Here is a 72,089-nt window from a genome sequence, read left to right as displayed (position 1 = left end):
CAATCAATTTTTCAAAAACAAATCATCCATTTAGACACTTGTATACCCATTTATTCTTCCATCGACCTTGAGATATACATATATAAAACATATTTAATTTTCAGAAAAACACACATTCACTGGATGATGTCATCAGTGATGTCATCAGTGATGTCATTTGAGATGTCATCAGTGATGTCATGAGTGATGTCACTGACCATGTCATGAGTGATGTAATATGTGACGTCATCAGCAGTGCATTGCGGGCGCGCGAGTTATAGTTAGCTGAACTAACTATAACGGGGGAATTTCAATGGTTTTGTACAAGTGAAAAGTCCAGCTAACTATAACACCCCTGAAACCTATGGTTTTTTCAGTGAATTTCTGAGGTTTTTTAAATGCTAATTCCTAACTATAACGTGCCTGAAACCTATGGTTTTTTCTGTGAATATATATATATATATATATATATATATATATATATATATATATATATATATATATATATATATATATATATATATATATATATATATATTACCTACTGGCGGTCGCCAGTAGGTAGTTATAGTTAGGACCACGTTTCCATAGGAAAACCTCAACATTCTATTTTGAATAACTTTGGCGCCGGTTGACGAATCCTCGCGAATTTCTCAAAATAGTTGGGGCGCTACGCTCCGCTCCTACCCTGAAAGTCTCGGGGGGATCCGTCAAGCGGGGGCTGAGATAAAAGGGGGGTCCCAAAACGCGTTTTTCCCATGCATTTTTCCATAGGACCTTTAGAACGAGCTACAGCCCGAACGGCTGAACAGAATTACTCAAAATTTGGCAGAGAGGTAGTCCCTAGGTCAAGGAAGTGCCTTTTGTAGGTTTGGTGTAAATCTGTTCAGTAGATTCTGAGAAAATAGCCTTTAAATCAATATATATATCTGAGCCCGCTTACGGTACGCTTACCGTACGCTTACGGTAAGCGTACGGTGGCGTGCGCGAGCGCGATTCTGATTGGCTCTTAGATCTTAGTAAACATTCGAATCGGTCGAAACCAGGAAGCGGCGGCCGCCATTTTGTGTATTTCACTCTGAAAAAAAAGAGTGAAAACAAGGAAAGGGGGCAATGAGGAGAGTTACAGACCCCCAAACATTTGTAAGGGGGTCAAAGAAGGACAGAAAAGTACAAAAAAAACATTTATTGATTTTAAAAAAAATCACGGGGTACGCGTACGGTAAGCTTACGGTAAGCGTACGGCAAAAAAAAATAAATAAATAAATAAATGAAAAGCAGATTTAAGAGTTTAGATATTAGGGAGCTCTAAAAAGAGCTGTTGTGTTTATGAAGTCATTTTTTAAGTGGTACCTACAAGTAAGTACCGATGCAGAGTCTAAGGTTCAAGAGGAAGACTCTGTTCCCTTCATCATTGAAGTGCACACCATCTCCTCTATAAATATCTTGCATGTCATAACGCAAGTTGTTGTGGAAAATGGCACCCATACCATAGTCACGGAGGAAAGCAGAAACAGATTTGTTGATGTGCTTTCTTGCTTTGTCAATCTGTGGACAGAAATGATTGGACCAGTTCCATTTTTGCCTTTGGCATATGTTGGAAAACACAAAGGCAGTTTTAGGGAAAAGTGTAAACAGTTGTGCAAAGGTGTCCTTCATAAGCATTTCCAGACCTACCCCAGTCAAAGTGCCTAGGTCATTGCCACCACAGTGCACTATTATGAGGTCAGGGTGTTGGATTTGAATGAAGGATTTCACCAATGGCATCAATTGGTGCCACTTTAACCCTCTCTGACCAATCCATTTAATGTCTACATTTGGCAAAGCAAGGTCTCTCACCATACCTGTTTTCTCTGCAAACTTTTCACTCCAGAAGACATAGCTGTGCCCTACAATCCACACTGTGAACATCTTCAAAGGAGAACTGGATGCACTCAGGAGGTGTCTTTCAGTAGAATGGCAATATGAAAAGAAAGACAGTTTGGAAATGGAGGCATACATATTTTTTTCAAAACAAAAAGAACTGATTGGCTGTTTCATACCATTCTAGAATAAAAACTAGGCTGTATGTGTAAATTAATAGAAGCATGTTTTGTATTGGTAAAAAAAAATGTGTAACCAAAGAACAGTACTATGGATTTGCTGTTAGGTTTGAAAAGTCAAGCACTCTTGCTCTGTGGAATTGAAACATTGTTTGGCGAACTTCTGACCTAACTCAACACAGCAGTGTTCCATGAGCTGTTGCTATGGTAGCAGGCAGAAGTCAAGTTGGGGGAAGGGTACTAGGCAGAAGTCAAGTTGGGGGAAGGGTACTTTTGGAAAAGGGTTGGTTTTCAACCAATGTGTGATTTCATTTGAAAAAAAGGGGGAAGCACTGAGATTTGAAACTTACAAGTATATGTGTGGAAAAATAGAGGGAAAGTTTGCCATTATCTGGTTCTGCTGAGAGGAGAGAGGTGAACACAACAGAGATCCTGGCTCTGATAATCTGCTGTTTGAGTGTCACATTTCTTTCACAACTAACTAATTTTAAAGGTGAGTTTACAGTTTGAGAGGGGATGTATGTGGTAACTTAAGAAAAGAATAATAGAAATGGAAATTGTTTTTGTTGTAGTTACACATGGTGGTTTCATAATGTGTCAGTCTGTAAAAGTGATTTTCACTTGCCCCGAAAAAAAAAAGAGCAGTAAGTGTGCTTTCAAATTGGCAAAGAAATTTCGTTTTGGGACTAATGTGAAAACATGACTCTGTGTGCAGAGAGGAATTATAGGCAGAGATTTATTGCGTATTGCTCTGGTGATTTCACAGTTACATTAGATGGAAAGGGGGAGCGAATTTTTGGGGGAAGAAGCAGAGTCTTAGCACACACCCATGTGCTTGCCATGTATAGTCATGCACAGTATTTACAAGCGAGTGGGGTTTTCAGGTTTCAGTCTGTAATGCAAATACATTCAGCATCACTAAGGCTGGTTGCCCTTGCTGGAGTGTAGGCAGTCACCGAGAATACACATGGTGGTGGTCTGAAAAAACAGTTTGGACATGTGCATTTAAAAAAATGAAAAAAAGTGGTTTCATAATGTGTCAGTCTGTAAAAGTGATTTTCACTTGTAAAAAGTGATTTTCACTTGCCCCGAAAAAAAAAAGAGCAGTAAGTGTGCTTTCAAATTGGCAAAGAAATTTAGTTTTGGGACTAATGTGAAAACATGACTCTGTGTGCAGAGAGGAATTATAGGCAGAGATTTAAAGCGTATTGCTCTGGTGATTTCACAGTTGCATTAGATGGAAAGGGGGAGCGAATTTTTGGGGGAAGAAGTAGAGTCTTAGCACACACCCATGTGCTTGCCATGTATAGTCATGCACAGTATTTACAAGCGAGTGGGGTTTTCAGGTTTCAGTCTGTAATGCAAATACATTCAGCATCACTAAGGCTGGTTGCCCTTGCTGGAGTGTAGGCAGTCACCGAGAATACACATGGTGGTGGTCTGAAAAAACAGTTTGGACATGTGCATTTAAAAAAATCAAAAAAAGTGGTTTCATAATGTGTCAGTCTGTAAAAGTGATTTTCACTTGTAAAAAGTGATTTTCACTTGCGCCGAAAAAAAAAAGAGCAGTAAGTGTGCTTTCAAATTGGCAAAGAAATTTCGTTTTGGGACTAATGTGAAAACATGACTCTGTGTGCAGAGAGGAATTAGAGGCAGAGATTTATTGCGTATTGCTCTGGTGATTTCACAGTTGCATTAGATGGAAAGGGGGAGCGAATTTTTGGGGGAAGAAGCAGAGTCTTAGCACACACCCATGTGCTTGCCATGTATAGTCATGCACAGTATTTACAAGCGAGTGGGGTTTTCAGGTTTCAGTCTGTAATGCAAATACATTCAGCATCACTAAGGCTGGTTGCCCTTGCTGGAGTGTAGGCAGTCACCGAGAATACACATGGTGGTGGTCTGAAAAAACAGTTTGGACATGTGCATTTAAATAAATCAAAAAAAGTGGTTTCATAATGTGTCAGTCTGTAAAAGTGATTTTCACTTGTAAAAAGTGAGTTTCACTTGCCCCGAAAAAAAAAAGAGCAGTAAGTGTACTTTCAAATTGGCAAAGAAATTTCGTTTTGGGACTAATGTGAAAACATGACTCTGTGTGCAGAGAGGAATTATAGGCAGAGATTTATTGCGTCTTGCTCTGGTGATTTCACAGTTGCATTAGATGGAAAGGGGGAGCAAATTTTTGGGGGAAGAAGCAGAGTCTTAGCACACACCCATGTGCTTGCCATGTATAGTCATGCACAGTATTTACAAGCGAGTGGGGTTTTCAGGTTTCAGTCTGTAATGCAAATACATTCAGCATCACTAAGGCTGGTTGCCCTTGCTGGAGTGTAGGCAGTCACCGAGAATACACATGGTGGTGGTCTGAAAAAACAGTTTGGACATGTGCATTTAAATAAGTCAAAAAAAGTGGTTTCATAATGTGTCAGTCTGTAAAAGTGATTTTCACTTGTAAAAAGTGATTTTCACTTGCCCCGAAAAAAAAAAGAGCAGTAAGTGTGCTTTCAAATTGGCAAAGAAATTTCGTTTTGGGACTAATGTGAAAACATGACTCTGTGTGCAGAGAGGAATTATAGGCAGAGATTTATTGCGTCTTGCTCTGGTGATTTCACAGTTGCATTAGATGGAAAGGGGGAGCGAATTTTTGGGGGAAGAAGCAGAGTCTTAGCACACACCCATGTGCTTGCCATGTATAGTCATGCACAGTATTTACAAGCGAGTGGGGTTTTCAGGTTTCAGTCTGTAATGCAAATACATTCAGCATCACTAAGGCTGGTTGCCCTTGCTGGAGTGTAGGCAGTCACCGAGAATACACATGGTGGTGGTCTGAAAAAACAGTTTGGACATGTGCATTTAAATAAATCAAAAAAGTGGTTTCATAATGTGTCAGTCTGTAAAAGTGATTTTCACTTGTAAAAAGTGATTTTCACTTGCCCCGAAAAAAAAAGAGCAGTAAGTGTGCTTTCAAATTGGCAAAGAAATTTTGTTTTGGGACTAATGTGAAAACATGACTCTGTGTGCAGAGAGGAATTATAGGCAGAGATTTATTGCGTCTTGCTCTGGTGATTTCACAGTTGCATTAGATGGAAAGGGGGAGCAAATTTTTGGGGGAAGAAGCAGAGTCTTAGCACACACCCATGTGCTTGCCATGTATAGTCATGCACAGTATTTACAAGCGAGTGGGGTTTTCAGGTTTCAGTCTGTAATGCAAATACATTCAGCATCACTAAGGCTGGTTGCCCTTGCTGGAGTGTAGCACTCTGGACATGGGCTTTTTAAAAAATCTGAAAAGTGGTTTCATAATGTGACAGTTTGTAAAAGTGATTTTCACTTGCCCCAAAAAAAGAGCAGTTTGTGTGCATTCAAATTGGCAAAGAAATTTCGTTTTGTGACTATTGTGAAAAGAAATGTAGTAATATATTTAAATACAATAAAGGATTTTTTTTTTAGTTTTTTTCAGGTATTGCTGAAGAGCAGTGAACAAAATTTAAGATGCCTACAAAATCCAGAGTTCAAAAAACGCTAAAAAAAAAACTATATTTGAAGACAACTGGAGGACCAAAGTTAGTAGAAGATGCTCATGTTGGGAAAAAGAAAAAATCTTCTGGTAAGCAGAAAAAACAATTTCTTAAAAATATATTCAAAACAAAGAAAAATGTACAAAATGTCTGTACTGGAAAGAATGTTACAAAAGGAAGAGAACAGGAAAAAATTGAGAATTTAGTTAATGCAAATATACCTTCTGCAACTGAAAAGATTTACATAAACAGAAAAACAGCGTTTAAAGAGATACGTAGAAAAATGTTTCAGAGAAGAGTTATGTCCAATTTGATAAAGGATGTGAAGAAATATAAGCAAAAGGCAAAATATTACAAGAGAAAAAAAGAAATTGAAGCCATTGCAGCAAAGGCATTAGAATTAAAAAGGAAACTATTCATATTAATTTTGAATAGGATGCGTACATTAGACAAAATGGTTAATGTACTGAAATCACATAGCAAAAGGAAAAGAGTAGTGAACAGAACAAACTTTTGTAAAGTGTTTTTAGGAAAGTGGATGCATAGTTCAAGTAGTGAACCTTTTTTTAATGAAGAGAGCTATTTTCAAAGTAATAGTTTGCTGCATGCAGTTGACACCAGAGGTCGTTCATACGAAGTAACAAATGGTTGCATAATGGAGAAGGAGATAATGGTTCCAAGAGATGAGGTACAAGTGATGGCAGATGAGGCAATGGGGAGACGTCCTAAAGCCCCAGTGTACACTTGGAATTGTAGTAGTATTTGCACTGTGCGTCAGGAATCTATTGACAAATTTCGAGAGTTTCTAAGAGAATATAGTAAAAAAAGTGTAAAACAGAAGATTAAGGTGCTTCAAAGTCTGGATCCATGCAGAGTGAGAGAGAATACTGGTTTGCAGGGTCATTCTCTGGCTTGTCTATCTAGAAAAGTGTGCAATAGTGTTTTCCATCATTTTAGGATGCTGGCTGTTCATCATACTGGAATGAGAAAGTTTGTGAGACGGTTGTATTTTGCCAAAAGTCCAGCAATAAAGTTAAATGAATTGAATAGGGCTCTGTTCCGAGGAACGGTATCAGATGTAGAGAAGGTTGTTGATGAAATTCAGTTTTGTTACTTTGGTCCTGAACAAAACAGTGCAGAGAAGGACACAGTAAATGAGGAAGAAGTGGAAGAGAATGTAGAACCTTCTGTAAGTAAGACATTTAATGATCACATAACAAAATTTGCAATAGTCTCTAATGAAAGACCAAATGTTACTTGTATTTGTTGCCGCAGAACTCATTATAGAAAACAAACTAGGAATGTTGATCTCTACAGAAAGAGTGAAAATGAAGATAATTATAAGTGGAAGGATTTTGCCACATATATATTTCTAGAAAATTGTTTTGAATTGGGTGAAGATCAGCGTATTTGTAAATACTGTTACAACAAGTTAGAGGAAAATAGAATGCCGACCAGAGCTGTACATAATAATTTAGAATTGGATGCTATTCCTGCTGAACTTTCTGAATTAAATACATATGAGTCTATACTCATTCAATGTGTTCATCCGTTCCAGACCATAGTACGTATGGAGCCCAAAACTGGTAAATTACCTCCTTCAGATTTACTGAGAGGTTTAAAAGGTAGAGTGGTGTATTTGCCCTTGGATTTGAAAAAAAATATGGAAACTATTGATGCGGATACTTTGGAAACTGAACCATTAATTATTCTGGTTAATGGTGTACCTACAAAGAATAAGAAGATTTGGCAGGAGCTGGTAGATGTGCGGAAAGTACAAAGAGCAAATTTGTATTTGAAAAAAAATAACAAATGGTATGAATCAATTTATATAGAAGAAGAAGAAGAAGAAGATTTTCAAGAAGACACAGAAACACCAACTGGACAAATTGAAAAAGTGGACAAGTCAAAGGAAGAAGAAATTTATGAACATTTTAGCATACATCCTCTTCATTCGAAAGAAGTTATGGGAGACAATATTGATCTCTTTCAGATGAAGAAAGCAAAAGGAACTCCTGTGAGTGTATGGGAGGAGAGCTTGGAAGCTCGATGTTTTCCTCAGCTGTTTCCTAAAGGAAAAGGAGGACGATACGATGAACGTCCAGAACAGATTCCAGCTTCAGAGTATCGGACTACAAGACTATATGCTGAAGATCCCAGATTTCGACAAAGTATTCCTTATTTGTTCCATCTTTTATTTGAAAGCGACTTGTCTGCACTGTCTTATGCAGTAAATCACATTTTAAAAAGTGGAGTACATTTACAAAATGTGTCTGCTAAGGATTTTATGGAGAAAGTGCAGCACCGAGATGATCATTTGGAAACACAACTGATCAATCTGATGGCTTGTCAGCGTGGGACAAATGAATATTGGTACCGACGCCATGGTGAACTAAAATGCATGTTACGGAATTTAGGAACACCAACATGGTTCCTTACCCTAAGCTGTGCCGAGTACGCTTGGGATGATTTACTGGATTTTCTACGAGAGGCCAATTCAAACATTAAAAACATCGAATACAAGACAGCAGGAGAACTGTGCTCATTGGATCCGGTTAATGTTTGCAGATATTTCAATCATAGATTTGAGGCTATGATGTCCTTCATCTGCAATAAAAAAAATCCACCCCTTGGAGAAGTAGTGGATTTCTTTTGGAGAAAAGAGTACCAGGCAAGAGGTGCTCCTCATATTCATATGCTGTTGTGGATCAAGGATGCCCCAAAGTTTGGAACAGATGCTGATGAAGCAGTGTTATCTTACATTCAAGAATATGCAACATGTGCTATACCAAAAAGCACAGAAGAGAACAAGTTAAAGGAGCAAGTTTTACGTTTCCAAAGTCATCGGTGTGGAAAATACTGTCGACGGAAATACAAGAGCAAAGAAAAATACTACACTAAATGTCGATTTGGATTTCCTAGACCTGTTCTTTCAAATGGAAGAGTAAACAGTTTTATGTCAGCTGTGAGACATACTATCACAAGAAAATCACCTAAGAATACCTACAACCTTAAAAGAAAAGAAGAATCAAAAAATATAAATGACTACAACCCAGTCATTTTATCCATGTGGAACGCTAACATGGATATACAGTATGTAGCTGACAATTCCATTGCTGTTGCACGATATGTAACGTCTTACATTACGAAATCAGAAAAAACAGAATTGAAGGAAATGTGGGAAGAGATTTCTCACGAGAAGACTGTCAGTAAGAAGCTGTACAGTTTCAGTTTGAAGATGTTATCGCATCGAGAAATTGGATCCTATGAATGTTCAGATAGGGTATCTTCTGCAAGTCTCTACTCGAAGTCAAGAAGAATAATTTGGGCAAGTTTAGGCCTTGCAGCAATGAGAAATCGGGTACTGAAATCTGTAGGAGAAATTGAATATTTGGTCGAGAATGACCCAGAAAGTACAGATATATTGAAAACAAACATGTTGGACACATATTATCCCAAGAGAAGTCAACATCTGGAGAACATGTGTCTCTATGAAGTGCTGCAGAACTACATTTATTCAAGGAAAGCCACAGAAGACATCAATAATGGAAAATATAAAGTAGTTGGTGAAGAAGGATGTTTGGTGAAGCAAACAAAAGGAAGTTTGATAAATCACCGGAAGCTGAGTTGCGACACTACTGACAAGAAAGAATTTTACTACTTGGCTCTTTTACAGTTGTTTAAACCATGGCGTACAGAGGATGAACTACTGGGAGAATTTCAAAGCTATGAAGATTCATTTAATGCTTGCAAAGACAGCATACAATGCAATACATTCACAACTTATCTGCAAATGTTAAATGAAGAAATTGAACAGGAAACTACAATTGCAGCAGAAATAGCTAGAGACAGTTCTCAGGACAGCCAAAGTTCAGGAACACACAGTCAAGATCCCCTAGGACAACCAATCATTGAAAATGAAGCATCAATAGCCATGAATGAAGTGGAAACGGCTATGAATCAAGCTCAAGAAGAATTTATAGACTTAGAAAATTTGGAAAGACAACTGAATCAAGAGCAGCAACAAATTTATGAAGAGATCAAAAACAAAATTGATCACGGATTTCTACATGTAAAAAAAGAGTGCTCATGCACATCATTTCATCCAATCAGGATGTATGTAAGCGGACAAGCTGGAACTGGAAAAAGTTTCCTAATAAAAGTCATCAGAAGCTACCTACAGCAAAAAACGGATTCTACTTTGTCTTGTGTGGTTACTGCTCCAACTGGGTTAGCAGCATATAACATAAAAGGAATCACCTTACATCGTTTGCTAATGTTACCAGTGGAGCATGAGAACAAAATACAATTCAACAAGCTAACTGGAGAAGCATCCTTGGAAGTTTCAAGAGTATTGAAGAAGATGCAAGTTCTCATTATTGATGAGGTGAGCATGGTATCAAACCTAATGCTTGCCTTTGTGCATTTAAGAATGCAGCAAATTTTGAAGACAGACTATGACATGTTATTTGGTGGAAAACACGTCATAGTTTTTGGAGATCTTTTGCAACTTACTCCAGTTAAATGACAACCAGTGTTTAATACTGTGACACATGAAGACACGAAGAAGTCATTGGGAAGCATCGGAAATACAAATATTTGGTCCTTCTTTGAGTACAAGGAACTTACTACTAATATGAGGCAAGCAAACGATGAAGAATATGGAAGTATTCTGAAAGATATCAGGATTGGACTACTGACAGAAGTTGGCAAAAAAGCATTACAGAGTCGGCTGCTACATAATTTATTTCCAAAGGAAGAAATAGTTGCAGAGAAGATATACAAGAACATTGCAGAAAACAAAAGTGTCATCTGCTTAATGCCAACTCTACGTGAATGCTCAATATTCAATGAGGAGCTTTTGAAATTGGAAAAGGAAGAGATCAGGAAATTGGAAGCAGTGGACAAAATTGAGGATGGAAGAATTACTGTCACAGTAACAGGCAAACTGAAAAATAAATTGGACTCACTAGAGAAGAACATCTCCAAAACAGCTGGATTAGAAAAAAATCTATATGTTTGCATGAACTGTAGAGTGTTTTTAAGGAGAAATTTGGATGTTGAGAAAGGTTTAGTTAATGGAGCGATGGGAAGAGTTGTGGGTTTTATTAATTACCAGAAAAAAGAAGGAGTTGAATGTTTAAAAATAAAATTTGATCAGATAGATGAAGTTAAAGATATTTGTCGTTGTACAGTTCGTTTTATGCTTGTGAAAGACTTATATGTACGTAGGAAGCAGTTTCCGTTTTCTCTAGCATATGCTGTAACTATTCACAAGTCTCAAGGATTGACTGTAGATTGTGCATTTGTGAACATTGGTTCAACTGTGTTCAAAGAAGGTATGGCATATGTTGCTTTGTCTCGAGTCAAAACATTATCAGGTTTATTCATGATAGACTTTGATGAGTCAAAAGTTAGTGCTGATACAAACTGTGTAAAAGAGTATAATAGATTAAGAAGAAGCTATGCTCCTCATTTAGGTCCGTATCCTGTGTTGGAGAAACGTGTAGTTTCTCGTAAAAGAAAAAATGAGAATATCTGTAGTGAAGATGTAGAGAAGAGGAAAAAAAAGAGGAGTGATGTAATTGCAAGCAAAAAGAAAAAGGAAAATGAAGAACAGGTTGTAGGATGTCATTTTGAAAATAGCTCTGGTGTCAACTGCTACGCAAATGTAGTGCTGAATGTTGCATTTTATCTGGAAAGTTTGCAAGAGCAGATAATAGTAAATCAGGGAAAAAGATTCTGTTCAGAGCTGAGTCTCCTTTTTCAAAAGCTGAGTAAAGATAAAACTCAAATAGAAAGTGCTACTGACATTAGAAAACTTTTAGATGTATGTTCAGGACGAACACAGTTTTCTCAAAATGAACAGCAAGATGCACATGAATTTTTGATGTATTTTCTTCATGTAGTGGAAGAAGAAGGAGTTCCCATTGACATTTTTTTTGGTCTCTCTTATAAATGGGAACATAGTTGTGATAATTGTTATTTATATATGTGGCTCTATTGTTGATAATGAAAGGTTTATTTATTTGACATTGCCAGAGAGTAAAACAGTCACTTTTGCAAAATTAGTTAAAGATGCTAATCATAGCATGAAATGTAGTGAGTGTAATTCTGACATGTTTTCAACATTAATTTTAAAGGAATACGGACAGTATGTAATTTTAATGATGCAACGATGTAGAGCTGATGGTTCAAAATTGGATACTTTAATAAAGAAGTTTACAGGACAGCAATTATCAATTTCAGGAAAAACTTTTGTAACTGTTGCAATAATTTTCCATGAAGGACCTACTGTTACTTCTGGACATTACACAGTTTATCTTAAATGTGAAAAAGGCTGGACACTGTGTAATGATTCCCAATTGGTTTTTAAGCAACGTTTGCCTTTTGATTTAGCAAATTCCTATTTAATCTTCCTGAAACCTAAATTTTAGAGAGACTTGGCAAGATCTGGACAAAACAATTTTACCATTTTAATGGATTACCATTGCAATTTTGTAAAAATTTGATTTTTTAAATTATCATTTGGCCTAATGGAAAGATAACCAATTGTAATGTGGACTTTTTTAATTTTTAATGAAACTTTGAAAAACCAATAATTTAGAGATTATCGGTAACTTCTGCACATTTTAACTTTTGGAATGTTATTGGACTGCCATTGGAAATTTTTTCAAAAATGTTTTAAAAAATTACTATTTGGCCATGTGGAAAAGTAACCATTTCTATTGTGGACTTAATAAATTATTCAAAAAAATTTCGTGAACCAAAATGTTACAGAGAATCGGTGAGATCTGGACAAATTAAACTTTAGAATTTTATTGGATTACCGTTGGTAATTTATTCCAAAAAAAAATTTTAAATTACTATTTGGTCTAAAGGAAATGGAATCAGATGTATTTTGGAGTTATTTGAGATATCATATTGTGATTATACTTCTGAAACAAACATATCAGACGGTATTTTAAAGAAATAAGTATTGGTATTAGATGATATTTTTTTAGAATATTATGCATTTCTATAATGTTAAGTTTAAGTAAAAAGAGATTCTGGGCTTTTTTATTACAATCTTTGTGATTGTTATTTTTTTTTGCCCGCTGTAAAATGATGAATGCAATTGCTTTCACAATTTATAGTGAAATGCAATATATTCTGAAAACAGCAAAAATAAGGCAAAAATATTTTTTGGAAAAAAATGTAAATATGTGTACTGTATTATAAAATGTTTTAAAAATATTAATACTTTTTTCTTTTTTTCCAGATAGATATAGAAAATTTTCGAAAACTACAAACATTTTTAAAACTATTTTTAAAAAAAACAAATGAATAAATATTTTTTCAGTGAGTATGGTAACTCAATAATAATAATTGTAGTCTCTCAAGGACAATGTAATGTGATAAATGATTTTTTTTTTTTTTTTTTTTTTTTTTAAAAAGTACGCGCACCGTACGCGTACGGTAAAAAAAAATAAAAAAAAGTTTTTAAAAACATATGTAAAAAAAAGATGAAAGATAAGGTTGGCTCTTAAAAGAACCGTTGTGTTCATGCAGGGACAGAGGAAAGGAAGCATGGGAAAATTATTCAAAGCGACAAATGTGCTGATCTATTTTGTTGTTCACTAGGGAAACACTGGTCTCCCTATGGCAAATTAGATCTTTACAAAATGTGCAATGAATATCAACCTTCCGAAATCGTGGGTTCATTTCCAGAGGGCCAGCAAAAGGAGATTCTCCCCCCACAGATGAAGGGCTCACCTGACCTGCAGAAGAAGGAGTCAGCCCTGCAGATGATGGTTCAGGCTGAGCTACTGTGGATGTACTGGCTCGTCTTTCTGAACAGTTACCTCCAAAAAGATGACCATGTGTCCTTCTGTGTACATCCTGGAGGTGTCTCTTCATGGTGTGATTCCCAAAGGAATACTTCCTGTTAGGATTACCTCTAGAAAGTACACGCTTACACAGCTTACAAGTCACTAAGGGTGCATTTACCTTTTGCTGGCCTTCAGGAAAAGTAAAATAATCCCATACATAAGAGGGCTTTTGTTTCCTCGATCTCTGCCTCAAGACAGTGCTGCTAGTGCTAGCCTCACTCTCAGAAGAGCTCTGCTGTTCTGCCATCGTATCCCAAAGACAAACCAGCTCCTTCTCCCAAGGGATCACAAGCAGAAATGAGGGGAATGGGTGTGGTGTAGGAGAGTTCTAGAACTGAAAGTAGTTTCAACCAATCAAAAGTTGTGTTTCATGATCACATGACCTACCGTCATGCGCATAACAGTCACTCCCGGCACTTCCGCGTAACGTGCGCATGTAGCGTTCACGCGTACGCGTCCCACGCGGAGTACGCGCGGCTACGCAAATTGCGTAACTATACGCAAGCAGCGTAGGAAAATTACGGACGTTGCGTAAACCGTACGCTTACCGTGAGCTTACGGTACGCGTACTAAAAAAAAAAAAAAAAAAAAATTAGCATTTAAAAAACCTTGCAAATTCACTGAAAAAACCATGGGTTTCACACACGTTATAGTTAGGAATTAGCATTTAAAAAACCTTAGAAATTCAGTGAAAAAACCATAGGTTTCACACATGTTATAGTTAGCTGGACATTTTACTCGTAAAAAACCAATGAAATTGCCCCGTAATAGTTAGTTCAGCTAACTATAACTCGCGCGCCCGCAATGCACTGCTGATGAAGTCACATATTACATCACTCATGACATGGTCAGTGACATCACTCATGACATCACTGATGACATCTCAAATGACATCACTGATGACATCACTGATGACATCATCCTTGTGATAGAGTGGTAGACCTCCTCTCACCCTAATATAACCTTTGACACACACATTCAAAAATAGAGACTAAAATTTTCAAAACAATGGACATACCAATACCAGTTACAACAACCTCTTCAGTAATTCTAAGATCCACATACACATCCACTCATTCACCAACAGTCCAATACAGTCACTCATACATGTACTCACTCATCATATGTACTCATACACCTATACATCCTGTTACACAATGCCACTCATGCATAGAGTTACTCACACACATAGTCACTCGTGCTAATAAAGAATCAAACATACATTTACTTGCATATACAGTTATACACACACCACCATACTTACTTCTACGGAAACTTACACATACTTAGTCTTTTAAACAATCACTTATAAAAACACATACTTATTCATACAGGAACTCTTCCAATCTCTCACCCTTGCATATACTCACATATATACACCAATAGTCACATATACTAGTTTTAAACATATGTAGTTACTCATAAAGACACTATTGAGACAGTCATTCACTCACTAACACACCCATACACACACTCATCCACCCATGCAGTCCTGCACACATGCTGTCTTCAACACACACAAACAGTGAGTCACTCATTCATGCACCTATGCACTACGTAATACCCCCCACCGAACCATGCAGACACTCAGACTGATACTCAAAAAACCAACTAATAACCTATATAGTCACCCATGTAGCTACTCACCAACCCATGCAGCCACTTATACACAAAGTGAGAGACTGATACAGATATATACATATTTAAACATTACTCACTAAGCCATGTATTCACTAAGATACACTTAATCAGTCAGTTAAACAATCAATTTTTCAAAAACAAATCATCCATTTAGACACTTATATACCCATTTATTCTTCCATCGACCTTGAGATATACATATATAAAACATATTTAATTTTCAGAAAAACACACATTCACTGGATGATGTCATCAGTGATGTCATCAGTGATGTCATTTGAGATGTCATCAGTGATGTCATGAGTGATGTCACTGACCATGTCATGAGTGATGTAATATGTGACGTCATCAGCAGTGCATTGCGGGCGCGCGAGTTATAGTTAGCTGAACTAACTATAACGGGGCAATTTCATTGGTTTTTTACGAGTAAAATGTCCAGCTAACTATAACATGTGTGAAACCTATGGTTTTTTCACTGAATTTCTAAGGTTTTTTAAATGCTAATTCCTAACTATAACGTGTGTGAAACCCATGGTTTTTTCAGTGAATATATATATATTTAGATAGTTATAGTTAGGACCGTGTTTCCATAGGAAATCTGAAAATTCTATTTTGAATAACGTTGGCGCCGGTTGACAAATCCTCGCGAAATTTTCTAAACTAATGGGGCGCTCCGTTCAGCTCCTACCCTGAAAGTCTCGGGGTGATTCGTCAAGCAGGGGCCGAGAAAAAAGGGGGGTCCCAAAACGTGTTTTCCCCATGCATTTTTCCATAGGACCTTTAGACACAGCTACAGCCCGAACGGCTGAACAGAATTACTTGAAATTTTGCAGAGAGGTAGCCATAAGGTCAAGGAAGTTCCTTTTGCAGGTCTGGTGTAAATCTGTTCAGTATTTCCTGAGAAAATAGCATTTAAAAGCATATCAATATCTATACGCGCGTACCGTGCGCGCACTGAGCAAGCCCTGTGCGTGCACCTTGCCGTGCGCGACTGTAATTCTGATTGGTTGTTAGATGTCAGTAAACTTTCGAATCGGTCGAAATCAGGAAGTGTCGGCCGCCATTTTGTCTGTCGCACTAAAAAGGAAAGGTGGAGACCGTGAACAGGGGGCAGGGTAGGGAGTTCTAGACCCCCTAGTCATTGTCAGGGGGGCACCGTAGGACCACGAAGGGCAAAAAAAAGATTTTAAGTTTTTAAAAAACATCGCGAGGTGCGCGCACTCTACGCGTACCCGAAAAAACCTTAAAAACATCACGAGCTGCGCGGACCCGAAAAAAAAAAAAAAAACATAGAAATAAAAATCACGTTTAAGTGTTTAGATATTAAGTGGCTCTAAAAAGAGCCCTTGTGTTCATTGAGTGTTTTTCGGTACCTACAAGTAAGTACCGATGCAGAGTCTAAAGTTCAAGAGGAAGACTCTGTTCCCTTCATCATTGAAATGTACACCGTCTCCTCTATAAATGTCTTGCATGTTGTAACGCAAGTTGTTGTGGTATATAGAACCCATAACATAGTCTCTGAGGAAAGCAGAAACAGACTTATTGACGTGCTTTCTTGCTTTGTCAACCTGTGGACAAAATTGGTTGGACCAGTTCCACTTTTGCCTTTGGCATATGTTAGAATATACAAAGGCAGATTGAGGAAAAAGCGACATCAATTGCACAAAGGTGTCCTTAATAAGCATTTCCAGACCTACCCCAGTTAAAGTGCCTAGGTCATTTCCACCACAGTGCACAATAATAAGGTTAGGCTGTGGGAGATGTATAAAGGTTTTCACCAAAGGCTTTAATTGGTGCCACTTTAACCCTCTCTGACCAATCCATTTAATGTCTACATTTGGCAAAGCAAGGTCTCTCACCATACCTCTTTTTTCTGCAAATTGTTCACTCCAGAAGACATAGCTATGACCTACAATCCACACTGTGAACATCTTTCAAGGAGATCTGGATGCATTCAGAAGGTGTCTTTCAGTAGAATGGCAATATGAAATGAAAGACAGTTGGAAAATGGAGGCATACATTTAAAACTAGGCTGTATGTTTAAATGTTTAAAAGCATGTTTTGGATTGGTACAGAAAAATGTGTTCCCACTGAACATTACTTTGGATTTGCTGTTAGGTTTGAAAAGTCAAGCACTCTTGCTCTTTTGATTTGAAACAATGTCTGCTGAACTTCTGACCTCTCTGCTCACACCTGTGTTCCATGAGCTGTTGCTATGGTAGCAGGCAGAAGTCATGTTGGGGGAAGGGATAATTTGGAAAGGGGTTGAAAGTTGCAAGCAATAGAAATGTGTGATTCCATTTGTAAAAATGTGGGAAGGACTGTGATTTTACATTAACATGTATATGTGTGAAAAAAGAGAGGGAAACATTGCCATTTACTGGTTCTGCTGAGAGGAGAGAGGTGTACAGCTCTGAGATTCTGGCTCTGATAATCTGCTGTTTGAGTCCCACATTTCTTTCTCAACTAAATAATTTTAAAGGTGAGTTATGAGTTTGAGAGGGGAAGTATGTGGTGTATTTTGATATAAATAATAGAATTGTCATTCTTGTTTTAAAGTTGTGTTTTACATTTTGTGATTTAGGAGAAATTTAACTGTCTTGAACTAGTAAGATATTATGGAGTATGTCTTCACTGTAAGTTAAGGTGTAGTGGTATTAGTGAGGAATATTGTTTTGTGACTAGAATTACATCATGAGTCTGTCTGCACACAGGATTTGTTGTCAGAGATTTAATTTGTGTTGGTTTTGTTCTGTTAGCCTTGCACTCGCAGAAAAGGGGTAGTTTGTTATGTTAAAGTGTGATGGTTAGCATTCAGCAGAAATCATTTACTGATCAGTGAGAGGCAAATGCAAACACATTTGAAAATAGTATGGTACATTTTCCTACCACTTTAAAAGTTGTGTTTTACATTTTATGTTAAGGAAGATATTTAAGTTGCTTGAACATGTTATATATTATGGAGTATGTCTTCATTATAAGTTAATGTGTACTGGTATCACTCAGGAATACTGTTTTCTACCTAGAATCATACCATGAGACAGTGAGCACATAGGAAATGTAAAGAGAGATTTCATTCTGGTTGGTCTTGCTCTATTACCCTTGCACTCACAGGAAAGGGGCAGCTTGTTTTTTGTAACACTCTAGTCTAATCAGTCACCCTCTAACACATGGTCATGGACTCAAGGAGCTGTTAGGACATGTGCTCCTTTGTGCGTGTCTATACTAGAAGGAACATGAGTTAGTCTGTTACAGTAATTATCACTTGCTCTACCCCAGTAGTAAATGTGCTTTCAAATTGCCAAAGGAAATATTGCTTTCTGCCTAGAATGAGACCATGAGTCTGTGTGCACACAGGAATTGTTGTCAGCGTTTTAATTTGTGTTGCTGTTGTTCTGTAAAACTTGCACATTCAGGAAAGGCTCAGCTTGTTTTCTTCCAATGTGTTGGTTAGCACTCAGCAGAAATCAGTATCTCAAAAATGTGATGCAAATGCAAACACATTTGAAAATAGCATGGTAGATTTTTCATCAATTCTTGCAATGGCTGAGGTGGTTCCTACATGTTGAAAACTCCAATTAACCCTTACCACACATGTACTCTTACACACATGTCTGTACTCTTCATGCAGTTGTGGGAGTCTCCATGCAGATGTCTCTTGCAGCTGACAATACACAGTCTCCAGAAACACACTCTTTGCACACACACAGCAGCTTCTGCTACACTCCCATGTGTATTAGTCAGCTCTGTGTGCTGTTTCAGATAGCAGTGTGTAACGCAAACAGATTCTAAATCACCAAGGCTCATTTCCTTTGCTCTAGTCTAATCAGTCACCCTCTAACACATGGTCATGGTCTCAAGGAGCTGTTAGGACATGTGCTTCTTTCTGCCTGTCTAAACTAGAATGAACATGTGTCAGTCTGTTACAGTAATTATCACTTGCTCTACCCCAGTAGTAAATGTGCTTTCAAATTGCCAAAGCAAATATTGCTTTCTGCCTAGAATGAGACCATGAGTCTGTGTGCATACAGGAATTGTTGTTAGCGTTTTAATTTGTGTTGCTATTGTTCTGTAAAACTTGCACATTCAGGAGAGGCTCAGCTTGTTTTCTACCAATGTGTTGGTTAGCAATCAGCAGAAATCAGTATCTCAAAAATGTGATGCAAATGCAAACACATTTGAAAATAGCATGGTAGATTTTTCATCAATTCTTGCAATGGCTGAGGTGGTTCCTACATGTTGAAAACTCCAATTAACCCTTACCACACATGTACTCTTACACACATGTCTGTACTCTTCATGCAGTTGTGGGAGTCTCCATGCAGATCTCTCTTGCAGCTGACAATACACAGTCTCCAGAAACACACTCTTTGCACACACGCAGCAGCTTCTGCTACACTCCCATGTGTATTAGTCAGCTCTGTGTGCTGTTTCAGATAGTAGTGTGTAACGCAAACAGATTCTAAATCACCAAGGCTCATTTCGTTTGCTCTAGTCTAATCAGTCACCCTCTAACACATGGTCATGGTCTCAAGGAGCTGTTAGGACATGTGCTCCTTTGTGCTTGTCTAAACTAGAAGGAACATGAGTTAGTCTGTTACAGTAATTATCACTTGCTCTACCCCAGTAGTAAATGTGCTTTCAAATTGCCAAAGGAAATATTGCTTTCTGCCTAGAATGAGACCATGAGTCTGTGTGCACACAGGAATTGTTGTCAGCGTTTTAATTTGTGTTGCTGTTGTTCTGTAAAACTTGCACATTCAGGAAAGGCTCAGCTTGTTTTCTTCCAATGTGTTGGTTAGCACTCAGCAGAAATTAGTATCTCAAAAATGTGATGCAAATGCAAACACATTTGAAAATAGCATGGTAGATTTTTCATCAATTCTTGCAATGGCTGAGGTGGTTCCTACATGTTGAAAACTCCAATTAACCCTTACCACACATGTACTCTTACACACATGTCTGTACTCTTCATGCAGTTGTGGGAGTCTCCATGCAGATCTCTCTTGCAGTTGACAATACACTGTCTCCAGAAACACACTCTTTGCACACACGCAGCAGCTTCTGCTACACTCCCATGTGTAATAGTCAGCTCAGTGTGGTGTTTCAGATAGCAGTGTGTAACGCAAACAGATTCTAAATCACCAGGGCTCACTTCCTTTGCTCTAGTCTAATCAGTCACCCTCTAACACATGGTCATGGTCTCAAGGAGCTGTTAGGACATGTGCTCTTTTCTGCCTGTCTAAACTAGAAGGAACATGTGTCAGGCTGTTACAGTAATTATCACTTGCTCTACCCCAGTAGTAAATGTGCTTTCAAATTGCCAAAGGAAATATTGCTTTCTGCCTAGAATGAGACCATGAGTCTGTGTGCATACAGGAATTGTTGTTAGCGTTTTAATTTGTGTTGCTGTTGTTCTGTAAAACTTGCACATTCAGGAAAGGCCCAGCTTGTTTTCTTCCAATGTGTTGGTTAGCACTCAGCAGAAATCAGTATCTCAAAAATGTGAGGCAAATGCAAATACATTTGAAAATAGCATGGTAGAGTTTTCATCAATTCTTGCAATGGCTGAGGTGGTTCCTACATGTTGAAAACTCCAATTAACCCTTATCACACATGTACTCTTACACACATGTCTGTACTCTTCCTGCAGTTGTGGGAGTCTCCATGCAGATCTCTCTTGCAGTTGACAATACACTGTCTCCAGAAACACACTCTTTGCACACACGCAGAAGCTTCTGCTACACTCCCATGTGTAATAGTCAGCTCAGTGTGGTGTTTCAGATAGCAGTGTGTAACGCAAACAGATTCTAAATCACCAGGGCTCACTTCCTTTGCTCTAGTCTAATCAGTCACCCTCTAACACATGGTCATGGTCTCAAGGAGCTGTTAGGACATGTGCTCTTTTCTGCCTGTCTAAACTAGAAGGAACATGTGTCAGGCTGTTACAGTAATGATCACTTGGTCTACCCCAGTAGTAAATGTGCTTTCAAGTTGCCAAAAGAAATATCGCTTTCTGCCTAGAATCAGACCATGAGTCTGTGTGCACACAGGAATTGTTGTCAGAGATTTAATTGATGTTTCTTCTATTTTGTAAGAGTTTGACTCGTAGGAAAGGATCAGCTCATGTGATAGGATTTGAAAAGTTTTTAAAAAGAAAATGTAATGAATTTAAATTACATAAAGGTATTTTTTTTTTAGTTTTTTGCAGGTATTGGTGAGCAACAGTGAAAAAATATAAAGATGCCTATAAAGTCAAGAAAAAGAAAAGAAAAGAAACAACGACTATATTTGAAGACGACTGATAAAAAAAAAATAGGAGGCGAAGCACGTGTTGGAAAACAGAAAAAGTCTTCTGGTAAGCAAACTAAAGAATTTTTAAAAAATATCTTCAAAAAAAAAATGATCGAAAGATACATTCAAACAGTGTTACAAGTACAAAACTACAACAGAGTCGACAGCAAAAACAAAATGCTAATATAGACTCAGAAGTTAGGAAGAGTGACTTAACACGGAAAATAGATTTTAAAAACATTTGTCGAAAAATGTTTCAGAGAAGAGTGATGTTAAATTTGCTGAAGGATGTGAAAAAATATAAGAAAAAAACAAAATTTTATAAGAAAAAGAAATGTATTGAGAGTATTGCTACCAAGGCATTAGAAATAAAAAAAAAAAACATTCATTTTAATTTTGAACAGGATACGTAGATTAGATAAATTAGTGAATGCAATGAAGTCACAAAGCAAAAGGAAAAGAGAAGTCAAAAAAAAAAACTTTTGTAAAGTGTTCTTAGGAGAATGGAAACATAGTTCAAGTACTGAACCATTTTTTAATGAAGAGAGTTATTTTCAAATTAATAGTTTGTTGCATGCAGTTGACACCAATGGTAAAGCTTATGAAGTTAAGGATGGTTGTGTAATGGAAAAGGAGAAAATGGTTCCAAGAAATGAGGAACAAGTGATGGCTGATGAGGTTATGGGAAGACGTCCTAAAGCCCCAGTGTACACTTGGAATTGTAGTAGTATTTGTACTGTGCGTCAGGAATCTATTGATAAATTACGTGACTTTCTAAGAGAATATAGTAAAAAGAGTGTTAAACAGAAAATTAAGGTGCTTCAAAGACTAGATCCATGCAGAGTGAGAGAGAATACTGGTTTAAAAGGACATTCTCTGGCTTGTCTATCTAGGAAAGTGTGTCAAAGTGTTTTTCACCTTTTTAGGATGCTGGCTGTTCATCATACTGAAATGAGAAAGTTTGTAAGAACATTGTATTTTGCTAAAAGTCCAGCACTAAAGTTAAATGAGTTGAATAATGCTCTGTTCCGTGGATCTGTATCAGATGTAGTGAAGGTTACTGATGAGATTCAGTTTTGTTACTTTGGTCCAGAACAAGAAAGTGCAGAAAATGACACAGTTATTGATGAAAATGTGGAAGAGAATGTAGAACTCACAGTTAGTAAATATTTTGATGATGAAATGACAAAATTTGCTATCATCTCTAATGAAAGACCAAATATTACTTGTATATGTTGCCGGAGAAGCCATTACAAAATTCAAACAAGGAATGTTGATCTGTATAAAAAAGTGAAAATGAAGATAATTATAAGTGGAAAGATTTTGCCACATATATATTTCTGGAAAATTGTTTTGATTTGGGTAAAGATCAGCGTATTTGTAAATACTGTTATAACAAGTTAGAAGAAAATAGAATGCCAGCTAGAGCTGTACATAATAATTTAGAATTGGTTGATATTCCTCCAGAACTTTCTGATTTAAATACGTATGAGTCTATACTCATTCAATGTGTCCATCCGTTTCAGACCATAGTGCGTATGGAGCCAAAAACTGGTAAATTACCTCCTTCGGATTTACAAAGAGGTTTAAAAAGAAGAGTTGTGTATTTGCCATTGGATTTGAAAAAAAATATGGAAACAATTGATGCAGATACTTTGGAAACTGAACCATTAGTTATTCTGGTTAATGGTGTACCTACAAAGAATAAGAAAATTTGGCAGGAGCTGGTGGATGTACGCAAAATACAAAGAGCAAATTTGTATTTGAAAAAAAATAATAAATGGTATGAAGCCATTTATATGGATGAAGATGAAGAAGAAATGCTAGAAGACACAGGAATACCAACTGGGCAACTTGAAAAAGTGGATAAGTCAAAAGAAGAAGAAATTTATGAACATTTCAGCATACATCCTCTACATTCTAAAGAAGTTATGGGAAACGCTATTGATCTGTTTCAGATGAAGAAAGCACAAGGAACTCCCGTGAGTGTATGGGAGGAGAGCTTGGAAGCTCGTTGTTTTCCCCAGCTGTTTCCTACAGGAAAAGGAGGACGATATGATGAACGTCCAGTACAGATTCCTGCTTCTGAGTATCGGACTACAAGACTATATGCAGAAGATCCGAGATTTCGTCAAAGTATTCCTTATTTGTTCCATCTTTTATTTGAAAGTGACTTGTCAGCACTATCTTATGCAGTAAATCACATTTTGAAAACTGGAGTACATCTACGTAATGTGACTGCAAAGGATTTTATGAACAACGTGCAACAGCGAGATGATCATTTGGAATCTCAATTGATCAATTTGATGGCTTGTCAGCGTGGGACGAATTAATATTGGTACCGACGCCATGGAGAATTGAAATGTATGTTACGGAATTTAGGAACTCCTACATGGTTCCTTACCCTAAGCTGTGCTGAGTACGCTTAGGATGATCTTCTGGATTTTCTTCGAGAGGCAAATTCAAATATTGAAAACATCCAATACAAGACAGCAGGAGAATTGTTCTCATTGGATCCGGTTAATGTTTGCAGATATTTCAATCATAGATTTGAGGCTATGATGTCCTTCATCTGCAATAAAAAAAATCCACCTCTTGGAGAAGTTGTGGATTTCTTTTGGAGAAAAGAGTACCAAGCAAGAGGTGCTCCTCATATTCATATGCTGTTGTGCATCAAGGATGCTCCAAAATTTGGAACAGATTCTGATGATGCAGTTTTAAGTTTCATCGAAGGATATGCAACATGTGCTATACCTAAAAGCACAGAAGAGAAAAATTTAAAAGAGCAAGTTTTACGTTTCCAAAGTCATCGGTGTGGAAAATACTGTCGACGGAAGTACAAGAGTAAAGATAAATTCTACACAAAATGTCGATTTGGATTTCCACGACCTGTTCTTTCAAAAGGAAGAGTAAACAGTTTTATGTCAGCTGTGCGACATACCATTACAAGAAAATCGCCTAAAAATACCTACAACCTAAGAAGAAAAGAAGAGTCAAAATATATAAATGACTACAACCCAGTCATTTTATCCATGTGGAATGCTAACATGGATATTCAGTATGTAGCTGACAATTCTATTGCTGTTGCTCGGTATGTCACATCTTACATCACTAAATCTGAGAAAACGGAATTGAAGGAAATGTGGGAAGAGATTTCTCATGAGAAGACTGTCAGTAAGAAGCTATACAGTTTCAGTTTAAAGATGTTATCGCATCGAGAAATTGGATCCTACGAATGCTCAGATAGGTTATCATCTGCAAGTATGTACTCCAAATCCAGAAGAATAATTTGGGCAAGTTTAGGCCTTGCAGGAATGCGAAATCGGGTACTGAAATCTATTCGAGAAATTGAATATTTAGCAGAGTTTGAACCAGAAAGTACAGACATTTTAAGAACAAACATGTTGGATACATATTATCCACAAAGAAGTCATCACCTTGAGGACATGTGTCTTTATGAAGTGTTGCAGAACTTTATTTTTAAACGGAATGTCACAGAAGATATCAACAATGGAAAATATAAAGTCATTGGTGAGGAAGGATGTTTGGTGAAGCAAACAAAAGGAAGTTTGATAAATCACCGGAAGCTGAGTTGCGACACTCCTGATAAAAAGGAATTTTACTACTTGGCACTTTTGCAGCTGTTTAAACCATGGCGTTCAGAGGAGGAACTACTTGGAGAATTTCAGAGCTATGAAGATTCCTTCAATGCTAGCAAAGACAGCGTCGAATGCAGTACTTTCACAACTTATGTTCAAATGTTAAATGAAGAAATTGAACAAGAAGCAACAATTGCAGCTGAAGTAGCTAGAGACAGTTCTCAAGACAGTCAAAGTTCTGGGACATTCAGTCAAGATCCTCTAGGACAACCGATCATCGAAAATGAAGCAGCAATAGCTATGAACGAAGTGGAAACAGCTATGAATCAAGCTCAGGAAGATTTAGTAGACTTAACATATTTGGAGGAGCAACTGAATGAAGAACAAAAACAAATTTATGAAGAAGTCAGAGAAAAAATTGATCACGGATTACTACATGAAAATAAAGAGTGCTCATGCACATCTTTTGAACCAATGAGAATGTATGTAAGTGGACAAGCAGGAACTGGAAAAAGTTTCTTAATTAATGTAATTAGAAGCTACCTACAGAAGAAAATGGATTCCATTTTGTCTTGTGTTGTTACTGCTCCAACTGGGTTAGCAGCGTATAACATCAAAGGAGTCACCTTACATCGTTTGCTAATGTTACCAGTAGAGCATGAGAACAAAATACAGTACCACAAACTAGCAGGAGAAGCATGCTTGGAAGTTTCAAGAGTATTGAAGAAAATGAAAGTACTGATTATTGATGAGGTAAGCATGGTATCAAACTTAATGCTTGCCTTTGTGCATTTAAGAATGCAGCAAATTCTGAAGACAGACTTTGACGTCCTATTTGGAGGAAAACACGTCATAGTTTTTGGAGATCTTTTGCAACTTACTCCAGTTAAAGGACAACCGGTATTCCATACACTTACACATGAAGACACAAAAAAGTCATTAGGAAGTATAGGCAATGTAAATATTTGGACATATTTTGAGTATAAGGAACTCATTACCAATATGAGGCAAGCCAATGATGAGGACTATGCAAGTATTCTAAAAGATATAAGAATTGGACTACTCACAGAACATGGCAGAAAAGCATTACAGAGTCGATTGCTGAGTAATTTGTTTCCAACAGAACAAATAGTTCCAGAGAAAATATACAAGGAAATTGCAGAAACAAATACTGTAATCTGCTTAATGCCAACACTACATGAATGCTCTGTATTCTGTATTCAATCAAGAACTTTTGAAATTGGAAAATGAAGAGATCATAAAACTGGAAGCTGTGGATAAAATAGAACATGAACGAATAACTGTTATATTGACAGGCAAATTGGGTACTAAATTGGATTCTCTGGAGAAAAACATTTAAAAAACAGCTGGTTTGGAAAAGAATCTTTATGTGTGTATGAACTGTAGAGTAATTTTAAGACGGAATTTGGATGTAGAGAAAGGTTTAGTGAATGGAGCTATGGGAAGAGTTGTGGGTTTTATTAATTACCCAAAAAAAGTTGGAATTGAATGTTTAAAAATAAAATTTGATCAGATACAAGAGGTTAAAGACATTTGTCGTTGTTCAGTTCGTTTCTTGCTTGTGAAAGACTTATATGTGCGTAGGAAGCAGTTTCCGTTTTCTCTAGCATATGCTGTAACTATTCACAAGTCTCAAGGATTAACTGTTGATAGTGCTTATGTAAACATTGGATCTAGTGTGTTTAAAGAAGGTATGGCATATGTTGCTTTGTCACGCGTGAAAAAATTATCTGGTTTATTCATGATAGACTTTGATGACTCAAAAGTAAGTGCTGATGCAAACTGTGTAAAGGAGTATAATAGATTAAGAAGAAGCTATGCTCCTCATTTAGGTCAGTATCCTGTGTTTGAAAAACGTGTTGTTTGTCGGAAAAGGAGATTTGAGGATATCTGTAATGAGGGTGTACAGAAGAGAAAACAAAAAGATAGTGATGTGACTGCAAGCAAAAAGAAAAAGGACAATGCTGAAGAGGTTGTTGGTTGTCATTTTGAAAATAGCTCTGGTGTCAACTGCTACGCAAATGTAGTGCTGAATGTTGTATTTTATCTTGAATTTTTGCAAGAGCAGATAACACTAAATCATGAAAAAAGATTCTGTTCTTTGCTGAGTCTCCTCTATGAGAAGCTGAGTAATGATAAAACTAAAATAGAAAGTGCTTCTGATGTTAGAAACCTTTAGATGTATGTTCTGGACGTACACAGTTTACACAAAATGTCCAGCAAGATGCACAGGAATTCTTGATGTATATCCTGATGGTACTGGAAGATGAAGGGGTAGAAGTAGAAAATGTATTTGGTGTCTCTTATAAATGGGAACATTGTTGTGATAACTGTATGAACACAAGCAGTAGTAATGTTGATTCTGAAAGGTTCATATATTTACCATTACCAGAGAGTAAAACAGTGACTTTTAGTAAATTAGTTAAAGATGCTAATCACAACATGGAATGTTCTCAATGTAATTCAGACATGTTGTCAACGTTATTTTTAAAGAAATATGGACAGTATGTAATTTTAATGATGCAACGTTGTAGAGCTGATGGTTCAAAATTGGACACTTTAATAAAGAAGTTTACCGGACAACAATTATCAATATCTGGAAAAACTTTTGTTGCAGTTGCAATAATTTTTCATGATGGACCTTCTATAACTTCTGGTCATTACACAGTTTATCTTAAATGTGAAAAAGGATGGACACTGTGTAATGATTCTCAATTGATTTTCAAGCAACGTTTGCCTTATGATTTACCCAATTGTTACCTAATTTTTCTGAAACCCAAATTTTAAATACTAACATCATCATTGGAAGAAAGCATTATTAAAATTTAAAAGGATTTAAATTGGATATTTCGCGCAAAAGAGATTTTAAACTTATCATTTGGCCGTAAGGAAAGGTAAAACAAACAATTGTGGACTTCTTTGACAGATATTATTTTGGAAAATGTTCTTTTGCAACAAGGTTTACAGACGTTATTTTTTGGAAATTGTTATTCTTCTTAAAAGGTATTTTTAACATTTCTATTAAAGTATGTTTTAGTGAGGATACATTGGGCCTTTTTGAAACAATCTTTCCGATTGTTTTTTTTTTGCCCGCTGTTAAATGATGAGTACAATTGATTTCACTATTTTCAGTGAAAATCAAAACATTCTGAAAACAGCAAAAAAAGGGCAAAAAATTGCTTTGCTAAATATGAAAAAACATGTACTGTTTAATACAATGTATTGTTGAATATTAATACTTTTTTTCTTTTTTTCAGAACTAGAAAGAAAATTTAGAAGATGTTATTCAGTTATCTTTGCAATTAAATAAAAATATTTAAAACTAAATTATTTATTTTGATGGTCAGGTAAGTTTAACATATCTGTATGTGTCACTGGTTTCGTTTCATGCTTCCTTTTCTTCACCTCTCCTTACTCTACTTTTCTCATTTCTCTTCTCACTCTCTCTTCCTGCTTTACTAATCTTTTGTAACTTCCTCACTCCTTCTATACTACTCCCCTACCTTTACTACCTCCATCACTAATTTTTCATCCATGTTTCTTTTTCTGTATCCATATGTCTTAGTCTTTTTAACTGCCTTACTCCTTGTCAGTTGTTTGCTCTCTGTGTCTGTACCTGTCACTCTTGGTTTGTCTGTTTCACCCTTAATTTCCTTAACATCTCTGGGGCACATTTACAAGCCACCTGCGCCACCACTACGTCAATTTTCTTGACGAACTATTGGCGCAGGGTCTTTTCCTCTCCTTGTAAATACAGCCAATTCAAATGCAGCACTAAAATGAGCTATTATGTTTTTTGGGTACTTATACATAAATACTGATGCAGAGTTTAAAGTTTAATAGGAAGACTGTCTTACGTTCATCTGCGAAATGTACACCATCTCTTTTTTAATTACTTTGCCACTCCCCTCTCTTTCTCAAGGAGTTCCTGAAAAAAAAAAACCATTGGGTGCGCGCTGGGTGCGCGCACTCTAAAAAACAAAAAGAAATAGATTGTAAAAAACAAGTTGTGGTGTTTTGATTTTAGGTGGCTCTAAAAAGAGCCCTTAAGTTAATGTAGGGACAGAGGAAGAGAAAAACGAAATAAAAAATAAGAAAATTATGGCCTCTCGCAAGGATGCTCCTCAAATTTTCTTTGAATGAGATCAATACTGCTCTCACCCAAAGGAATAAGACGACCACAAACCATGCAGTGAGTACTCATCCTCAAAAAACAAGGACGAATATCCAGAGGTGTGGTAGAAGGTGAAGGCACCACTGCAGAAGAAGTGCTTGCCTGAGCTGCCGAAGATGTGCTCGGCTGAGCTGCTGCAGATGTCGTCGGCTGAGCAGGTGGAGGGTTTGCTCCAGAAGCTCGACGAAAAGTCACTGGATGCATTTTCTCAACGTGGCTCGTCATAGTATGAATACTAAAAGAATACTTCTTGTTAGGATTCCCACGTGACAAGACGCACTGACACAGTTTGCAGGTGACCTTTGGTGCATTCACCTTCTTTTGTCCCTCTGGAAAAGTGAAAAACTGCCATATAAAGGAGTCTTTCTGCTTCCTCTGCCTCTGTCTCTCAAGAGTGTCCTGCTCACTCTCAGAAGATGGCTGCTGCTCTGCCATTGTATCTCAACACACAGATTAGCTCCTTCTCCTAGGGAATCAGAACTAACAATGAGGGGGGTGGGTGTGATTTTGGAAGAATCTGGAAATGAAAGTACTTTGAACCAATGAAAAGTGATGTTTCTGGATCACATGACTTGCCATGAGGGGATTGGGTGTGGTGTTCAAACAATCTGAAACTGAAAGTAATGAAAACCAATTAGAAGTGTTGTTTTATTCATCACATACCCCGAGGTGCGCGCACCGAGCAAGCTCCCTGCGCGCACAGTACAATTACGCATGCGCGAACGCGTATGCGTGCATGCGCTTACATACTATGCGCGTACGTAACGCGCATACGCAGCACGCGTGTATGCGTAAACGTCAGCGCGCGCACTCTACGCGTATACGGAAGTGTACCGCATGGCGTACGTACGACGCACATAAGCATGCGTACGTACGCATGCGTACTAGGTGCGCGCTCCGAGCGCACAGTAAAACGTATGTATGCGTACGTAAATAACGTACGCCGGAATTCATGAAAAATGTACGCAAACGTACTAGGTGCGCGCTCTGAGCGCGCACCCCAAGAATTTATATTAAAAAAAAAAGTGGACATAACTTAATAGAAGATATTAACTATGCTGTTCAACTTTAAATTAAATAAAACTTTAAAAAAAAATGAGCCACACCAAATTAAAGGATACAGATAATATATAAATGTATACATAGGGAAGTTTTTTAAAAAGAAATATTTCAAAAATATAATAAAAAAATAAAAAAATTAGCATTTAAAAAACCTTTGAAATTCACTGAAAAAACCATAGGTTTCACACACGTTATAGTTAGAAATTAGCATTTAAAAAACCTTGCAAATTCACTGAAAAAACCATAGGTTTCACACACGTTATAGTTAGGAATTAGCATTTAAAAAACCTTCCAAATTCACTGAAAAAACCAGAGGTTTCACACACGTTATAGTTAGCTGGACATTACTCGTAAAAAACCAATGAAATCCCCCCGTTATAGTTAGTTCAGCTAACTATAACTCGCGCGCCCGCAATCCACTGCTGATGACGTCACATATTACATCACTCATGACATGGCCAGTGACATCACTGATGACATCACTGATGACATCTCAAATGACATCACTGATGACATCACTGATGACATCATCCTTGTGATAGAGTAGCACATCTTCTCACACTCTAATATAACCTTTGATACACCGACTAAAAATTTAAGAGTTCCATTCTCAAAACCATACATACTGCAATACCAATAACTACATACCCAATTATTAACTCTTAGGTCTACATACACCTCCACACACTCACCTGTACAGTCACTCATACTTACAGTCACTTCATACAAAAGTATCATATGAATTTATACACACACATATATAGACACTCACACACTACCAATCATCCATAGAGGTGCTCTTACACTTACTCAATCATGCAAATAATCACACTCCCATTTACTCACCTAGGCAGTGAAACACACTCAAGTTCACTTACTCATAAAAATAGTATCACATTCTTACGCTCTTAGAGATTCATTGATACAAGCATACACTCATCCATACAGTCACTCTCACAATCACACACTCTCACATCTACCCACTTATATACTCTTACACGCATATATACTGCCTTTCACATATGTAGTTAGTCACACATGTGCCACTGAGATATACATTCAATCCCTAACACACCCATACATACACTCATCCAACCATACAGTCCCTCACAGATGCACTCTTAAAACCATGCACCCATAGAATCACCCACTCACACATCTATGCATAGAGTGACACACACCCTACCCACACAAACACTCATGAACCCATACAGATACTCACACAAGCAATCAATAACTCATATAGACACTCATATAGCTGTTCTCAAAACTATGCAGCCACTTATACACCAACATACAGACACAAACATACATTTACACAGTTTACTCACTAGTCTGCAGTAAGATACATTTAATGACTAACTTAAAGAATCATGTTATGCACCACAGAAAATCATCCATTTACACACTTGTACACCCACTCATTCTTAAACAGGCCTTTCCCTATATATATTAAACATATTGAAATTTTTCAAAAACACATACTCACTAGATGATATCATCAGTGATGTCATCAGTGATGTCATTTGAGATGTCATAAGTGATGTCATCAGTGATGTCACTGACCATGTCATGAGTGATGTAATATGTGACGTCATCAGCAGTGGATTGCGGGCGCGCGAGTTATAGTTAGCTGAACTAACTATAACGTGGGAATTTCATTGGTTTTTTACGAGTAAAATGTCCAGCTAACTATAACGTGTGTGAAACCTCTGTTTTTCTCAGTGAATATATATATATATATATATATATATATATATATATTAGCTCACAAGGTTGCCCCTCCGGTTAAGCAGCACTCGAGATATCAACTTGCTGTCTCCAGCCTTTATTCGGTATGGACGCAGTATCGTTTGCCAGTTCATTAAAACAGCTGCCTCGTCTTTACAAGCCTGACGCGTTTCAAAGTTTTATACTTCTTCTTCAGAGGCTGACGAACACAGGTAAGTGCATGACGGTCTCATTTCTCCTTTTAAGCGCGATATGGCACGCCCCTGAATGGGCAGATCCGATGATTCTGTGCACTGCATTCTGGGAAATGAGGTTCCGAAAATTAGTCCACCAATGGATGCACTTGCAATGTCTGTCGTTTTTAAGCCCACAGATGAGCCTAGGCAGACGTACCCATCCTCAATCCTCAGTTGATACTCCACACATGAAACTTGATGATTATCAAGCTCTGTGGCCCCCATTCATAGCGGGGTGGTGCAGGCTTTGCGACAGGACGGCCGCACATAGATTAGCTCACAAGGTTGCCCCTCCGGTTAAGCAGCACTCGAGATATCAACTTGCTGTCTCCAGCCTTTATTCGGTATGGACGCAGTATCGTTTGCCAGTTCATTAAAACAGCTGCCTCGTCTTTACAAGCCTGACGCGTTTCAAAGTTTTATACTTCTTCTTCAGAGGCTGACGAACACAGGTAAGTGCATGACGGTCTCATTTCTCCTTTTAAGCGCGATATGGCACGCCCCTGGATGGGCAGATCCGATGATTCTGTGCACTGCATTCTGGGAAATGAGGTTCCGAAAATTAGTCCACCAATGGATGCACTTGCAATGACTGTCGTTTTTAAGCCCACAGATGAGCCTAGGCAGACGTACCCATCCTCAATCCTCAGTTGATACTCCACACATGAAACTTGATGATTATCAAGCTCCGTGGCCCCCATTCATAGCGGGGTGGTGCAGGCTTTGCGACAGGACGGCCGCACATAGATTAGCTCACAAGGTTGCCCCTCCGGTTAAGCAGCACTTGAGATATCAACTTGCTGTCTCCAGCCTTTATTCGGTATGGACGCAGTATCGTTTGCCAGTTCATTAAAACAGCTGCCTCGTCTTTACAAGCCTGACGCGTTTCAAAGTTTTATACTTCTTCTTCAGAGGCTGACGAACACAGGTAAGTGCATGACGGTCTCATTTCTCCTTTTAAGCGCGATATGGCACGCCCCTGGATGGGAAGATCCGATGATTCTGTGCACTGCATTCTGGGAAATGAGGTTCCGAAAATTAGTCCACCAATGGATGCACTTGCAATGACTGTCGTTTTTAAGCCCACAGATGAGCCTAGGCAGACGTACCCATCCTCAATCCTCAGTTGATACTCCACACATGAAACTTGATGATTATCAAGCTCCGTGGCCCCCATTCATAGCGGGGTGGTGTAGGCTTTGCGACAGGACGGCCGCACATAGATTAGCTCACAAGGTTGCCCCTCCGGTTAAGCAGCACTCGAGATATCAACTTGCTGTCTCCAGCCTTTATTCGGTATGGACGCAGTATCGTTTGCCAGTTCATTAAAACAGCTGCCTCGTCTTTACAAGCCTGACGCGTTTCAAAGTTTTATACTTCTTCTTCAGAGGCTGACGAACACAGGTAAGTGCATGACGGTCTCATTTCTCCTTTTAAGCGCGATATGGCACGCCCCTGGATGGGCAGATCCGATGATTCTGTGCACTGCATTCTGGGAAATGAGGTTCCGAAAATTAGTCCACCAATGGATGCACTTGCAATGACTGTCGTTTTTAAGCCCACAGATGAGCCTAGGCAGACGTACCCATCCTCAATCCTCAGTTGATACTCCACACATGAAACTTGATGATTATCAAGCTCCGTGGCCCCCATTCATAGCGGGGTGGTGCAGGCTTTGCGACAGGACGGCCGCACATAGATTAGCTCACAAGGTTGCCCCTCCGGTTAAGCAGCACTCGAGATATCAACTTGCTGTCTCCAGCCTTTATTCGGTATGGACGCAGTATCGTTTGCCAGTTCATTAAAACAGCTGCCTCGTCTTTACAAGCCTGACGCGTTTCAAAGGTTTATACTTCTTCTTCAGAGGCTGACGAACACAGGTAAGTGCATGACGGTCTCATTTCTCCTTTTAAGCGCGATATGGCACGCCCCTGGATGGGCAGATCCGATGATTCTGTGCACTGCATTCTGGGAAATGAGGTTCCGAAAATTAGTCCACCAATGGATGCACTTGCAATGACTGTCATTTTTAAGCCCACAGATGAGCCTAGGCAGACGTACCCATCCTCAATCCTCAGTTGATACTCCACACATGAAACTTGATGATTATCAAGCTCCGTGGCCCCCATTCATAGCGGGGTGGTGCAGGCTTTGCGACAGGACGGCCGCACATAGATTAGCTCACAAGGTTGCCCCTCCGGTTAAGCAGCACTCGAGATATCAACTTGCTGTCTCCAGCCTTTATTCGGTATGGATGCAGTATCGTTTGCCAGTTCATTAAAACAGCTGCCTCGTCTTTACAAGCCTGACGCGTTTCAAAGTTTTATACTTCTTCTTCAGAGGCTGACGAACACAGGTAAGTGCATGACGGTCTCATTTCTCCTTTTAAGCGCGATATGGCACGCCCCTGGATGGGCAGATCCGATGATTCTGTGCACTGCATTCTGGGAAATGAGGTTCCGAAAATTAGTCCACCTATGGATGCACTTGCAATGACTGTCGTTTTTAAGCCCACAGATGAGCCTAGGCAGACGTACCCATACTCAATCCTCAGTTGATACTCCACACATGAAACTTGATGATTATCAAGCTCCGTGGCCCCCATTCATAGCGGGGTGGTGCAGGCTTTGCGACAGGACGGCCGCACATAGATTAGCTCACAAGGTTGCCCCTCCGGTTAAGCAGCACTCGAGATATCAACTTGCTGTCTCCAGCCTTTATTCGGTATGGACGCAGTATCGTTTGCCAGTTCATTAAAACAGCTGCCTCGTCTTTACAAGCCTGACGCGTTTCAAAGTTTTATACTTCTTCTTCAGAGGCTGACGAACACAGGTAAGTGCATGACGGTCTCATTTCTCCTTTTAAGCGCGATATGGCACGCCCCTGGATGGGCAGATCCGATGATTCTGTGCACTGCATTCTGGGAAATGAGGTTCCGAAAATTAGTCCACCAATGGATGCACTTGCAATGACTGTCGTTTTTAAGCCCACAGATGAGCCTAGGCAGACGTACCCATCCTCAATCCTCAGTTGATACTCCACACATGAAACTTGATGATTATCAAGCTCCGTGGCCCCCATTCATAGCGGGGTGGTGCAGGCTTTGCGACAGGACGGCCGCACATAGATTAGCTCACAAGGTTGCCCCTCCGGTTAAGCAGCACTCGAGATATCAACTTGCTGTCTCCAGCCTTTATTCGGTATGGACGCAGTATCGTTTGCCAGTTCATTAAAACAGCTGCCTCGTCTTTACAAGCCTGACGCGTTTCAAAGTTTTATACTTCTTCTTCAGAGGCTGACGAACACAGGTAAGTGCATGACGGTCTCATTTCTCCTTTTAAGCGCGATATGGCACGCCCCTGGATGGGCAGATCCGATGATTCTGTGCACTGCATTCTGGGAAATGAGGTTCCGAAAATTAGTCCACCAATGGATGCACTTGCAATGACTGTCGTTTTTAAGCCCACAGATGAGCCTAGGCAGACGTACCCATCCTCAATCCTCAGTTGATACTCCGCACATGAAACTTGATGATTATCAAGCTCCGTGGCCCCCATTCATAGCGGGGTGGTGCAGGCTTTGCGACAGGACGGCCGCACATAGATTAGCTCACAAGGTTGCCCCTCCGGTTAAGCAGCACTCGAGATATCAACTTGCTGTCTCCAGCCTTTATTCGGTATGGACGCAGTATTGTTTGCCAGTTCATTAAAACAGCTGCCTCGTCTTTACAAGCCTGACGCGTTTCAAAGTTTTATACTTCTTCTTCAGAGGCTGACGAACACAGGTAAGTGCATGACGGTCTCATTTCTCCTTTTAAGCGCGATATGGCACGCCCCTGGATGGGCAGATCCGATGATTCTGTGCACTGCATTCTGGGAAATGAGGTTCCGAAAATTAGTCCACCAATGGATGCACTTGCAATGACTGTCGTTTTTAAGCCCACAGATGAGCCTAGGCAGACGTACCCATCCTCAATCCTCAGTTGATACTCCACACATGAAACTTGATGATTATCAAGCTCCGTGGCCCCCATTCATAGCGGGGTGGTGCAGGCTTTGCGACAGGACGGCCGCACATAGATTAGCTCACAAGGTTGCCCCTCCGGTTAAGCAGCACTCGAGATATCAACTTGCTGTCTCCAGCCTTTATTCGGTATGGACGCAGTATCGTTTGCCAGTTCATTAAAACAGCTGCCTCGTCTTTACAAGCCTGACGCGTTTCAAAGTTTTATACTTCTTCTTCAGAGGCTGACGAACACAGGTAAGTGCATGACGGTCTCATTTCTCCTTTTAAGCGCGATATGGCACGCCCCTGGATGGGCAGATCCGATGATTCTGTGCACTGCATTCTGGGAAATGAGGTTCCGAAAATTAGTCCACCAATGGATGCACTTGCAATGACTGTCGTTTTTAAGCCCACAGATGAGCCTAGGCAGACGTACCCATCCTCAATCCTCAGTTGATACTCCACACATGAAACTTGATGATTATCAAGCTCTGTGGCCCCCATTCATAGCGGGGTGGTGCAGGCTTTGCGACAGGACGGCCGCACATAGATTAGCTCACAAGGTTGCCCCTCCGGTTAAGCAGCACTCGAGATATCAACTTGCTGTCTCCAGCCTTTATTCGGTATGGACGCAGTATCGTTTGCCAGTTCATTAAAACAGCTGCCTCGTCTTTACAAGCCTGACGCGTTTCAAAGTTTTATACTTCTTCTTCAGAGGCTGACGAACACAGGTAAGTGCATGACGGTCTCATTTCTCCTTTTAAGCGCGATATGGCACGCCCCTGGATGGGCAGATCCGATGATTCTGTGCACTGCATTCTGGGAAATGAGGTTCCGAAAATTAGTCCACCAATGGATGCACTTGCAATGACTGTCGTTTTTAAGCCCACAGATGAGCCTAGGCAGACGTACCCATCCTCAATCCTCAGTTGATACTCCACACATGAAACTTGATGATTATCAAGCTCCGTGGCCCCCATTCATAGCGGGGTGGTGCAGGCTTTGCGACAGGACGGCCGCACATAGATTAGCTCACAAGGTTGCCCCTCCGGTTAAGCAGCACTCGAGATATCAACTTGCTGTCTCCAGCCTTTATTCGGTATGGACGCAGTATCGTTTGCCAGTTCATTAAAACAGCTGCCTCGTCTTTACAAGCCTGACGCGTTTCAAAGTTTTATACTTCTTCTTCAGAGGCTGACGAACACAGGTAAGTGCATGACGGTCTCATTTCTCCTTTTAAGCGCGATATGGCACGCCCCTGGATGGGCAGATCCGATGATTCTGTGCACTGCATTCTGGGAAATGAGGTTCCGAAAATTAGTCCACCAATGGATGCACTTGCAATGACTGTCGTTTTTAAGCCCACAGATGAGCCTAGGCAGACGTACCCATCCTCAATCCTCAGTTGATACTCCACACATGAAACTTGATGATTATCAAGCTCCGTGGCCCCCATTCATAGCGGGGTGGTGCAGGCTTTGCGACAGGACGGCCGCACATAGATTAGCTCACAAGGTTGCCCCTCCGGTTAAGCAGCACTCGAGATATCAACTTGCTGTCTCCAGCCTTTATTCGGTATGGACGCAGTATCGTTTGCCAGTTCATTAAAACAGCTGCCTCGTCTTTACAAGCCTGACGCGTTTCAAAGTTTTATACTTCTTCTTCAGAGGCTGACGAACACAGGTAAGTGCATGACGGTCTCATTTCTCCTTTTAAGCGCGATATGGCACGCCCCTGGATGGGCAGATCCGATGATTCTGTGCACTGCATTCTGGGAAATGAGGTTCCGAAAATTAGTCCACCAATGGATGCACTTGCAATGACTGTCGTTTTTAAGCCCACAGATGAGCCTAGGCAGACGTACCCATCCTCAATCCTCAGTTGATACTCCACACATGAAACTTGATGATTATCAAGCTCCGTGGCCCCCATTCATAGCGGGGTGGTGCAGGCTTTGCGACAGGACGGCCGCACATAGATTAGCTCACAAGGTTGCCCCTCCGGTTAAGCAGCACTCGAGATATCAACTTGCTGTCTCCAGCCTTTATTCGGTATGGATGCAGTATCGTTTGCCAGTTCATTAAAACAGCTGCCTCGTCTTTACAAGCCTGACGCGTTTCAAAGTTTTATACTTCTTCTTCAGAGGCTGACGAACACAGGTAAGTGCATGACGGTCTCATTTCTCCTTTTAAGCGCGATATGGCACGCCCCTGGATGGGCAGATCCGATGATTCTGTGCACTGCATTCTGGGAAATGAGGTTACGAAAATTAGTCCACCTATGGATGCACTTGCAATGACTGTCGTTTTTAAGCCCACAGATGAGCCTAGGCAGACGTACCCATACTCAATCCTCAGTTGATACTCCACACATGAAACTTGATGATTATCAAGCTCCGTGGCCCCCATTCATAGCGGGGTGGTGCAGGCTTTGCGACAGGACGGCCGCACATAGATTAGCTCACAAGGTTGCCCCTCCGGTTAAGCAGCACTCGAGATATCAACTTGCTGTCTCCAGCCTTTATTCGGTATGGACGCAGTATCGTTTGCCAGTTCATTAAAACAGCTGCCTCGTCTTTACAAGCCTGACGCGTTTCAAAGTTTTATACTTCTTCTTCAGAGGCTGACGAACACAGGTAAGTGCATGACGGTCTCATTTCTCCTTTTAAGCGCGATATGGCACGCCCCTGGATGGGCAGATCCGATGATTCTGTGCACTGCATTCTGGGAAATGAGGTTCCGAAAATTAGTCCACCAATGGATGCACTTGCAATGACTGTCGTTTTTAAGCCCACAGATGAGCCTAGGCAGACGTACCCATCCTCAATCCTCAGTTGATACTCCACACATGAAACTTGATGATTATCAAGCTCCGTGGCCCCCATTCATAGCGGGGTGGTGCAGGCTTTGCGACAGGACGGCCGCACATAGATTAGCTCACAAGGTTGCCCCTCCGGTTAAGCAGCACTCGAGATATCAACTTGCTGTCTCCAGCCTTTATTCGGTATGGACGCAGTATCGTTTGCCAGTTCATTAAAACAGCTGCCTCGTCTTTACAAGCCTGACGCGTTTCAAAGTTTTATACTTCTTCTTCAGAGGCTGACGAACACAGGTAAGTGCATGACGGTCTCATTTCTCCTTTTAAGCGCGATATGGCACGCCCCTGGATGGGCAGATCCGATGATTCTGTGCACTGCATTCTGGGAAATGAGGTTCCGAAAATTAGTCCACCAATGGATGCACTTGCAATGACTGTCGTTTTTAAGCCCACAGATGAGCCTAGGCAGACGTACCCATCCTCAATCCTCAGTTGATACTCCGCACATGAAACTTGATGATTATCAAGCTCCGTGGCCCCCATTCATAGCGGGGTGGTGCAGGCTTTGCGACAGGACGGCCGCACATAGATTAGCTCACAAGGTTGCCCCTCCGGTTAAGCAGCACTCGAGATATCAACTTGCTGTCTCCAGCCTTTATTCGGTATGGACGCAGTATTGTTTGCCAGTTCATTAAAACAGCTGCCTCGTCTTTACAAGCCTGACGCGTTTCAAAGTTTGATACTTCTTCTTCAGAGGCTGACGAACACAGGTAAGTGCATGACGGTCTCATTTCTCCTTTTAAGCGCGATATGGCACGCCCCTGGATGGGCAGATCCGATGATTCTGTGCACTGCATTGTGGGAAATGAGGTTCCGAAAATTAGTCCACCAATGGATGCACTTGCAATGACTGTCGTTTTTAAGCCCACAGATGAGCCTAGGCAGACGTACCCATCCTCAATCCTCAGTTGATACTCCACACATGAAACTTGATGATTATCAAGCTCCGTGGCCCCCATTCATAGCGGGGTGGTGCAGGCTTTGCGACAGGACGGCCGCACATAGATTAGCTCACAAGGTTGCCCCTCCGGTTAAGCAGCACTCGAGATATCAACTTGCTGTCTCCAGCCTTTATTCGGTATGGACGCAGTATCGTTTGCCAGTTCATTAAAACAGCTGCCTCGTCTTTACAAGCCTGACGCGTTTCAAAGTTTTATACTTCTTCTTCAGAGGCTGACGAACACAGGTAAGTGCATGACGGTCTCATTTCTCCTTTTAAGCGCGATATGGCACGCCCCTGGATGGGCAGATCCGATGATTCTGTGCACTGCATTCTGGGAAATGAGGTTCCGAAAATTAGTCCACCAATGGATGCACTTGCAATGACTGTCGTTTTTAAGCCCACAGATGAGCCTAGGCAGACGTACCCATCCTCAATCCTCAGTTGATACTCCACACATGAAACTTGATGATTATCAAGCTCCGTGGCCCCCATTCATAGCGGGGTGGTGCAGGCTTTGCGACAGGACGGCCGCACATAGATTAGCTCACAAGGTTGCCCCTCCGGTTAAGCAGCACTCGAGATATCAACTTGCTGTCTCCAGCCTTTATTCGGTATGGACGCAGTATCGTTTGCCAGTTCATTAAAACAGCTGCCTCGTCTTTACAAGCCTGACGCGTTTCAAAGTTTTATACTTCTTCTTCAGAGGCTGACGAACACAGGTAAGTGCATGACGGTCTCATTTCTCCTTTTAAGCGCGATATGGCACGCCCCTGGATGGGCAGATCCGATGATTCTGTGCACTGCATTCTGGGAAATGAGGTTCCGAAAATTAGTCCACCAATGGATGCACTTGCAATGACTGTCGTTTTTAAGCCCACAGATGAGCCTAGGCAGACGTACCCATCCTCAATCCTCAGTTGATACTCCACACATGAAACTTGATGATTATCAAGCTCCGTGGCCCCCATTCATAGCGGGGTGGTGCAGGCTTTGCGACAGGACGGCCGCACATAGATTAGCTCACAAGGTTGCCCCTCCGGTTAAGCAGCACTCGAGATATCAACTTGCTGTCTCCAGCCTTTATTCGGTATGGACGCAGTATCGTTTGCCAGTTCATTAAAACAGCTGCCTCGTCTTTACAAGCCTGACGCGTTTCAAAGTTTTATACTTCTTCTTCAGAGGCTGACGAACACAGGTAAGTGCATGACGGTCTCATTTCTCCTTTTAAGCGCGATATGGCACGCCCCTGGATGGGCAGATCCGATGATTCTGTGCACTGCATTCTGGGAAATGAGGTTCCGAAAATTAGTCCACCAATGGATGCACTTGCAATGACTGTCGTTTTTAAGCCCACAGATGAGCCTAGGCAGACGTACCCATCCTCAATCCTCAGTTGATACTCCACACATGAAACTTGATGATTATCAAGCTCCGTGGCCCCCATTCATAGCGGGGTGGTGCAGGCTTTGCGACAGGACGGCCGCACATAGATTAGCTCACAAGGTTGCCCCTCCGGTTAAGCAGCACTCGAGATATCAACTTGCTGTCTCCAGCCTTTATTCGGTATGGACGCAGTATCGTTTGCCAGTTCATTAAAACAGCTGCCTGGAGTATCAACTGAGGATTGAGGATGGGTACGTCTGCCTAGGCTCATCTGTGGGCTTAAAAACGACAGTCATTGCAAGTGCATCCATTGGTGGACTAATTTTCGGAACCTCATTTCCCAGAATGCAGTGCACAGAATCATCGGATCTGCCCATCCAGGGGCGTGCCATATCGCGCTTAAAAGGAGAAATGAGACCGTCATGCACTTACCTGTGTTCGTCAGCCTCTGAAGAAGAAGTATAAAACTTTGAAACGCGTCAGGCTTGTAAAGACGAGGCAGCTGTTTTAATGAACTGGCAAACGATACTGCGTCCATACCGAATAAAGGCTGGAGACAGCAAGTTGATATCTCGAGTGCTGCTTAACCGGAGGGGCAACCTTGTGAGCTAATCTATGTGCGGCCGTCCTGTCGCAAAGCCTGCACCACCCCGCTATGAATGGGGGCCACGGAGCTTGATAATCATCAAGTTTCATGTGTGGAGTATCAACTGAGGATTGAGGATGGGTACGTCTGCCTAGGCTCATCTGTGGGCTTAAAAACGACAGTCATTGCAAGTGCATCCATTGGTGGACTAATTTTCGGAACCTCATTTCCCAGAATGCAGTGCACAGAATCATCGGATCTGCCCATCCAGGGGCGTGCCATATCGCGCTTAAAAGGAGAAATGAGACCGTCATGCACTTACCTGTGTTCGTCAGCCTCTGAAGAAGAAGTATAAAACTTTGAAACGCGTTAGGCTTGTAAAGACGAGGCAGCTGTTTTAATGAACTGGCAAACGATACTGCGTCCATACCGAATAAAGGCTGGAGACAGCAAGTTGATATCTCGAGTGCTGCTTAACCGGAGGGGCAACCTTGTGAGCTAATCTATGTGCGGCCGTCCTGTCGCAAAGCCTGCACCACCCCGCTATGAATGGGGGCCACGGAGCTTGATAATCATCAAGTTTCATGTGTGGAGTATCAACTGAGGATTGAGGATGGGTACGTCTGCCTAGGCTCATCTGTGGGCTTAAAAACGACAGTCATTGCAAGTGCATCCATTGGTGGACTAATTTTCGGAACCTCATTTCCCAGAATGCAGTGCACAGAATCATCGGATCTGCCCATCCAGGGGCATGCCATATCGCGCTTAAAAGGAGAAATGAGACCGTCATGCACTTACCTGTGTTCGTCAGCCTCTGAAGAAGAAGTATAAAACTTTGAAACGCGTCAGGCTTGTAAAGACGAGGCAGCTGTTTTAATGAACTGGCAAACGATACTGCGTCCATACCGAATAAAGGCTGGAGACAGCAAGTTGATATCTCGAGTGCTGCTTAACCGGAGGGGCAACCTTGTGAGCTAATCTATGAGCGGCCGTCCTGTCGCAAAGCCTGCACCACCCCGCTATGAATGGGGGCCACGGAGCTTGATAATCATCAAGTTTCATGTGTGGAGTATCAACTGAGGATTGAGGATGGGTACGTCTGCCTAGGCTCATCTGTGGGCTTAAAAACGACAGTCATTGCAAGTGCATCCATTGGTGGACTAATTTTCGGAACCTCATTTCCCAGAATGCAGTGCACAGAATCATCGGATCTGCCCATCCAGGGGCGTGCCATATCGCGCTTAAAAGGAGAAATGAGACCGTCATGCACTTACCTGTGTTCGTCAGCCTCTGAAGAAGAAGTATAAAACTTTGAAACGCGTCAGGCTTGTAAAGACGAGGCAGCTGTTTTAATGAACTGGCAAACGATACTGCGTCCATACCGAATAAAGGCTGGAGACAGCAAGTTGATATCTCGAGTGCTGCTTAACCGGAGGGGCAACCTTGTGAGCTAATCTATGTGCGGCCGTCCTGTCGCAAAGCCTGCACCACCCCGCTATGAATGGGGGCCACGGAGCTTGATAATCATCAAGTTTCATGTGTGGAGTATCAACTGAGGATTGAGGATGGGTACGTCTGCCTAGGCTCATCTGTGGGCTTAAAAACGACAGTCATTGCAAGTGCATCCATTGGTGGACTAATTTTCGGAACCTCATTTCCCAGAATGCAGTGCACAGAATCATCGGATCTGCCCATCCAGGGGCGTGCCATATCGCGCTTAAAAGGAGAAATGAGACCGTCATGCACTTACCTGTGTTCGTCAGCCTCTGAAGAAGAAGTATAAAACTTTGAAACGCGTCAGGCTTGTAAAGACGAGGCAGCTGTTTTAATGAACTGGCAAACGATACTGCGTCCATACCGAATAAAGGCTGGAGACAGCAAGTTGATATCTCGAGTGCTGCTTAACCGGAGGGGCAACCTTGTGAGCTAATCTATGTGCGGCCGTCCTGTCGCAAAGCCTGCACCACCCCGCTATGAATGGGGGCCACGGAGCTTGATAATCATCAAGTTTCATGTGTGGAGTATCAACTGAGGATTGAGGATGGGTACGTCTGCCTAGGCTCATCTGTGGGCTTAAAAACGACAGTCATTGCAAGTGCATCCATTGGTGGACTAATTTTCGGAACCTCATTTCCCAGAATGCAGTGCACAGAATCATCGGATCTGCCCATCCAGGGGCGTGCCATATCGCACTTAAAAGGAGAAATGAGACCGTCATGCACTTACCTGTGTTCGTCAGCCTCTGAAGAAGAAGTATAAAACTTTGAAACGCGTCAGGCTTGTAAAGACGAGGCAGCTGTTTTAATGAACTGGCAAACGATACTGCGTCCATACCGAATAAAGGCTGGAGACAGCAAGTTGATATCTCGAGTGCTGCTTAACCGGAGGGGCAACCTTGTGAGCTAATCTATGTGCGGCCGTCCTGTCGCAAAGCCTGCACCACCCCGCTATGAATGGGGGCCACGGAGCTTGATAATCATCAAGTTTCATGTGTGGAGTATCAACTGAGGATTGAGGATGGGTACGTCTGCCTAGGCTCATCTGTGGGCTTAAAAACGACAGTCATTGCAAGTGCATCCATTGGTGGACTAATTTTCGGAACCTCATTTCCCAGAATGCAGTGCACAGAATCATCGGATCTGCCCGTCCAGGGGCGTGCCATATCGCGCTTAAAAGGAGAAATGAGACCGTCATGCACTTACCTGTGTTCGTCAGCCTCTGAAGAAGAAGTATAAAACTTTGAAACGCGTCAGGCTTGTAAAGACGAGGCAGCTGTTTTAATGAACTGGCAAACGATACTGCGTCCATACCGAATAAAGGCTGGAGACAGCAAGTTGATATCTCGAGTGCTGCTTAACCGGAGGGGCAACCTTGTGAGCTAATCTATGTGCGGCCGTCCTGTCGCAAAGCCTGCACCACCCCGCTATGAATGGGGGCCACGGAGCTTGATAATCATCAAGTTTCATGTGTGGAGTATCAACTGAGGATTGAGGATGGGTACGTCTGCCTAGGCTCATCTGTGGGCTTAAAAACGACAGTCATTGCAAGTGCATCCATTGGTGGACTAATTTTCGGAACCTCATTTCCCAGAATGCAGTGCACAGAATCATCGGATCTGCCCGTCCAGGGGCGTGCCATATCGCGCTTAAAAGGAGAAATGAGACCGTCATGCACTTACCTGTGTTCGTCAGCCTCTGAAGAAGAAGTATAAAACTTTGAAACGCGTCAGGCTTGTAAAGACGAGGCAGCTGTTTTAATGAACTGGCAAACGATACTGCATCCATACCGAATAAAGGCTGGAGACAGCAAGTTGATATCTCGAGTGCTGCTTAACCGGAGGGGCAACCTTGTGAGCTAATCTATGTGCGGCCGTCCTGTCGCAAAGCCTGCACCACCCCGCTATGAATGGGGGCCACGGAGCTTGATAATCATCAAGTTTCATGTGTGGAGTATCAACTGAGGATTGAGGATGGGTACGTCTGCCTAGGCTCATCTGTGGGCTTAAAAACGACAGTCATTGCAAGTGCATCCATTGGTGGACTAATTTTCGGAACCTCATTTCCCAGAATGCAGTGCACAGAATCATCGGATCTGCCCATCCAGGGGCGTGCCATATCGCGCTTAAAAGGAGAAATGAGACCGTCATGCACTTACCTGTGTTCGTCAGCCTCTGAAGAAGAAGTATAAAACTTTGAAACGCGTCAGGCTTGTAAAGACGAGGCAGCTGTTTTAATGAACTGGCAAACGATACTGCGTCCATACCGAATAAAGGCTGGAGACAGCAAGTTGATATCTCGAGTGCTGCTTAACCGGAGGGTCAACCTTGTGAGCTAATCTATGTGCGGCCGTCCTGTCGCAAAGCCTGCACCACCCCGCTATGAATGGGGGCCACGGAGCTTGATAATCATCAAGTTTCATGTGTGGAGTATCAACTGAGGATTGAGGATGGGTACGTCTGCCTAGGCTCATCTGTGGGCTTAAAAACGACAGTCATTGCAAGTGCATCCATTGGTGGACTAATTTTCGGAACCTCATTTCCCAGAATGCAGTGCACAGAATCATCGGATCTGCCCATCCAGGGGCGTGCCATATCGCGCTTAAAAGGAGAAATGAGACCGTCATGCACTTACCTGTGTTCGTCAGCCTCTGAAGAAGAAGTATAAAACTTTGAAACGCGTCAGGCTTGTAAAGACGAGGCAGCTGTTTTAATGAACTGGCAAACGATACTGCGTCCATACCGAATAAAGGCTGGAGACAGCAAGTTGATATCTCGAGTGCTGCTTAACCGGAGGGGCAACCTTGTGAGCTAATCTATGTGCGGCCGTCCTGTCGCAAAGCCTGCACCACCCCGCTATGAATGGGGGCCACGGAGCTTGATAATCATCAAGTTTCATGTGTGGAGTATCAACTGAGGATTGAGGATGGGTACGTCTGCCTAGGCTCATCTGTGGGCTTAAAAACGACAGTCATTGCAAGTGCATCCATTGGTGGACTAATTTTCGGAACCTCATTTCCCAGAATGCAGTGCACAGAATCATCGGATCTGCCCGTCCAGGGGCGTGCCATATCGCGCTTAAAAGGAGAAATGAGACCGTCATGCACTTACCTGTGTTCGTCAGCCTCTGAAGAAGAAGTATAAAACTTTGAAACGCGTCAGGCTTGTAAAGACGAGGCAGCTGTTTTAATGAACTGGCAAACGATACTGCGTCCATACCGAATAAAGGCTGGAGACAGCAAGTTGATATCTCGAGTGCTGCTTAACCGGAGGGGCAACCTTGTGAGCTAATCTATGTGCGGCCGTCCTGTCGCAAAGCCTGCACCACCCCGCTATGAATGGGGGCCACGGAGCTTGATAATCATCAAGTTTCATGTGTGGAGTATCAACTGAGGATTGAGGATGGGTACGTCTGCCTAGGCTCATCTGTGGGCTTAAAAACGACAGTCATTGCAAGTGCATCCATTGGTGGACTAATTTTCGGAACCTCATTTCCCAGAATGCAGTGCACAGAATCATCGGATCTGCCCATCCAGGGGCGTGCCATATCGCGCTTAAAAGGAGAAATGAGACCGTCATGCACTTACCTGTGTTCGTCAGCCTCTGAAGAAGAAGTATAAAACTTTGAAACGCGTCAGGCTTGTAAAGACGAGGCAGCTGTTTTAATGAACTGGCAAACGATACTGCGTCCATACCGAATAAAGGCTGGAGACAGCAAGTTGATATCTCGAGTGCTGCTTAACCGGAGGGGCAACCTTGTGAGCTAATCTATGTGCGGCCGTCCTGTCGCAAAGCCTGCACCACCCCGCTATGAATGGGGGCCACGGAGCTTGATAATCATCAAGTTTCATGTGTGGAGTATCAACTGAGGATTGAGGATGGGTACGTCTGCCTAGGCTCATCTGTGGGCTTAAAAACGACAGTCATTGCAAGTGCATCCATTGGTGGACTAATTTTCGGAACCTCATTTCCCAGAATGCAGTGCACAGAATCATCGGATCTGCCCATCCAGGGGCGTGCCATATCGCGCTTAAAAGGAGAAATGAGACCGTCATGCACTTACCTGTGTTCGTCAGCCTCTGAAGAAGAAGTATAAAACTTTGAAACGCGTCAGGCTTGTAAAGACGAGGCAGCTGTTTTAATGAACTGGCAAACGATACTGCGTCCATACCGAATAAAGGCTGGAGAAGGCAAGTTGATATCTCGAGTGCTGCTTAACCGGAGGGGCAACCTTGTGAGCTAATCTATGTGCGGCCGTCCTGTCGCAAAGCCTGCACCACCCCGCTATGAATGGGGGCCACGGAGCTTGATAATCATCAAGTTTCATGTGTGGAGTATCAACTGAGGATTGAGGATGGGTACGTCTGCCTAGGCTCATCTGTGGGCTTAAAAACGACAGTCATTGCAAGTGCATCCATTGGTGGACTAATTTTCGGAACCTCATTTCCCAGAATGCAGTGCACAGAATCATCGGATCTGCCCATCCAGGGGCGTGCCATATCGCGCTTAAAAGGAGAAATGAGACCGTCATGCACTTACCTGTGTTCGTCAGCCTCTGAAGAAGAAGTATAAAACTTTGAAACGCGTCAGGCTTGTAAAGACGAGGCAGCTGTTTTAATGAACTGGCAAACGATACTACGTCCATACCGAATAAAGGCTGGAGACAGCAAGTTGATATCTCGAGTGCTGCTTAACCGGAGGGGCAACCTTGTGAGCTAATCTATGTGCGGCCGTCCTGTCGCAAATCCTGCACCACCCCGCTATGAATGGGGGCCACGGAGCTTGATAATCATCAAGTTTCATGTGTGGAGTATCAACTGAGGATTGAGGATGGGTACGTCTGCCTAGGCTCATCTGTGGGCTTAAAAACGACAGTCATTGCAAGTGCATCCATTGGTGGACTAATTTTCGGAACCTCATTTCCCAGAATGCAGTGCACAGAATCATCGGATCTGCCCATCCAGGGGCGTGCCATATCGCGCTTAAAAGGAGAAATGAGACCGTCATGCACTTACCTGTGTTCGTCAGCCTCTGAAGAAGAAGTATAAAACTTTGAAACGCGTCAGGCTTGTAAAGACGAGGCAGCTGTTTTAATGAACTGACAAACGATACTGCGTCCATACCGAATAAAGGCTGGAGACAGCAAGTTGATATCTCGAGTGCTGCTTAACCGGAGGGGCAACCTTGTGAGCTAATCTATGTGCGGCCGTCCTGTCGCAAAGCCTGCACCACCCCGCTATGAATGGGGGCCACGGAGCTTGATAATCATCAAGTTTCATGTGTGGAGTATCAACTGAGGATTGAGGATGGGTACGTCTGCCTAGGCTCATCTGTGGGCTTAAAAACGACAGTCATTGCAAGTGCATCCATTGGTGGACTAATTTTCGGAACCTCATTTCCCAGAATGCAGTGCACAGAATCATCGGATCTGCCCATCCAGGGGCGTGCCATATCGCGCTTAAAAGGAGAAATGAGACCGTCATGCACTTACCTGTGTTCGTCAGCCTCTGAAGAAGAAGTATAAAACTTTGAAACGCGTCAGGCTTGTAAAGACGAGGCAGCTGTTTTAATGAACTGGCAAACGATACTGCGTCCATACCGAATAAAGGCTGGAGACAGCAAGTTGATATCTCGAGTGCTGCTTAACCGGAGGGGCAACCTTGTGAGCTAATCTATGTGCGGCCGTCCTGTCGCAAAGCCTGCACCACCCCGCTATGAATGGGGGCCACGGAGCTTGATAATCATCAAGTTTCATGTGTGGAGTATCAACTGAGGATTGAGGATGGGTACGTCTGCCTAGGCTCATCTGTGGGCTTAAAAACGACAGTCATTGCAAGTGCATCCATTGGTGGACTAATTTTCGGAACCTCATTTCCCAGAATGCAGTGCACAGAATCATCGGATCTGCCCATCCAGGGGCGTGCCATATCGCGCTTAAAAGGAGAAATGAGACCGTCATGCACTTACCTGTGTTCGTCAGCCTCTGAAGAAGAAGTATAAAACTTTGAAACGCGTCAGGCTTGTAAAGACGAGGCAGCTGTTTTAATGAACTGGCAAACGATACTGCGTCCATACCGAATAAAGGCTGGAGACAGCAAGTTGATATCTCGAGTGCTGCTTAACCGGAGGGGCAACCTTGTGAGCTAATATATATATATATATTACCTACTGGCGGTCGCCAGTAGGTAGTTATAGTTAGGACCACGTTTCCATAGGAAAACCTCAACATTCTATTTTGAATAACTTTGGCGCCGGTTGACGAATCCTCGCGAATTTCTCAAAATAGGTGGGGCGCTACGCTCCGCTCCTACCCTGAAAGTCTCGGGGGGATCCGTCAAGCGGGGGCTGAGATAAAAGGGGGGTCCCAAAACGCGTTTTTCCCATGCATTTTTCCATAGGACCTTTAGAACGAGCTACAGCCCGAACGGCTGAACAGAATTACTCAAAATTTGGCAGAGAGGTAGTCCCTAGGTCAAGGAAGTGCCTTTTGTAGGTTTGGTGTAAATCTGTTCAGTAGATTCTGAGAAAATAGCCTTTAAATCAATATATATATCTGAGCCCGCTTACCGTACGCTTACCGTACGCTTACGGTAAGCGTACGGTGGCGTGCGCGAGCGCGATTCTGATTGGCTCTTAGATCTTAGTAAACATTCGAATCGGTCGAAACCAGGAAGCGGCGGCCGCCATTTTGTGTATTTCACTCTGAAAAACAAAGAGTGAAAACAAGGAAAGGGGGCAATGAGGAGAGTTACAGACCCCCAAACATTTGTAAGGGGGTCAAAGAAGGACAGAAAAGTACAAAAAAAACATTTATTGATTTTAAAAAAAATCACGGGGTACGCGTACGGTAAGCTTACGGTAAGCGTACGGTAAAAAAAAAAAATAAATAAATAAATGAAAAGCAGATTTAAGAGTTTAGATATTAGGGAGCTCTAAAAAGAGCTGTTGTGTTTATGAAGTCATTTTTTAAGTGGTACCTACAAGTAAGTACCGATGCAGAGTCTAAGGTTCAAGAGGAAGACTCTGTTCCCTTCATCATTGAAGTGCACACCATCTCCTCTATAAATGTCTTGCATGTCATAACGCAAGTTGTTGTGGAAAATGGCACCCATACCATAGTCACGGAGGAAAGCAGAAACAGATTTGTTGACGTGCTTTCTTGCTTTGTCAATCTGTGGACAGAAATGATTGGACCAGTTCCATTTTTGCCTTTGGCATATGTTGGAAAACACAAAGGCAGTTTTAGGGAAAAGTGTAAACAGTTGTGCAAAGGTGTCCTTCATAAGCATTTCCAGACCTACCCCAGTCAAAGTGCCTAGGTCATTGCCACCACAGTGCACTATTATGAGGTCAGGGTGTTGGATTTGAATGAAGGATTTCACCAATGGCATCAATTGGTGCCACTTTAACCCTCTCTGACCAATCCATTTAATGTCTACATTTGGCAAAGCAAGGTCTCTCACCATACCTGTTTTCTCTGCAAACTTTTCACTCCAGAAGACATAGCTGTGCCCTACAATCCACACTGTGAACATCTTCAAAGGAGAACTGGATGCACTCAGGAGGTGTCTTTCAGTAGAATGGCAATATGAAAAGAAAGACAGTTTGGAAATGGAGGCATACATATTTTTTTCAAAACAAAAAGAACTGATTGGCTGTTTCATACCATTCTAGAATAAAAACTAGGCTGTATGTGTAAATTAATAGAAGCATGTTTTGTATTGGTAAAAAAAAATGTGTAACCAAAGAACAGTACTATGGATTTGCTGTTAGGTTTGAAAAGTCAAGCACTCTTGCTCTGTGGAATTGAAACATTGTTTGGCGAACTTCTGACCTAACTCAACACAGCAGTGTTCCATGAGCTGTTGCTATGGTAGCAGGCAGAAGTCAAGTTGGGGGAAGGGTACTAGGCAGAAGTCAAGTTGGGGGAAGGGTACTTTTGGAAAAGGGTTGGTTTTCAACCAATAGAAATGTGTGATTTCATTTGAAAAAAAGGGGGAAGCACTGAGATTTGAAACTTACAAGTATATGTGTGGAAAAATAGAGGGAAAGTTTGCCATTATCTGGTTCTGCTGAGAGGAGAGAGGTGAACACAACAGAGATCCTGGCTCTGATAATCTGCTGTTTGAGTGTCACATTTCTTTCACAACTAACTAATTTTAAAGGTGAGTTTACAGTTTGAGAGGGGATGTATGTGGTAACTTAAGAAAAGAATAATAGAAATGGAAATTGTTTTTGTTGTAGTTACACATGGTGGTTTCATAATGTGTCAGTCTGTAAAAGTGATTTTCACTTGCCCCGAAAAAAAAAAGAGCAGTAAGTGTGCTTTCAAATTGGCAAAGAAATTTCGTTTTGGGACTAATGTGAAAACATGACTCTGTGTGCAGAGAGGAATTATAGGCAGAGATTTATTGCGTATTGCTCTGGTGATTTCACAGTTACATTAGATGGAAAGGGGGAGCGAATTTTTGGGGGAAGAAGCAGAGTCTTAGCACACACCCATGTGCTTGCCATGTATAGTCATGCACAGTATTTACAAGCGAGTGGGGTTTTCAGGTTTCAGTCTGTAATGCAAATACATTCAGCATCACTAAGGCTGGTTGCCCTTGCGGGAGTGTAGGCAGTCACCGAGAATACACATGGTGGTGGTCTGAAAAAACAGTTTGGACATGTGCATTTAAAAAAATGAAAAAAAGTGGTTTCATAATGTGTCAGTCTGTAAAAGTGATTTTCACTTGTAAAAAGTGATTTTCACTTGCCCCGAAAAAAAAAAGAGCAGTAAGTGTGCTTTCAAATTGGCAAAGAAATTTAGTTTTGGGACTAATGTGAAAACATGACTCTGTGTGCAGAGAGGAATTATAGGCAGAGATTTAAAGCGTATTGCTCTGGTGATTTCACAGTTGCATTAGATGGAAAGGGGGAGCGAATTTTTGGGGGAAGAAGTAGAGTCTTAGCACACACCCATGTGCTTGCCATGTATAGTCATGCACAGTATTTACAAGCGAGTGGGGTTTTCAGGTTTCAGTCTGTAATGCAAATACATTCAGCATCACTAAGGCTGGTTGCCCTTGCTGGAGTGTAGGCAGTCACCGAGAATACACATGGTGGTGGTCTGAAAAAACAGTTTGGACATGTGCATTTAAAAAAATCAAAAAAAGTGGTTTCATAATGTGTCAGTCTGTAAAAGTGATTTTCACTTGTAAAAAGTGATTTTCACTTGCGCCGAAAAAAAAAAGAGCAGTAAGTGTGCTTTCAAATTGGCAAAGAAATTTCGTTTTGGGACTAATGTGAAAACATGACTCTGTGTGCAGAGAGGAATTATAGGCAGAGATTAATTGCGTATTGCTCTGGTGATTTCACAGTTGCATTAGATGGAAAGGGGGAGCGAATTTTTGGGGGAAGAAGCAGAGTCTTAGCACACACCCATGTGCTTGCCATGTATAGTCATGCACAGTATTTACAAGCGAGTGGGGTTTTCAGGTTTCAGTCTGTAATGCAAATACATTCAGCATCACTAAGGCTGGTTGCCCTTGCTGGAGTGTAGGCAGTCACCGAGAATACACATGGTGGTGGTCTGAAAAAACAGTTTGGACATGTGCATTTAAATAAATCAAAAAAAGTGGTTTCATAATGTGTCAGTCTGTAAAAGTGATTTTCACTTGTAAAAAGTGAGTTTCACTTGCCCCGAAAAAAAAAAGAGCAGTAAGTGTACTTTCAAATTGGCAAAGAAATTTCGTTTTGGGACTAATGTGAAAACATGACTCTGTGTGCAGAGAGGAATTATAGGCAGAGATTTATTGCGTCTTGCTCTGGTGATTTCACAGTTGCATTAGATGGAAAGGGGGAGCGAATTTTTGGGGGAAGAAGCAGAGTCTTAGCACACACCCATGTGCTTGCCATGTATAGTCATGCACAGTATTTACAAGCGAGTGGGGTTTTCAGGTTTCAGTCTGTAATGCAAATACATTCAGCATCACTAAGGCTGGTTGCCCTTGCTGGAGTGTAGGCAGTCACCGAGAATACACATGGTGGTGGTCTGAAAAAACAGTTTGGACATGTGCATTTAAATAAATCAAAAAAAGTGGTTTCATAATGTGTCAGTCTGTAAAAGTGATTTTCACTTGTAAAAAGTGAGTTTCACTTGCGCCGAAAAAAAAAAGAGCAGTAAGTGTGCTTTCAAATTGGCAAAGAAATTTCGTTTTGGGACTAATGTGAAAACATGACTCTGTGTGCAGAGAGGAATTATAGGCAGAGATTTATTGCGTCTTGCTCTGGTGATTTCACAGTTGCATTAGATGGAAAGGGGGAGCGAATTTTTGGGGGAAGAAGCAGAGTCTTAGCACACACCCATGTGCTTGCCATGTATAGTCATGCACAGTATTTACAAGCGAGTGGGGTTTTCAGGTTTCAGTCTGTAATGCAAATACATTCAGCATCACTAAGGCTGGTTGCCCTTACTGGAGTGTAGGCAGTCACCGAGAATACACATGGTGGTGGTCTGAAAAAACAGTTTGGACATGTGCATTTAAATAAGTCAAAAAAAGTGGTTTCATAATGTGTCAGTCTGTAAAAGTGATTTTCACTTGTAAAAAGTGATTTTCACTTGCCCCGAAAAAAAAAAGAGCAGTAAGTGTGCTTTCAAATTGGCAAAGAAATTTCGTTTTGGGACTAATGTGAAAACATGACTCTGTGTGCAGAGAGGAATTATAGGCAGAGATTTATTGCGTCTTGCTCTGGTGATTTCACAGTTGCATTAGATGGAAAGGGGGAGCGAATTTTTGGGGGAAGAAGCAGAGTCTTAGCACACACCCATGTGCTTGCCATGTATAGTCATGCACAGTATTTACAAGCGAGTGGGGTTTTCAGGTTTCAGTCTGTAATGCAAATACATTCAGCATCACTAAGGCTGGTTGCCCTTGCTGGAGTGTAGGCAGTCACCGAGAATACACATGGTGGTGGTCTGAAAAAACAGTTTGGACATGTGCATTTAAATAAATCAAAAAAAGTGGTTTCATAATGTGTCGGTCTGTAAAAGTGATTTTCACTTGTAAAAAGTGATTTTCACTTGCCCCGAAAAAAAAAAGAGCAGTAAGTGTGCTTTCAAATTGGCAAAGAAATTTCGTTTTGGGACTAATGTGAAAACATGACTCTGTGTGCAGAGAGGAATTAAAGGCAGAGATTTATTGCGTCTTGCTCTGGTGATTTCACAGTTGCATTAGATGGAAAGGGGGAGAAAATTTTTGGGGGAAGAAGCAGAGTCTTAGCACACACCCATGTGCTTGCCATGTATAGTCATGCACAGTATTTACAAGCGAGTGGGGTTTTCAGGTTTCAGTCTGTAATGCAAATACATTCAGCATCACTAAGGCTGGTTGCCCTTGCTGGAGTGTAGCACTCTGGACATGGGCTTTTTAAAAAATCTGAAAAGTGGTTTCATAATGTGACAGTTTGTAAAAGTGATTTTCACTTGCCCAAAAAAAAGAGCAGTTTGTGTGCATTCAAATTGGCAAAGAAATTTCGTTTTGTGACTATTGTGAAAAGAAATGTAGTAATATATTTAAATACAATAAAGGATTTTTTTTTTAGTTTTTTTCAGGTATTGCTGAAGAGCAGTGAACAAAATTTAAGATGCCTACAAAATCCAGAGTTCAAAAAACGCTAAAAAAAAAACTATATTTGAAGACAACTGGAGGACCAAAGTTAGTAGAAGATGCTCATGTTGGGAAAAAGAAAAAATCTTCTGGTAAGCAGAAAAAACAATTTCTTAAAAATATATTCAAAACAAAGAAAAATGTACAAAATGTCTGTACTGGAAAGAATGTTACAAAAGGAAGAGAACAGGAAAAAATTGAGAATTTAGTTAATGCAAATATACCTTCTGCAACTGAAAAGATTTACATAAACAGAAAAACAGCGTTTAAAGAGATACGTAGAAAAATGTTTCAGAGAAGAGTTATGTCCAATTTGATAAAGGATGTGAAGAAATATAAGCAAAAGGCAAAATATTACAAGAGAAAAAAAGAAATTGAAGCCATTGCAGCAAAGGCATTAGAATTAAAAAGGAAACTATTCATATTAATTTTGAATAGGATGCGTACATTAGACAAAATGGTTAATGTACTGAAATCACATAGCAAAAGGAAAAGAGTAGTGAACAGAACAAACTTTTGTAAAGTGTTTTTAGGAAAGTGGATGCATAGTTCAAGTAGTGAACCTTTTTTTAATGAAGAGAGCTATTTTCAAAGTAATAGTTTGCTGCATGCAGTTGACACCAGAGGTCGTTCATACGAAGTAACAAATGGTTGCATAATGGAGAAGGAGATAATGGTTCCAAGAGATGAGGTACAAGTGATGGCAGATGAGGCAATGGGGAGACGTCCTAAAGCCCCAGTGTACACTTGGAATTGTAGTAGTATTTGCACTGTGCGTCAGGAATCTATTGACAAATTTCGAGAGTTTCTAAGAGAATATAGTAAAAAAAGTGTAAAACAGAAGATTAAGGTGCTTCAAAGTCTGGATCCATGCAGAGTGAGAGAGAATACTGGTTTGCAGGGTCATTCTCTGGCTTGTCTATCTAGAAAAGTGTGCAATAGTGTTTTCCATCATTTTAGGATGCTGGCTGTTCATCATACTGGAATGAGAAAGTTTGTGAGACGGTTGTATTTTGCCAAAAGTCCAGCAATAAAGTTAAATGAATTGAATAGGGCTCTGTTCCGAGGAACGGTATCAGATGTAGAGAAGGTTGTTGATGAAATTCAGTTTTGTTACTTTGGTCCTGAACAAAACAGTGCAGAGAAGGACACAGTAAATGAGGAAGAAGTGGAAGAGAATGTAGAACCTTCTGTAAGTAAGACATTTAATGATCACATAACAAAATTTGCAATAGTCTCTAATGAAAGACCAAATGTTACTTGTATTTGTTGCCGCAGAACTCATTATAGAAAACAAACTAGGAATGTTGATCTCTACAGAAAGAGTGAAAATTAAGATAATTATAAGTGGAAGGATTTTGCCACATATATATTTCTAGAAAATTGTTTTGAATTGGGTGAAGATCAGCGTATTTGTAAATACTGTTACAACAAGTTAGAGGAAAATAGAATGCCGACCAGAGCTGTACATAATAATTTAGAATTGGATGCTATTCCTGCTGAACTTTCTGAATTAAATACATATGAGTCTATACTCATTCAATGTGTTCATCCGTTCCAGACCATAGTACGTATGGAGCCCAAAACTGGTAAATTACCTCCTTCAGATTTACTGAGAGGTTTAAAAGGTAGAGTGGTGTATTTGCCCTTGGATTTGAAAAAAAATATGGAAACTATTGATGCGGATACTTTGGAAACTGAACCATTAATTATTCTGGTTAATGGTGTACCTACAAAGAATAAGAAGATTTGGCAGGAGCTGGTAGATGTGTGGAAAGTACAAAGAGCAAATTTGTATTTGAAAAAAAATAACAAATGGTATGAATCAATTTATATAGAAGAAGAAGAAGAAGAAGAAGATTTTCAAGAAGACACAGAAACACCAACTGGACAAATTGAAAAAGTGGACAAGTCAAAGGAAGAAGAAATTTATGAACATTTTAGCATACATCCTCTTCATTCGAAAGAAGTTATGGGAGACAATATTGATCTCTTTCAGATGAAGAAAGCAAAAGGAACTCCTGTGAGTGTATGGGAGGAGAGCTTGGAAGCTCGATGTTTTCCTCAGCTGTTTCCTAAAGGAAAAGGAGGACGATACGATGAACGTCCAGAACAGATTCCAGCTTCAGAGTATCGGACTACAAGACTATATGCTGAAGATCCCAGATTTCGACAAAGTATTCCTTATTTGTTCCATCTTTTATTTGAAAGCGACTTGTCTGCACTGTCTTATGCAGTAAATCACATTTTAAAAAGTGGAGTACATTTACAAAATGTGTCTGCTAAGGATTTTATGGAGAAAGTGCAGCACCGAGATGATCATTTGGAAACACAACTGATCAATCTGATGGCTTGTCAGCGTGGGACAAATGAATATTGGTACCGACGCCATGGTGAACTAAAATGCATGTTACGGAATTTAGGAACACCAACATGGTTCCTTACCCTAAGCTGTGCCGGGTACGCTTGGGATGATTTACTGGATTTTCTACGAGAGGCCAATTCAAACATTAAAAACATCGAATACAAGACAGCAGGAGAACTGTGCTCATTGGATCCGGTTAATGTTTGCAGATATTTCAATCATAGATTTGAGGCTATGATGTCCTTCATCTGCAATAAAAAAAATCCACCCCTTGGAGAAGTAGTGGATTTCTTTTGGAGAAAAGAGTACCAGGCAAGAGGTGCTCCTCATATTCATATGCTGTTGTGGATCAAGGATGCCCCAAAGTTTGGAACAGATGCTGATGAAGCAGTGTTATCTTACATTCAAGAATATGCAACATGTGCTATACCAAAAAGCACAGAAGAGAACAAGTTAAAGGAGCAAGTTTTACGTTTCCAAAGTCATCGGTGTGGAAAATACTGTCGACGGAAATACAAGAGCAAAGAAAAATACTACACTAAATGTCGATTTGGATTTCCTAGACCTGTTCTTTCAAATGGAAGAGTAAACAGTTTTATGTCAGCTGTGAGACATACTATCACAAGAAAATCACCTAAGAATACCTACAACCTTAAAAGAAAAGAAGAATCAAAAAATATAAATGACTACAACCCAGTCATTTTATCCATGTGGAACGCTAACATGGATATACAGTATGTAGCTGACAATTCCATTGCTGTTGCACGATATGTAACGTCTTACATTACGAAATCAGAAAAAACAGAATTGAAGGAAATGTGGGAAGAGATTTCTCACGAGAAGACTGTCAGTAAGAAGCTGTACAGTTTCAGTTTGAAGATGTTATCGCATCGAGAAATTGGATCCTACGAATGTTCAGATAGGTTATCTTCTGCAAGTCTCTACTCGAAGTCAAGAAGAATAATTTGGGCAAGTTTAGGCCTTGCAGCAATGAGAAATCGGGTACTGAAATCTGTAGGAGAAATTGAATATTTGGTCGAGAATGACCCAGAAAGTACAGATATATTGAAAACAAACATGTTGGACACATATTATCCCAAGAGAAGTCAACATCTGGAGAACATGTGTCTCTATGAAGTGCTGCAGAACTACATTTATTCAAGGAAAGCCACAGAAGACATCAATAATGGAAAATATAAAGTCGTTGGTGAAGAAGGATGTTTGGTGAAGCAAACAAAAGGAAGTTTGATAAATCACCGGAAGCTGAGTTGCGACACTACTGACAAGAAAGAATTTTACTACTTGGCTCTTTTACAGTTGTTTAAACCATGGCGTACAGAGGATGAACTACTGGGAGAATTTCAAAGCTATGAAGATTCATTTAATGCTTGCAAAGACAGCATACAATGCAATACATTCACAACTTATCTGCAAATGTTAAATGAAGAAATTGAACAGGAAACTACAATTGCAGCAGAAATAGCTAGAGACAGTTCTCAGGACAGCCAAAGTTCAGGAACACACAGTCAAGATCCCCTAGGACAACCAATCATTGAAAATGAAGCATCAATAGCCATGAATGAAGTGGAAACGGCTATGAATCAAGCTCAAGAAGAATTTATAGACTTAGAAAATTTGGAAAGACAACTGAATCAAGAGCAGCAACAAATTTATGAAGAGATCAAAAACAAAATTGATCACGGATTTCTACATGTAAAAAAAGAGTGCTCATGCACATCATTTCATCCAATCAGGATGTATGTAAGCGGACAAGCTGAAACTGGAAAAAGTTTCCTAATAAAAGTCATCAGAAGCTACCTACAGCAAAAAACGGATTCTACTTTGTCTTGTGTGGTTACTGCTCCAACTGGGTTAGCAGCATATAACATAAAAGGAATCACCTTACATCGTTTGCTAATGTTACCAGTGGAGCATGAGAACAAAATACAATTCAACAAGCTAAGTGGAGAAGCATCCTTGGAAGTTTCAAGAGTATTGAAGAAGATGCAAGTTCTCATTATTGATGAGGTGAGCATGGTATCAAACCTAATGCTTGCCTTTGTGCATTTAAGAATGCAGCAAATTTTGAAGACAGACTATGACATGTTATTTGGTGGAAAACACGTCATAGTTTTTGGAGATCTTTTGCAACTTACTCCAGTTAAAGGACAACCAGTGTTTAATACTGTGACACATGAAGACACGAAGAAGTCATTGGGAAGCATCGGAAATACAAATATTTGGTCCTTCTTTGAGTACAAGGAACTTACTACTAATATGAGGCAAGCAAACGATGAAGAATATGGAAGTATTCTGAAAGATATCAGGATTGGACTACTGACAGAAGTTGGCAAAAAAGCATTACAGAGTCGGCTGCTACATAATTTATTTCCAAAGGAAGAAATAGTTGCAGAGAAGATATACAAGAACATTGCAGAAAACAAAAGTGTCATCTGCTTAATGCCAACTCTACGTGAATGCTCAATATTCAATAAGGAGCTTTTGAAATTGGAAAAGGAAGAGATCAGGAAATTGGAAGCAGTGGACAAAATTGAGGATGGAAGAATTACTGTCACAGTAACAGGCAAACTGAAAAATAAATTGGACTCACTAGAGAAGAACATCTCCAAAACAGCTGGATTAGAAAAAAATCTATATGTTTGCATGAACTGTAGAGTGTTTTTAAGGAGAAATTTGGATGTTGAGAAAGGTTTAGTTAATGGAGCGATGGGAAGAGTTGTGGGTTTTATTAATTACCAGAAAAAAGAAGGAGTTGAATGTTTAAAAATAAAATTTGATCAGATAGATGAAGTTAAAGATATTTGTCGTTGTACAGTTCGTTTTATGCTTGTGAAAGACTTATATGTACGTAGGAAGCAGTTTCCGTTTTCTCTAGCATATGCTGTAACTATTCACAAGTCTCAAGGATTGACTGTAGATTGTGCATTTGTGAACATTGGTTCAACTGTGTTCAAAGAAGGTATGGCATATGTTGCTTTGTCTCGAGTCAAAACATTATCAGGTTTATTCATGATAGACTTTGATGAGTCAAAAGTTAGTGCTGATACAAACTGTGTAAAAGAGTATAATAGATTAAGAAGAAGCTATGCTCCTCATTTAGGTCAGTATCCTGTGTTGGAGAAACGTGTAGTTTCTCGTAAAAGAAAAAATGAGAATATCTGTAGTGAAGATGTAGAGAAGAGGAAAAAAAAGAGGAGTGATGTAATTGCAAGCAAAAAGAAAAAGGAAAATGAAGAACAGGTTGTAGGATGTCATTTTGAAAATAGCTCTGGTGTCAACTGCTACGCAAATGTAGTGCTGAATGTTGCATTTTATCTGGAAAGTTTGCAAGAGCAGATAATAGTAAATCAGGGAAAAAGATTCTGTTCAGAGCTGAGTCTCCTTTTTCAAAAGCTGAGTAAAGATAAAACTCAAATAGAAAGTGCTACTGACATTAGAAAACTTTTAGATGTATGTTCAGGACGAACACAGTTTTCTCAAAATGAACAGCAAGATGCACATGAATTTTTGATGTATTTTCTTCATGTAGTGGAAGAAGAAGGAGTTCCCATTGACATTTTTTTTGGTCTCTCTTATAAATGGGAACATAGTTGTGATAATTGTTATAATATATGTGGCTCTATTGTTGATAATGAAAGGTTTATTTATTTGACATTGCCAGAGAGTAAAACAGTCACTTTTGCAAAATTAGTTAAAGATGCTAATCATAGCATGAAATGTAGTGAGTGTAATTCTGACATGTTTTCAACATTAATTTTAAAGGAATACGGACAGTATGTAATTTTAATGATGCAACGATGTAGAGCTGATGGTTCAAAATTGGATACTTTAATAAAGAAGTTTACAGGACAGCAATTATCAATTTCAGGAAAAACTTTTGTAACTGTTGCAATAATTTTCCATGAAGGACCTACTGTTACTTCTGGACATTACACAGTTTATCTTAAATGTGAAAAAGGCTGGACACTGTGTAATGATTCCCAATTGGTTTTTAAGCAACGTTTGCCTTTTGATTTAGCAAATTCCTATTTAATCTTCCTGAAACCTAAATTTTAGAGAGACTTGGCAAGATCTGGACAAAACAATTTTACCATTTTAATGGATTACCATTGCAATTTTGTAAAAATTTGATTTTTTAAATTATCATTTGGCCTAATGGAAAGATAACCAATTGTAATGTGGACTTTTTTAATTTTTAATCAAACTTTGAAAAACCAATAATTTAGAGATTATCGGTAACTTCTGCACATTTTAACTTTTGAAATGTTATTGGACTGCCATTGGAAATTTTTTCAAAAATGTTTTAAAAAATTACTATTTGGCCATGTGGAAAAGTAACCATTTCTATTGTGGACTTAATAAATTATTCAAAAAATTTTCGTGAACCAAAATGTTACAGAGAATCGGTGAGATCTGGACAAATTAAACTTTAGAATTTTATTGGATTACCGTTGGTAATTTATTCCAAAAAAAAATTTAAAATTACTATTTGGTCTAAAGGAAATGGAATCAGATGTATTTTGGAGTTATTTGAGATATCATATTGTGATTATACTTCTGAAACAAACATATCAGACGGTATTTTAAAGAAATAAGTATTGGTATTAGATGATATTTTTTTAGAATATTATGCATTTCTATAATGTTAAGTTTAAGTAAAAAGAGATTCTGGGCTTTTTTATTACAATCTTTGTGATTGTTATTTTTTTTTGCCCGCTGTAAAATGATGAATGCAATTGCTTTCACAATTTATAGTGAAATGCAATATATTCTGAAAACAGCAAAAATAAGGCAAAAATATTTTTTGGAAAAAAATGTAAATATGTGTACTGTATTATAAAATGTTTTAAAAATATTAATACTTTTTTCTTTTTTTCCAGATAGATATAGAAAATTTTCGAAAACTACAAACATTTTTAAAACTATTTTTAAAAAAAACAAATGAATAAATATTTTTTCAGTGAGTATGGTAAGTCAATAATAATAATTGTAGTCTCTCAAGGACAATGTAATGTGATAAATGATTTTTAGCTTTTTTTAAAAAAAAAAAAAAAAAAAGTACGCGCACCGTACGCGTACGGTAAAAAAAAATAAAAAAAAGTTTTTAAAAACATATGTAAAAAAAAGATGAAAGATAAGGTTGGCTCTTAAAAGAACCGTTGTGTTCATGCAGGGACAGAGGAAAGGAAGCATGGGAAAATTATTCAAAGCGACAAATGTGCTGATCTATTTTGTTGTTCACTAGGGAAACACTGGTCTCCCTATGGCAAATTAGATCTTTACAAAATGTGCAATGAATATCAACCTTCCGAAATCGTGGGTTCATTTCCAGAGGGCCAGCAAAAGGAGATTCTCCCCCCACAGATGAAGGGCTCACCTGACCTGCAGAAGAAGGAGTCAGCCCTGCAGATGATGGTTCAGGCTGAGCTACTGTGGATGTACTGGCTCGTCTTTCTGAAGAGTTACCTCCAAAAAGATGACCATGTGTCCTTCTGTGTACATCCTGGAGGTGTCTCTTCATGGTGTGATTCCCAAAGGAATACTTCCTGTTAGGATTACCTCTAGAAAGTACACGCTTACACAGCTTACAAGTCACTAAGGGTGCATTTACCTTTTGCTGGCCTTCAGGAAAAGTAAAATAATCCCATACATAAGAGGGCTTTTGTTTCCTCGATCTCTGCCTCAAGACAGTGCTGCTAGTGCTAGCCTCACTCTCAGAAGAGCTCTGCTGTTCTGCCATCGTATCCCAAAGACAAACCAGCTCCTTCTCCCAAGGGATCACAAGCAGAAATGAGGGGAATGGGTGTGGTGTAGGAGAGTTCTAGAACTGAAAGTAGTTTCAACCAATCAAAAGTTGTGTTTCATGATCACATGACCTACCGTACGCTTACGGTACGCTTACGGTACGCTTACGGCAAAAGTGCGCATGCGCGTAAAAAAGACATGCGCTTGCGTAAACCGTACGCTTACCGTGAGCTTACGGTACGCGTACAAAAAAAAAAAAAAAAAAAAAAAAAAAAAAATTTGCATTTAAAAAACCTTGCAAATTCACTGAAAAAACCATGGGTTTCACACACGTTATAGTTAGGAATTAGCATTTAAAAAACCTTAGAAATTCAGTGAAAAAACCATAGGTTTCACACATGTTATAGTTAGCTGGACATTTTACTCGTAAAAAACCAATGAAATTGCCCCGTTATAGTTAGTTCAGCTAACTATAACTCGCGCGCCCGCAATGCACTGCTGATGACGTCACATATTACATCACTCATGACATGGTCAGTGACATCACTCATGACATCACTGATGACATCTCAAATGACATCACTGATGACATCACTGATGACATCATCCTTGTGATAGAGTGGTAGACCTCCTCTCACCCTAATATAACCTTTGACACACACATTCAAAAATAGAGACTAAAATTTTCAAAACAATGGACATACCAATACCAGTTACAACAACCTCTTCAGTAATTCTAAGATCCACATACACATCCACTCATTCACCAACAGTCCAATACAGTCACTCATACATGTACTCACTCATCATATGTACTCATACACCTATACATCCTGTTACACAATGCCACTCATGCATAGAGTTACTCACACACATAGTCACTCGTGCTAATAAAGAATCAAACATACATTTACTTGCATATACAGTTATACACACACCACCATACTTACTTCTACGGAAACTTACACATACTTAGTCTTTTAAACAATCACTTATAGAAACACATACTTATTCATACAGGAACTCTTCCAATCTCTCACCCTTGCATATACTCACATATATACACCAATAGTCACATATACTAGTTTTAAACATATGTAGTTACTCATAAAGACACTATTGAGACAGGCATTCACTCACTAACACACCCATACACACACTCATCCACCCATGCAGTCCTGCACACATGCTGTCTTCAACACACACAAACAGTGAGTCACTCATTCATGCACCTATGCACTACGTAATACCCCCCACCGAACCATGCAGACACTCAGACTGATACTCAAAAAACCAACTAATAACCTATATAGTCACCCATGTAGCTACTCACCAACCCATGCAGCCACTTATACACAAAGTGAGAGACTGATACAGATATATACATATTTAAACATTACTCACTAAGCCATGTATTCACTAAGATACACTTAATCAGTCAGTTAAACAATCAATTTTTCAAAAACAAATCATCCATTTAGACACTTATATACCCATTTATTCTTCCATCGACCTTGAGATATACATATATAAAACATATTTAATTTTCAGAAAAACACACATTCACTGGATGATGTCATCAGTGATGTCATCAGTGATGTCATTTGAGATGTCATCAGTGATGTCATGAGTGATGTCACTGACCATGTCATGAGTGATGTAATATGTGACGTCATCAGCAGTGCATTGCGGGCGCGCGAGTTATAGTTAGCTGAACTAACTATAACGGGGCAATTTCATTGGTTTTTTACGAGTAAAATGTCCAGCTAACTATAACATGTGTGAAACCTATGGTTTTTTCACTGAATTTCTAAGGTTTTTTAAATGCTAATTCCTAACTATAACGTGTGTGAAACCCATGGTTTTTTCAGTGAATATATATATGTATATGTATTACCTAGTGGCAATTATGGTGGTAGTCATAGTTAGGTCTGATTTTCTATAGTTGGAGTGTTTTTTTGTTTGCTAATACCATTGACCCCATTTGACAAATCTTCACAAAACACAAGTTCATCCACCTCAGCTCCTTCCTGGAGAGTTTCGGTGTGAAAAAGAAGGGGGTCCCAAAACGCATAATACCCATTTTCCATAGACTTCTTTAGTTAAGGTTACAGCTAAAACTGCTGAATGGAATAGCACTAAATTCGGTAGGGAGCTAGATATTGGTCCACAAATTGTGCTTTTTGTTATTTGGTGTAAATCCATTCAGTAGTTTTTGATATATTAAGGGTAAAAAATAATTGTATATTTTTAGCAGTTGAGCTTGTGAGAGTCTGGCAAACATCCTGTGAGAGCGGAAATGAGAAAATGGAGGCCTTTGATTGATCAAGAGGCCAGCTTTCCCTGTGACCCTTCCTGCTCTTGCTGGAATAAAAATTCCATGAGCGCTTTGATTGGCTGGCTGGCTGTTGGAATTTAAAAAATAAAATGGCCGCCTGCACTGTTTACTGTGAAAAATTGGAGGTTTTGTAGAAATGAAGTAAAAAAGCTATATAATGGGGCATCAGAAAGACACTTTGTCCCCCTACATTTAGAGAGACAGTGACTAAGGATAACTACATTGAATTAAATAAATATATATATTTTTTTTACAAATTTTTTATGATCTCGCTGGACACTTGGGGGATCGTGAATAGTAAAAAGGAGTAGATCAGTTGCCAATACACTCTACTAGTAGAAATGCATATTGTGGTCCATGTTTTAGAGAAGAAGTGTGTAACAGATAAGTACTGTGATGAGTAGGAGGTTCACTCTTTTTTTCTAATGTTACGATCTTGCAAGAATGAGTCTTACTGGAGATGGTGTTTATCAGAGTCTACTATTTATTTCCATTGGCTTATGAGTAGAGTTAATGCTCTTCCCACACCCTCCTATGCACACCCATCATCTAAAAGAGGAGTCTGAAAAGAGATGCCAGTCCCTCCCCACACACTACTACACACATCTATCATTTCACCGAGGCCAATCTCTCCACACACCCTACTATGCACACCTGTCATCTGAGAGAGAGGTCTGAGAGGAGAGCCCATTTCCTCTCCAAACCCTACTACACACATCCATCACTACAGATAGAGGTCTCAGGAGAAAGGCCAGTCTCATCACACACCCTACTACACACACACACATCATCTGAGAGAGAGGTCTCAAAGGAGAAGCCAGTCCTTCCCCATAGCCTACAGCGCACACACGTGATCTGCGAGAGGGGTCTGAAATAATAGGTCAGTCCCTCCCCACACCCTACTACACACACCTGTCATCTGGGAAAGGGGTGTGAAAGGAGAGTCCAGTCCTCGACATCCTACTAGGCACACTCATTTATTTAATTTTTTTTTAAACTAGAAATTCACTGAAAAAAGCAAAGGTTAAAGTAACATTTTAGTTATGTTTGATAAAAAGATATCGTTTTGTTTAAAAAAAGATCTTAGAAGTTCACTGAAGTAAAGTTATAGACTACTGCAATCTCCCTAACCCTATTTTAATGGTTAGTTGATGTTCCAGTCTTCATTTACTTAACCAGGACCAAAGGATATTTTTTTCTGTGGCATAATTATTGCCCCCAGCCCCACCTACAATATGGTTTGCCCACAGAAGATGATGATCATTCTGCAAGAAACAGAGTGCATATACCACACACATATCCACTGGATGGACGATTACTACCTGTGGTTGTGGCATCCAGATCCAAATACATTTATATAAAAACAAGAATTACTATGTTAAGCACAGCTTAAACAATGGCTCTAGAAAGAGAGAATACCTGTAATATGTCAGGAAAATACCTCTGTGGGGTTATTTATCGGTAAGAGAGGCAGCCACCTGTCAATTAAACTCTATGAAAGTCCCTGACAAAGAACATTTTCTTCATACTCTTCTTTTAAAAGCAAGTTATTTAACAGCACAATCGCTCCCAATTATTCACTTCAAAGTACCCAGTAAGGAGTATATTGTGTATTGTTGAAAGTATCTACAGAAAGACAGCCACATGCTCTACATCTGTGGAGGAGTTTCCCTGGTACAGGGCTTGGGCAGTACGTAGCTTCTAAATCAGTGCTATATCCCAGAGCCTGTTTAGTATTGGCTCCGAGGTTCTAGGCATGCCCTCAACTGCACTGATATTGTATTGAACATGTAGGGCCTCATGTAGGTAGCTAAATACCGGTCGGTAACGGCCGAAATTCGGTAAATATCCCGTTACCGACCGGTATTTAGCCAATTGAGATGTAGGAGGCCAAAAAGAAGGATTCGGTAAATATGAATCGGTAAATACCGATTCATATTTACCGAATCCTAAATTACCGATTCAAATTTACCGAATACATATTTTCCGAATCGGTAAATATGAAGTGGTAAAACGAGAAAAGAGATGTAGGTAAATTCGGTATTTAAGAAATCCCTGAAATTCGGTATTTAAGAGTCGGAAATTAACACAGATTGAAAGCAGGTGGAAATCAGCAACAGTGCATATAAGCAATCCCAAAATGCAACAGTGTGGACACCATGGCGGCTCTCTATGTGATTGCAAGGCGCCTACGTCTACAGGCAGCAGGGCTGAGGATTTGGAGACGGGAGGAACGCATTTACAGACAGCGCATCACACTCTTTCAACAGACTGAGGCTGAGATACATGAAAGGTACAGGCTACACCCCCAAACCATCATGGACCTGATAAGGGACCTGCACCCACTCCTGGACCAGCCAACAACAAGGGCGCATGCCATACCACCACATGTGCAGGTTCTCTGTAGCCTACATCTACTTGCATCTGGCAGTTACCAGGTGGTGATAGCTGCGGTAGGCGGTGTATCCCAGAGTTGCCTGTCCCGTTTCTTCAGGAAGTTCCTGGATGCCATGATGCTGAGAATGCACCACTACATCAGCTTCCCAAACACACAGGCTGAACTGCAGAAAACCAAGACAGACTGTTATCAGATGGCCCAGTTCCCGCATGTCATAGGCTGTATTGATGGCACACACATTCCAATCTGCCCACCAGCAGCCACTGAGCACATCTACAGGAACAGAAAGTCCACCCACTCCATCAATGCGCCGGTAATCTGCGATGCAGGGAACATTATCACTGATATCGTAGCTAAGTTTCCTGGGAGCACCCACGACTCCTTCATCTTCCAGAACAGTTGGATCTACACACGACTGCTTGCCGGAGAATTTGGAGAAGGATACCTGCTAGGTAAATCACTGTGACGCTCCCTAATACTTATCGCAAATTATTGTGTATTGAGGCATGTGACTGATGGTTCTCTCTTACTCACCTAGGTGACAGTGCATATGCCGTGCGGTCATTCATCCTCACTCCCTACCTACACCCATCACCCCTGAGTGAGAGACGATATAATGTGGCACACAAATCAACATGCAACGTGGTGGAGCGCACGTTTGGACTATTGAAAAGCAGGTTCCGCTGCCTCCACAAAAGCGGAGGCGCATGCCAGTACACACCCATCATCTGCTGCAAGATCATTGCCACTTGTGCAATGCTGCACAACCTTGCCACGAAGAGAGGTACAGAGGTGGAACTAACTGATTTTGAGGACAATGATGATGAGTCTGCACAGCCGGAGGCCAACGCAGCAGAAGTGGCAACAGATGGGAGAGAGAGACGGGCAGAGATCACATGCAACTATTTCTGAGTAAGTAATGGGACACAGCCAGTAGTTGGATGCCATGACGTAGTTTAATCATTCGGCACTACGCCACAACACAAAGGAAAACCTGTCCTCTCAATATTGTGCAATCACTAGTTGCAAGTCAAGGGTTACTTCACCCAATTGTCTCATGCTATACTGTGCAGCATTAGTGTCTGCGCCCATGCACTGCAGTGCAGGATGCCATTGATTGTGCTTTCTCACTAGTGGCAGCCCCATGCCGCCTGCTGCTCCTCCGTGTATCTGGGACAGGGGGGTAATGCTGCTCCTGCTGGTGGTTTCTTCGCTTTCCACAGCATCCACAGCACCAGTTGTGGCAGACTGGCTTGTCAGTAGCACTTCCAGTGCACTGGTGACCCTCACCATCCCCCTTGAGACGTCATTGCTGCAGAGCGTAAGGCCCTCCTGCATTGCCACAGAGCGCCTGCAGAACAGCGAAGTGGCAGTTGCCAGCCGGTTGACTGCCCTTGTGTGATGGTCTTGTCTCTGCCGTTCCCGGCGCCGTGCTGCCCTGTCCTCGTCAAACTTTGTGCACAGCAGCATGACGGACTGGGACATGTCCCGCATGCCCACAGCCATCTCACTCATTCCCTCAGCCATAGCGCTGATGCCCCTGTCAATATTTCCAAATGTATCCTTGAGGCCCCGCATTTGGCGCTGCACTGACATCATTGCCTTTGCTTGTAGGCGCTGTATCTTTATCATGGTGGCCTCCAGCCCTGAGAACACTCCATGGCTCTCACCCTGTGGTGGTGGACTTTGCACCCGAGCCCTGCGGCGACGTCTGGCACCTGTGTGTGCTCCCTCAGAGGCGGAGGGCACACTGGCATGGCTACCATCCAGGGGCACAGTGGATGGTTCCGGCCCCCTGCAGTCTTCAGATGAGGACTCCTAGACATGCAACCTGGAAGCAGCACGCCTTCTCGACCTGAGCAATGCAGGCAGTGATGATGCCGGTGACTCCAGCAGGAGTGGCGATGCTGGCTGTGGTGGCGATGCTGGCTGTGGTGGTGAGGCTGGCTGTGGTGGTGAGGCTGCGTGTGGTGCTGATCTCTGCCCAGAACTTGTGGTGGCCTTCCCTGAGCTGTCCTTCCAGTGTGCCCTCTCTCCCGTCTCATGTGCAGTCCTGCGCAATGTATCGTCTGTGGACAGAAATGCAACATCAGCTCAGTGTACCTGAAGCCCTGCATTGCTAGCATCACAATACATTTCTGAAACACTCTCTCATTGTCCTCTGCCTGCTTTTCGCTAATGTGTGTAACATGCCTTGTTGTTCTGTGCTATTCTTCTCATGTTTGGGGTTTCCGAGACTACATCTTCCATAATGCATTGCTAGTATGCACTAACACGTGTACTGGAGTGGGATACTCATTGCCCAATTGGGGAGTTGGGATAGGGGTAGGGGGGCCACATTGCTGTGCATGCCTCTTACCTTGTTTGGTGGCGGCTCTGGCAGAGCTGTCTGCATCCCCAATCCCCACGACACTCTCGGGCTCTATTGTTGACTCCACCAGCTCCTCAAGTTCTGTGAGGGCAGGTGCCCTGTTCCTTCCCCCTCCTGTCCGGCTGGCCTCTTTCTGCAGTTCCCCCATCTTCCTCTTCGTGACGATACATAGGTCGTACCACCGCTTCTTCAGCACGTCTATGTCCCGGGGGGTCACTCCGATTGCATTCACCTGCGCCTGGATTCCCAGCCAGATTTTCCTCTTCTCCGACTCAGGCACTTGCAGGGACTGCTTTCCAAACAGCTTCTGGTGCTGCTTGACCACCTCCTCCACTAGTACCTGCAGTTCCTTTGGGCTGAATTTTTGTTTTCTCCTCCTTTCACGTCCATCTCTCTCTGTCTCCTGGCTGGACATTGTGTCAGTTTGTTGTTCACAATCAGGCACTGGCTCTGTTGCTCTGCTCTGCACTACCAGCCTCTCCAGAGTCTGATGATTGTGTGCACCTGCCTGGGTGGGGCCACTTCCTGGTTGGGTGGGGTTGGCCTTGCACGGGATTGGCTGATTCATCAAGTGATGTAAATTTGAATTTCCGATCCAGTAAACTCCGATTCGGTATTTACCGAATCGGTAAATACCGCTTCTTGATACTGGCCGGTATTGTGGATTCGGTGTTCATTTACCGAATTTTACCGATTCGGTAATTTATACCGAATGTTTACCTACATACTATTTACCAATTCATAAATACCGATTCGGTAAAATTCGGTATTTATGAATCGGTAAATGGTATGTTACCTACATGAGGCCCGTAGTCATTTAATGGCTTCTTCCTGTTAGATCTGGGGGTCTCTAGTTGGCAGGGGTAGGTACTACTGTCCAAATAGGGACCCTTGCTTCTAGTCAGGGTAGGGGGGATACACTCTTTAGATAACCCCTGCTCACCCCCTTGGTAGCTTGGTCATGGTACCTGCTAATTCTAAGGGCTCTAGAGCACTCCTCCCAGAAGCCTCAAAATGTTTCCACAGGCCCGCCCCCCAATGCTGTTCAGGCACACCATTCATTCTCAACGCAATTTCATACGAGGTAAACCAGGCATAGATATTTTCACTCCTATTATAATTCTGTACCAAATCCTTGGGGATATATACTTTACCCCCCTGCACTGGCTGTGCGCTGCCACCATTGGTACCGGACTCCACCTGCTTGGCCTTGATATCCAGTTCTCTCATGCTCAACTCATGAGCCAGAAGCAATTTCTTCTCCTCCACTGCCTTTTCTTTCTCTACTTCTAATTGCCTCATTTTCATTCTCATTATTTCCAATTCGTGGTTTCTCACCCTTTGATTCTCCTCCAACTCCTCTGGAGTGAGACCCCTACTGGAATGGGTGCTGCCAGCCCTTGAGACTGGTCCGCCCACGGGCAGATCTTGGGGAACAAAACCATTCTCTTCACCTGCATCATCTTCCTCTTGGGCCTCCCACCAGGCCTGCGAGACTCTTTGTTGCACATCCTTTCTAGATCCGCTTTTCACAGGGCAACCAAGGTCTTTGCAGAATTGCTTGAGCTCTTCAGCTTTGTATGAATACAGATCCTCAATGGAAAACTCCAATTCTGCCCTCTCACTTGTTGCCACCTGAGACATGATGTTCTTGAAGAGTTACTCAAAAATAGAACCAAAAATACAGTATGTGGTTGCGTAGTGGTCTGCACTTAAACTAGTGATGTACACCAATCACTGTGG

This window comes from Triturus cristatus, chromosome 1_1 (genome assembly GCF_964204655.1).
Source record: "Triturus cristatus chromosome 1_1, aTriCri1.1, whole genome shotgun sequence".
NCBI classification, from domain to species: domain Eukaryota; kingdom Metazoa; phylum Chordata; class Amphibia; order Caudata; family Salamandridae; genus Triturus; species Triturus cristatus.
The sequence above is the reverse complement of the archived record's forward strand: the minus strand, read 5'-3'. Positions refer to the sequence as shown.